Here is a 72,089-nt window from a genome sequence, read left to right on the forward strand (position 1 = left end):
GTCAGAACGGCCACTGGAGAGTTCAATTAAAAATCTTACTAGTAAAATAAAAATCATACTAGTAACATTTGGAATAAATACTAGTATCTAATAAATAGGTACTAGTATCTATTGAATAAGTACTAGTAGCTAATTTATAAGTACTAGTATCTAATGAATAAGTACTTGTATCTAAAGAATAAGTACTAGTATCTATTGAATAAGTACTAGTATCTAATGAATAAGTACTAGTATTTATTGAATACATACTAGTATCTAGTAACAGGTAATTGTATCTAAAAAATAAGTACTAGTACCTAATTGATAACTACTAGTATCTAATATATATGTACTAGTCACAATTGGAATACATACTAGTCAGAACTAAATAGTTGATTTCTGAATGACAGATCCCCATAGAAGTCAATGGCAAAAAAAAAAAAAAAAAATTGTTACTAGTAACAAAAGAATAGTTACTAGTCACTATTGGAATAAGTACTAGTATCTAATGAATAAGTACTAGTATCTATTTAATAGGTACTAGTATCTAATGACGTACTAGTATATAATAATAAGTACTAGTAACTAATGAATAAGTACTAGTAACTAATAAATAAGAACTAGTATCTAATGAATAAGTACTAGTATCTAATGAATAAGTACTAGTATCTAATGAATAAGTACTAGTATCTATTTAATAGGTAGTATCTAATGAATAAGTACTAGTAGGCCTATCTAATGAATAAGAACTAGTATCTATTGAAAAAGTACTAGTACCTAAAGAATAAGCACTAGTATCTAAAGAATAGGCACTAGTACCTAAAGAATAAGCACTAGTAGCTAATGAATAAGTAGCCTATTAGTACTTAATGGAATAGATACTAGTATCTAAAAAATAAGTACTAGTAGCATGAAAATAGAGACTAGTCGGTTAAAATGATTAAATGTTAAAACGGCTTGGCTTGCCATACTTTCCCCTGATTGTTTCGGGAAAAGATTCGAAGCATCAAGTGTGTCGAAAACAGCGCCATCTTGTGGCAGGTCAAATTTACAGCAGCCATAAACCCGAGTGCGCAGCGCCGCTGTTTTATCAATTAAGCGTAAATAAAAGCCTGACACTAACATTTAAACGCTAAATGTTCAGTTTTCTGACAATATAATTCACATATTAAAGTGTGGCAATAAATTAAATGTAACAATTATATTAATACTAATTACAAAAATACCAAGAGAGTTGCTTTATACAAGTAAATGGTGGTATAATTACTTTATGGTTTCTATGCTGTTTATATGGCAGAATATATGATCATGTAACATAAGCTATAGGTTTGACTGGAAAGAAAGTGAGGCATATTTTTTTGTTGATAACATTTTTCTCTGAAAACAATATGTGCTCCAGCACGGATATTCATGAGAAATTGCGCTTCGTACTCGATACGCACTTTGAAGCTTCAGTGTCATATGTAACATCACTACTGAGAACATCAAGGCCCCCGAGTTGACGCAGGCAGGTCAGTCCACCTCAGAGCCAGGAGCGGACCTGGACCTGATAGATCTGTGGTCTGCGGATCCTATTCCCTCGCTAGTCACCAACCTTGAGTCTTCATCCTCCTTGCCAGTCCCGTCCAGAAACCTGCAGGCTACCTGACCTCATACTCCCGTCTCCATCGCTGGTCACGACCAGTCCCCTGGATCCGTCGGCACCATGTGGTCCAGCTCCTCGGCTCTGCCTCCACCGCTCACTCCGTGCAGCTCATCCTCTGCGCCTCGGGCTTCCCCTCCACCAAGCCCTCAGATGCACCTCGGGCCTCCAGTCCCATATCTCCACCTCGGCCTGTCAGCCCATCACCATCGCCTCGGCTCACCGCTCCCTCATCGCCTCCGCGGCTAGTCTGCCCAGAAGCTCCCTTGTAAGTCCCTCGTTTCTCCAGGTCAGCCTCCGGTGGACGACACCCAGCTTTTGCATTGGACTTCCGGGATTCCGGCTGCGCCTACACCCTGCACCCCTACGGCTTCATCGGGCTCCTCCGACCTCCCCATCATCCTCACTCGCCACATCGTCGCTCCAGTCATCCGAGTCCCCGTCTCCCCCTCAGTCCCGCAAACCAGCGGCTCAGCACCAGCCTTTCAGGCCTGCGATGTCGCCCTGGTCTGTCAGCCTCTCTGCTCCACCAGTAATTATGTTCTGTCTTGTCTGCACCTGTGCTTGTAAGTCCTTTATTAGTTAATCTTCCTCCACCTTGGTCTAGATAGTTTCCTCCTTTCATCCTGTATATTTATGCTCCCTGTTTTGTTCAGTCCCTTGTCGGTTCTCATTAATGTTGTGGTTGTGTCTGTCCTGCCTGAGCTTGATCACTAAACATTGTGTATACCCTCATCTTCTTCTTGTGCCTTCAACTACCACCACACGTTACAATATCAGTAACCTATGTGTGAGTTTTATTTATGAAAATAATGATTGACACATTTGTATCAGAGTATAATAATGTGAGTGAAGATGTTTGGTGTCCTGTTAGGTGTCCTGCTTTATCTCTCACTGAATAGGTCCCGTTTAATTTTCATAACTAAATTTTGTAATGTATTTCAAACATTGATGAGTTCAGTGTGTTACTTTAGAAACAAATGGATACATTTAATTTTTTTTTGTTGTTTTTTTTTTTTTACAGGAGACTATGATTATTTTGGGGAGGAGCAAGGGAGGGACTGTTTAAGTCAGTGACCACACCCACCACCTCACATTGTTTTATATGCAGCTTTTATATGAGCAGTTTAATTGCTGCATATTATTAAGTTTTAGTTGCAATTCATCAATATTTTATGTCACTCTTTGAAATATGTCAGATCAATTACATTTAGGAAATTTTCTACATATAAACTGAAAGAGAATATGCTTTGCTTTCATGTTGTTGCTTATTAACTTCATCTGTGTGCTTTTTCTTTCAATTTGCCATATTTGTTGTAATTCATTTGCTATATTATTTGTAATTCAAAGTGATATTATTGGACCGTTTTTCAGAGGCTTGTGAGAAATGATGTACTTTGCTCATTTGCAAAAAAAGGATGATTCAACAGGACTGTGACTGAACCTCTTACCAGTTCAGAACATCACTATTAAACAGAACAACCCAGTATTTAACAATTCACTGCACCTTCAACTTAAATTAAACTAATATGTAGATGAATATGTGGACAATGGATAAAAATGTTGAAGGCCAGGGAGTGTTGTAACACATTTTTTGTATCTTCTATTTTTGTTTGGTGCTGTTTTAAATGTTTATATGCTGTAACATTCTAATTTGTATCTGTTACAAACAGACATGTGATCAGCTAAGGATGAAAAAAAAGAAGGAAACCCCCATTTTTCCTCATTCAGTATGACTATGCAATAATAATAATAATTAATTATAATTATTATTAATAATATTAATTTAATAAACACTTAATTTAGAAATAATAATTACCAAATGAAAAAAATTACAAGAAGTATCACTCACTACAGAGTACAGACAAGGAGTAAAATAAATCTTCAGTGGAATTAAAAAAAAGAGAAAAGATTTGTAGCTGTAAAAAGAGAAATGATCAATTTCTGAACAAATTATTTCCACAAGGTCAAGACTCTTGTCGGCTTCTCTTTACAGTAAGTGTGTTGCTGCCATCTGCTGGATGTATTACTCATTGCAGTATTAAACACATCTACATCCTCAAATGCTTGATATGAAGCCATTGGCCATTGAACCTTTGGATCAGAAACCAATGTTTATTTACAAATATTGTCTGAATAAGCCTCTGTTTGTTGTACACAGAACAGCCCAATTCATTTTATATATATTTTTTAACTTGCTGTTTATTGTGTTCTTTGTTAGAACATGATAGTGTATTAAACTTAATATTGTGGACATTTGTCACCCCTAAAAAAGAACTTCTTATAATTTTTTATATTTAAAGCAAAGATCAAGTATTTTTGTGTGTGAAATAAAGTGTCAGTAAGTGAGCAGTCAGTCATCAGTCTTGTATGTTGTGTGTGCAGATACAGGCTTTGATGCTGAATATAACCTACAGTGGTTCTCTATCAGTCTCTAGTGAGACTTTATCAACATCCTGACTTATGAAAGATATGATTCTATCTTCAGTGAAGTGTGTTTTCATGGTGGAGGAGGAGTCCCGTTCATCAACGCAGATGTTCTCTTGATATATGGTGTAAATCAGAAATGCCTCCTCTGATTGGTCAGTGATTGTGTTTGATGATTTCCTCTGTTGTGTCTAATAAGGTAACAGTGAGTGTCATTGGCAGCTGTGAGAGTCTCTCTCTCTTTAGGGGACTGACAGGAGCCAGTTTCTTCAGTGTGTTTGAGGGAGCAGAGGAGAAACAGAGTCAAACAAACACTGTGACGAGCAGAAGAAGATGGAGGGATTTCTGACACTCGTTTTGCTCTCCTCTATAGTCACTATAACCACATCTGGTAAGTGCAAAATAGGCTGTAAAGATACAAAATTTAAAAAAAAAAAAGCATTTTGTCTATTATGGCATTAGACCACTATATTAATAGAAACCTTTGTAATATCTAGAAACTTAAGATCGCAACACTAAATCATTAATTATCATTTACATTTTATAAATTATTTGAGCTTTTATAGGCAACCAATACACTCATGCCCAGCTTTAGTTGTCCAGTTCAAAATATTTATATATATTTCTATTTACCAACCTTTTACATCTTATATTTCTTGACTTTGCATGATTCGATCCCTTTCTTTCTTTCATGTACAGATTTTGAGACAAGGTTAGTTGGTGGTAACAGTCGCTGTGCTGGTAGAGTGGAGGTTCATCATGATGGTCAGTGGGGAACAGTGTGTGGTGATCGCTGGGATAAGACTGATGCTGCAGTGGTGTGTAGAGAGATGGGATGTGGAGAGGCTCTAGAGGCTGTGGGTTCTGTTTACTTTGGACAAGGATCAGGACCAATCTGGATGGATGATGTGGGCTGTAGTGGATCAGAGTCAACACTGAAGAACTGTAGATCAAGAGGATGGGGTGTTCATAGCTGTGGTCATCATGAAGATGCTGGAGTCATTTGCTCAGGTGAGCGGCTCCATACATCACTCTGTTAATACATCACTGATCAGACTTTCATTGATAAACATCTTATAAGCAATTTAATGTAATTGAATGTAATTTGTTGTCAGAGCAAATCACATGCAACTAATTGACAAATTGTATATTTTATTGTCTTAATTTTATCTATTTATAAAATCTATTATTAATGAAAGGACTATTGTTTTATGTCCATATCATAATCAATGTGAAAGATGATCTTCCCTGTTGTGTAAATATATTTAGAAACAATAAACTACGGAATGTCAAGACTTGTGGACGGGTCTCACCTGTGTTCTGGGAGAGTGGAGATGTTCTTGTAGGCGGCTGGTGTTCAGTGTCTAACCTGCGATACTTATTTAGCCATTTTCCTGCTAATTGGCATAATATACATGCTATTTATTTAAAACTGAATGTTGTTATTATTAAACACACTCTTAAACCAACCACTCTAAATAAATCCATTTTGTATGGTTTTATTTAATATAAACAGATCATAAACATCCCAGACTTTCTGATGGGTCTCACCTGTGTTCTGGGAGATTAGAAGTGAGCAATTTGAATTTGAATTTGAAGCTGAATAATTAACATGTTATTGTCTAAACAATTAATACAATTTTTTCGATTCTAAAAATATTTAAGCAAAGGACAGTGACTTGCTGTTGATTTATGTCTGTATAAAAATGATAGTGCCAGATGTCTCTTCAGGACATAACACATCCAGTTAAAGTGTTCTTCTGTGCTGTGCACTCTCTCAATATAATCAGAAACCGTAAACTATGGACGGTTTACAAGACTTGTTGATGGACCTCACCTGTGCTCTGGGAGACTAGAGGTCCTTCGTGGGAACACCTGGCACACAGTGTGTGACGCTGCCTTTGACCAGCAGGATGCAGAGGTTGTGTGTAGAGAGCTGGACTGTGGGGCTCCTGTACAGGTGCTGGGAGAAGATGCTTTTGGCAAAGGAGACACTCAGATGTGGACACAAGAGATTCAGTGCAGAGGAGATGACTCTCAGATATATTTCTGTCCAACATCATCTTCTCTCAAATACAACTGTACCCATGAGAATGACATTGGACTGTTATGTTCTGGTAATAAAGCAGAAAGAACAACTTATTGGGATAATCACAAATAAGCTTTTTTAAACATTTATTTGAATATACTGTTTAAGTAAACTCTCTGTTCTTTGTCCAGGTTACACTGACCTCAGACTGGTCAATGGTTCTGACGTCTGTTCTGGTCGAGTTGAGCGTCAGTACTTCAGTAAATGGGGCACAGTGTGTGATGCATGCTGGGATATGAGAGCTGCCAGTGTCCTCTGTAGACAACTGAATTGTGGGATTGCTGTGTCTGTTGTGGGATCAGACCGGTTTGGAGAGGGAAGTGGTGAAATCTGGGCTGATGTGTTTGATTGTGACGGGAATGAAACAAAACTCTCAGAATGTTCCGTCTCTTCATGGAGTCGAGCTGAATGTTCTCATAGACGAGATGTTGGAGTCATTTGCTCTGGTGAGCAAATTCACACTGTGATGAAGTCATTGGTTTCAGATTAAAATGTTGTATACATTTTTGATAAATACTGAATTACAAATAAATACTCTCTCCAGAGAGTGAAGCTCATCTGAGGAACTGCAGCTCTCCACAAACTCTCAAATGCAGCTCCACACAACAGCTGTCAATCAAAAACTTTGTTGAGAAAATCATCATCAGATTCTTTAGTTGTAAATGATAAATAATGTTCATGTACAAGCACTGTTTTTCTCTCTCTGAATATCAGGTCGCGGGTCCATCAGGCTGGTGGGTTCTGGGGGAGACTGTGCAGGGAGGCACAGTGTGTGATAACTCCTGGGATATTAAAGATGCCCATGTGGTGTGCAGACAGCTGCAGTGTGGAGTGGCCCTCAGTAACCAGCAGGTGCCAGCCTGGTTTGGTCCTGGTTCTGGACCCATATGGCTGGATGAGGTGGAGTGTGAGGGGAATGAGACGTCCCTGTGGAACTGCTCTTCTCCAGGCTGGGGGAAACATGACTGTCAACACAAGGAGGATGTAGGAGTCGTGTGCTCAGGTAATCAGTAAAGTAATGTGATCTATTTTTAAATATATAATTTCAAATGTTTAAAGGAATAATGTGCAGCTGGTAATTTTTGCAAAATAAACACCAGGATCATCAGGAGCGGATGGATCATATTTTACAACAAAGACCATCTTACTGTATGATGGTATGATAGAAAACGCTGCCATGGATGCCGCTACTTTTTTAAATATTTTTTTATTGACCAAGCAGAATCAAGTAATACATAAGATTCATAATATATTATACAAATATAATTAAGTATCTTTTTCATATGCTACCAGTGCTAGCATCATGCATTAGCCTTGTATTAACCAGTTGTTTTGGTGATATTTTAGGTTTAGCACAACCTGAATTTTTTTTATGCAACCAATATTTTTAATGCACATCCTGAAGTCTCATAATTGGCTTGATAAACTTAAATGTAGATGTCATGATTCCACTCTATGGCAGTGTCCATCTTCACCCTGGGGACAGAATGACTGTGATAATGAAGTGGCCCAAGATCACCTGCTCAGGTCAGATAATATTTAACTGATTTAAGATAGTTTGACATGATCATGTTTGGTTAAATATTATTTATGATGTCTAATATTCTGTTTTGAAACTTTAATATTTCAGAGAAGGAAAATCCTGAGTCTCCTCACAGTCGTCTGACATGTTCAAACTCTCCATCTCCTCACCAGAGACAGTGTTCAAGTAAGTTTATCATAAGCTTATATATATATTTTTTTCTTATATATATGTCTTTTTTGTACAGTAAATTAATTTTGATTCCATATTCAAAATTAATCAAAGCTTTAAAGGCCTCCAGCTTTAGTTTGTTTTGTTGTAAATGTGTTGAAGCTGGTCAGTGATGTTTCTGTGTGTGATTTAGATCATGATCCTCTCAGACTGAGTGGAGGTTTGGGCCGGTGCTCTGGGAGGCTGGAGGTGTATCATAACGCTGTGTGGGGTTCAGTCTGTGCTGATCTGTGGGACATCAGCGATGCTCAGGTGGTCTGCAGGCAGCTGGGTTGTGGAGCAGCACTGAGGGCTGATGGGAATTCAGTCTTTGGTGCTGGTGAAGGTGTTGTGTGGCTGAACAGAGTCGAGTGCAGAGGGAATGAGATTCACCTGTGGGACTGTCCTCTCTCCCTGAAGAACCACACTGACTGCTCCCACAAAGAGCGCGCTGGACTCACCTGTGCAAGTCAGAGCAACACACTGAGAATTATTTATTTTTATTTTTTTGACATTTAGAGCTAATAATATTTTTATTTAAAATATAATTTGCATTATTTTTAATGTTTGTGTCTGTCTGTTTTTACAAGGACAGATTTAACTGTGTCCACATCAACATCAGTCACTCCTCCACAAACTCCTCCAGTGTCTCTCTCTGTGCTTGTGGTTGTTCTGGGCGTTTTGCTCTTACTGCTCTTAGTGCCACTGCTTATACTGATTCAACGGAAAAGAGTGATGAGGAGAGGTAGGAGAGATCCAGAGTCATATTGTGTGTTATTCAGTGTGTGATCAGTCATGTGTTGTGAACTGACAGCAGGTTTGTCTGTCTACACTCACAGCTCTCTCTGACTGGTACACAGGACTTAACAGGACTCCGACTGAGGCCGTTTATCAAGAGATTCATCACAGACAACATCACTTCACTCAGAGGGGTGAGTCATCATGGGAAAATGTTAAAAGCTTTAATTATGTTACAATTTATGTTTAGAGATCCCCTGTAGCCTCCCCTCGGACAGAATGACAAATACACTTTACTCTATTTGATTATATGTAAGTGTGAACTGATGAAATTTATCCTGAAATAAGGGGAGACATCAGTGATCCAGATCTGATCCACTCTAGAACTAAAGCTTTTTCTTTCATTCACATTTGCCTTATCAATTTTAATCATATGAAAAGTTTTCTATATTCATGAAAGTCTCTCCACTGAGAATGTCAGATCGGTGTGAATATTTTTGTTTCTGGGTTTTTGATGCGTAATCAGATTAATCTGTAGATACGACTTTACCAATCACCAAACCACAAAGCTGCATGTTTAGTTCTGTGTGTCAGTGAAGATCTTGAGTGAATTTTTAGAGAGTGTTAAGCACTAAGCAGGGGTTTATATTTGGTGCATTTGTAGAGTTGGAAGAGATAAAGAGCTTACTTGGCTTCCCAAACCCAATTATTTTTCAAATAAGTAAAAATATGATATGATTGATCACGTCAGCTCTTTGAATAAATTATAGTTTATTGAAACAGAAATAGTTTAGTTCAAACATTTGGCTACTGACAGATGCTGAGCAACAGACATACTTCAGTGTACATACTGGATCAGTGTGTTATTGTCACTGTCTGATGCCGCTGGTCACTGTTTTTTCCCACGGACTGAACATCTTCCATCTGCATTTCTCGGGTCGTGGAATGTCTGAGCAGTGTGGTATGATTTCTCAAAAAAACTGTGATCTGATGATTGTCTCATGCATCTGTTACTGCGGTGTGAATTAGCCCTGAAAATGCTGTGAGCAACAGTGCCGTTCACACAGAACTGAGTTGTGCTTTAAAAACAAAACAAGTTGCAGAGCAGTAAAATGAGAAAAAAAAAGAAAAAGAAAAAAAAAAACATGGTCTCGAGATGTGTTTTCACAGTGTTGTAAAAAAAAAAAAAAAAGCCCATTTTTACTGATGTCTTTTATTTTATTTTTTTAAATAAATGTTTCCTTTCTATGCATCTTAATAATCTTTTCTTTATGAGTTCTAGTCATTGATTTCTATATTAATTTAACCATTATGAGCCTAATCGTTATACTCCTTGTGTTGCATGATTATTATTTTACATGTTCATTGATTTTCATATTCGTCAATTGATTGGTTCATCCTGTTGACCGTCTGTATTCTCCATCAGGATTGATTACGTGATGTAACATGGTATCAAAATAAGTCTCTTTCCATCTCTGTCTGCATGAGATAATGCAAAATCTGCAATATTCTCTTAAAGGTCTTAAAGGTGCAAAACCACAATTGCTTATTAAATTATTCCATGTCCCTTAGACCAGTGGTTCCCAACTCCAGTCCTCGTGACCCACTGCTCTGCGCATTTTGTATGTCTCTCTTATCTGACACACTCAGTTCAGTTCATGGAGTCTCTCTTAATGAGCTGATGATCTGGTTCAGGTGTGTTAAATAAGGGAGACATACAAAATGTGCAGAGCAGTGGGTCACGAGGACTGGAATTGGGAACCACTGCCTTAGACCATGACCTATCAGACCTGCTAGGGTACATTTTGTCTTGAGTCCATCATTAAATGGTTTCAAGAGAAGAACTTCAGGTACTTTCTCTAGTCCTTTCCTGTTACGCACTGCAAATAAAATGTTTCGTTTCAGAAGACTCTGGGCTTCTTCTTCTGCCTCTTCTTTCTTTTTTCTCCTTTCATTCTGCGAATATTATACTTCTTTTGGGTCCTTCTTTCTCTATACTCTGATCTTATCTTTTAGATACAATTCTTTTGGATATGAATACTTGTATTTACTTTTCTATCTTATATTGAAACTTATTTGCTACATTTTAATAAAATGTGTTATTCCTTAATAATTCAAGGCGTAATCTCGTCTGCCTGGATCTCACTGCATCATAATCTAATAGACCCAGACTGTCATAAGGAGAATCTGAGGGATCTATGGTATTAAAAGTGTATTACAAGTTATAATGTGGTTTTATTTTACATGTGTATCAGAGGAAGATCAGGAGGAGGATGATGATGTGAAGAACAGCAATGAAGATGTGAAAAAACAGTTAGGTAAGATACTATCATCTGTTTACATAACCAGATGCATTTCATTTTTATGTTGATCAACTAAACTAAGCCTAAATGCAATTAAAACAACAGAGAATGTGAATTTGCTTTTGTTTTTAATAACAGGCTATGATGATGATGTGGGGGAGGAGTCAAATAAAGAGGGTGGGGCCATATGACTCACTGACCACACCCACTTCATCTTTTCATGAAATCATGCTGTAGTTGTAGTTCTCTCTGTGATTCTACAGTCTACATATTAATATATACATTCAAGTTTGTTTTGAGCTTGATGGCATTGATTTCATGTTAAATTTGTAGATGACACACCAGAGGGCTATGATGATGTCATTACCAGTGGACAGACCTATGGTCCTGGAAAAGGTGTTTTTTCCCTAATACCTAAACTTAACAACTACCTTAATAACTGTTGGATTACATTTTTATTAAATGTTTAATTTAGTTTTTCCACTGCAATAGTATCTAAACTGATAAAGTTTAGTAGACTGATTTATTGAGTCTCCAGCAAAGAGTCTCCGTTCCTGCCAGACCTGTTTTCTCTATTGTGTTTTAAATGAATCAGATCACTTGATTCTCACCTTTCGGAGCCCATACATTGAATCGTTAGGTTGATTGACTTTCACCTTTTGTCTTTAACGGCTCTGGGATGGCTCTTGGAATTGGAGCTCCTGGCCAGTATCAGCATGTGAATAGTTATGCTGATTCAATTGGACTCAGAGTAGGGTGTGTTCCTACTTCATTTGCATGCTTTGTTCAGAGTCTCCACCTCTATGTAATCCCTCCCCCTTGGAATGTATATAACTACAATGCATACTGTATTAGAGTTAGATCATGTTGGAAGTTTCTACAGCCGCGTACAGTGGAGTTCTCAATAAAGAACAACTTCTGTTGAACGCGATCCCAACTGTCTCACTGGTCTCTGCTTCGATCAAAGAAAACTTTACAACAGAACTATTAATAAGGAGTATATAAATATATAAAGCAATACATATATATATATATATATATAATTTTACAAAATTTTCCACCCATATTATGTTGTATTTAAGAGCGTGTGTGTGTTTGTGTGTGTGTAGTGGACACACCAGAGGATTATGATGATGTCATCATTAATGGACAGTGCTCTCAATGTGTAATGGGTGAGTCACACAACTTAATTTTTGATCTACAATAATCTACAAGATATAGTGAACATGCGTTTTTTTTTTTTTATGTGTAAAGAGGGAGATCAGGATGAGTATGATGATGTGCAGAGTATCACTGAAGATTTGAGAAACTTATTAGGTAAGCTTTATGTCTTATGATTCAATAGGCCTATATTGGAATATCTTTCATGTTTAAGATTCACAATTTACGAATTGACCACTTCATCAGTTTAAAACTGAATTTTACATCTTATTACACACACACACACACACACACACACACACACAAACACACACACACACACACAAACACACACACACACACACACACACACACACACACACACACACTATAGATTATATATATATATATATATATATATATATATATATATATATATATGTATATATATATATATATATATAAATAATTTTAATAGTCATTTGCTGATTTAAATTAACTCAATTTGAAAAACTGATGCAATCACAAAATTGAACTTTGTTGCTCTTTCTTTAATGCAGACTATGATGATGTTAGGGAGGAGTCAAACGATGACAGAGAAGCTGTTTGACTCGATGGCCACACCCACTGCAACTGTTCATATCAGCTTCTGGAATTTTTATTTTATTTTTTTATTTAACAAAATACCTGAAATATTTGGCAAAATTTTTTAAACAATACTTAGAGTTCCCTTTGATCATTTCTAATAAGCATTGTTTAATGCCATGGTTGCCACAGTTCAGTTCAAGATTGTTATTGTTTTTATTTGTGTGTACTGTCTGGTCTCCGCAATAGAGAGAATGGTGTTTTTAAATATATTGTCTTCTGTGTTACAAAAATGTGATCAAGAAGAGTTTTTGTTTTTGGGAGGTGATTTTAACTGCACTGAATCTAATCTAGATAGGAATAATTTAGAATCTCATATGCCTTCTAGAAATCGATTGATTCAATTTGCATGAATTGTGTGATGTTTGGAGACGACAAAAGGGCATGCAAAAACAGTATACTTGGACTCATGTGCGTGATAGAATCATTTCTATGGCAATATTAGACAGATTTTACGTTTTCAGACACCATTATAATGTTATAAGGAACTGTCACATTGTACCTGTTAGTTTTTCTGACCATTGTATGGTCAAATGTTCAGTTTTTATAAATCTTTTAAAACCCCAAAGTGCTTATTGGCAATTCAACACTTCATTATTAAGTGACAAACATTTTAAAGAATGTTTTAACTTTTTTTGGGAGGATTTTAAAACTAAGAAAGGTTTTTATAACTCTGTACAACAATGGTGGGATGTAGGAAAAGCCCACATTAAACAGCTTTGTTTACAGTTTACTCGAAACATCACTATAGAGACGACTTTTAGAATGAGTATCTTGGAGGCTGATATTTTAAAACTCCAAGAATTGGCAGAGTCTACTCGTACAAGAGGTTTCTTAGACTTACTTTTAGATAAAAGAACAAAATTGGCTGATCTTGGTTCTAGGACACAGGGAGCCTTGGTCAGGTCGAGATTTCAAAACGTGAATCAAATGGATGCTTCAACTAAATTCTTTTTTAATTTAGAAAAGAAGAATGGTCAAAGTAGAACCATTCATGCTTTAAGATCTGAATCTGGAATTCTTTTGACAGATCCTTCGGATATTCGCCAGAGGGCAGTTGGTTTTTATGAGAATTTATATAAAAGTGAAGTTGCTGTAGAGCTAGAAAATGAGGGTGAGTTCTTCTTTGAAAACTTACCTCAGGTGCCTGAAAGCATCAACACTGGAATTTCTGGCCCTCTGAGTATGAGTGAGCTACAGAAGGCAGTTCAGGGAATGGTGTCTGGAAAAACACCAGGCATTGATGGTATACCAGTGGACTTTTACAAGTCTTTTTGGTCAACAGTAGGAGAAGATCTCCTAGAAGTGTTGAATACCAGTCTGGCAAGGGGTAAACTGCCTCAAAGTTGCCGGAGAGCTGTGTTGACCCTCCTACCGAAAAAAGGAGATCTTGGAGATATAAAGTGTTGGCGTCCAGTTTCTTTGCTCTGCAGCGACTATAAGCTTTTATCGAAGGTCTTAGCTAACAGACTGGCTAATGTAATGGATAGTGTTATTCATCCTGATCAAACCTATAGGTAGATCGATATTTGACAACATTTCTTTTATTCGTGATCTTATCGAAGTCTCCAAGATGCTAAAACTAAATTGTGGTTTTATTTCGTTAGATCAAGAGAAAGCTTTTGATCGGGTAGAACATTGTTTTTTATGGAAGGTTTTAAACGCATTTGGCTTTAGTGATAGTTTCATTAACTACATCAAAGTTCTTTATAATGATGTTGAGAGTATTTTAAAGGTCAATGGTGGTTTATGTACTCCTTTTACAGTTTTTAGAGGCATAAGACAGGGTTGTGCATTATCTGGTATGTTATATTCTTTAGCGATTGAGCCTTTGTTAAATCAGATAAGGTGTAAGCTTCAAGGTATAATTTTACCAGAATATAGGAATAAATTCACACTGTCGGCCTATGCAGATGACGTGACTGTGAGTATCAATGGACAAAGTGATATTCAGGCTTTGTTAAATTTGTTGAAAACTTTAAAAAAAATATCTTCTGCCAATATAAATTGGAAAAAAAGTGAAGCTTTTTAATAGGGGATTGGAAAAATGATAAACCAAAACTTCCTATGGGCCTGGAGTGGGGGAAAGTTGGTTTTAAATATTTAGGAGTTTTTATTGGAGACGAAGTAGTTACACAGAAAAACTGTGAGGGTATAATTGAGAAAGTTAAAGGTCGACTTGAGAAATGGAAATGGTTGCTTCCAAAAATGTCATTTAGAGGGCGAGTTTTAATTGCAAATAATTTAGTGGCTTCTTCGCTGTGACACAAGTTTGCTTGTTTAGATCCCCCGTTAACTTTGTTAATAAAACTACAAGCACTGCTTGTGGATTTTTTTTTGGGATAAGCTGCATTGGATCCCGCAAAGTGTTTTATTTCTGTCCAAAGAAGAAGGTGGTCAGGGACTGATACATTTACAAAGTAGAATAGCTGCTTTTAGATTACAATTTGTTTAAAGACTTTGAACTGTTTCAGATGTTTTTAACTGGAATGCTGTAGCAAGGTTGATTTTGAACAGGTTGGGTAATTTTAACTTGGGAAGGACAATTTTTTTGATGGATCCACTGAAATTAAGTTTTCCTATGTTACTTGTATTTTATAATAATGTCTTTAAAGTGTGGAATCTTTTTACTTTTCAAAAAGTGGAAGACTCAAAATCTCTTTACTGGCTATTAGAAGAGCCTTTAATCCATGGGAAGCGTTTGGACTTAACGAACAATTTATTCCTTCCCGGAATAAACAAAGCACTTATTGACAACAAAATAGTGACTCTTGGCCGTTTGCTGGAAGTAGCTGGACTTGATTTTAAAAACAAGGAAGCAACATCTCGATGTCTTGGACTCATTCTACTCGCGTTATAGCACAACTTCTTCAGAGATGGGAATCTGCAATAAGTGATCAAGAGAGACTTTTGCTATTGGACTATAAAAACAAATTGTGTAATCCAGACTTGGAAGAGTGTTTTCCGGGTTTGTTTTTTTCTCTCAAGTTGGATGGGTGTGCTGGTTTTTATCTTGAACAAGTTGATTCTTTAAGTGTTGATTTTTTTTCCTGTGATAGAAAGCTTTTGTATAAATATTGTGTAATTGTTTTTAATAAGAACAAGTTGAATAATAGAATAGATACACCTTGGCGTGTTTTTTTTTAAGTTAAATTAAGACAAAAAACCTGAATGGAGAGTTTTTTATAAACCACCATTGACCAAAAAAACAGGAGACTTGCAATGGAGAATTGTTCATGGTGTTACTGCAGTCAGTGCTTTTACTTCTGTTTTAAATCCTGAAAGCACTGATAAGTGTCCTTTTTGTGATGACAGAAACTATTTTTCATGCTTTTTTAAACTGTTATAGACTTGAACCACTGTTTTCTGTTTTAAAAGATGTTTTTAAAAAATGTAATGAGGTATTTTCACAAGAGATTTTTATTTTAGGATGTAAATATGTCCTTAAAAAAAAGTTTGTGTGTCAGCTGCTTAATTTTGTGGTGGGACAAGCAAAAATGGCCATCTATTTGAGCAGGAGAAAAAAAATTGAACAGGATGTAATACAAAACATTGTTGTATTGTTTTTTAACTTGGCACAATCTAGAATCTTAATTGATTTTTATTATTATAAAAGTATTGATGATCTGCTTTCTTTTGAAAATATTTGGAGCTGTAATGATGCTCTGTGTCATTTTTGAAGATGAATTAATTTTCACACTTTATTGATTTTATTTTAAAAGTTGTTTTTTTTTTTGGAGGCTGTATCATTGTAACAAGATGAATTTTTGTAAATAAAAGCTTTTTGAATCTCAAAAAAAAAAAACATCTCTCTCTCTATCTCTCTTTCTCTCTCTCTCTCTCTCTCTCTCTCTCTCTTTCTCTCTCTCTCTCTCTCTCTCTCTCTCTCTCTCTCTCTCTCTCTCTCAGGTCAGTTTCTGTGTGAAGAGTCTCGTCTGGGAGAGGCAGCAGTAATGGCTCAGAAAGCTGCAGAGCTGGACAGTTCTGAGTTTGATGTGGTGTTCAGCGCTGCTCATATGCTCAGGTGTGTGTGTGTTTCAGTTGTTTCATGAATTGCAGGTGGACTTCACATGTTTCATCATCTACAATGAAACGGGAATATTTTGCGATAATGACTAGCTGACTTTACATTATTCTGCTTATTCCAAAGCTGCTTGCCAGATAAATACATGGACATATTGATTTCACTTACAGCTTAGCTAATTAATTATTCTAACTTGTGTTGATGTGAGAAGAGGCAGCAGAGTATTATTAGAGAAATTAAAGGTGCTGTATGTAGCTTTTCTACCAAAACGAATCCTTTTTTTATTGCCTGTGTGTGAAAGGGTTGTAATCTCACATTAAAATTATACACTTTGCGGGTTTTGCTATAACCTCTGAAAGCAAGTATTCTTATTTTTATGTGAAGGTCCCGGGTCGGATTTACCGCCAGTGACGTCACCTGCTTGCGCGCTCCCGAGCCTCTCGCCTGAGTCGCCTCGTCTAGCCTACTGACTTTGCACTCAACAGCGACGACACTGCAACTTATGACATGGACTTATGACTTATGCAACTTATGACATGTCTGATAATAACACTAAGAAACGACCTGCGCCCAGCAAAACACAGACTCCAACACAAACTCCACATATTGATAAAAAACAAGCTGAAGCTTTTTCTGCTGAAGCTCGTAAGGCCAGACGTGAATCGGATGAACTTCGGGTAAAAAACACGGATCAACATCGGCAGGGCATTTGAATCATGGAGAAACCGTACCTACAAACCTAGAATGTACATTTCCTGAAGAAAATGTGAAGTGGTGCTTGCAGTGGCAAAATTCGGCACGGTTGATAGGGTTCCATAGCCTACTTATCATGGTACGAGCATGGAGCATTAGTTCAACGTCAAGCTGATAAAAGTAGCCTATTAACGTTGCAGTGGGAGTTTACCTGAGTTTCCAGCATGTTGTGGGATGCAGTGTTGGGGTAGTTACTCAAAAAAAGTAATTAGTTACTAGTTACTTCTGTAAATTGTAATGAGATTACTTTACTAGTTACTGCATTTGAAAAGTAACTTCACTACTTATTACTTTACTTTCCCATTTCTTAATTTACCCTGTAGATACGGACAAACATCATAGCCCTATCATCACTTAGCCTGTCCAAATAGTGTTTATAAATGTAGCCTATACAAAATGGCATGTAAAACCATATGAAAGAATAATATCCATGTCTGCACAAAGAAATATGCCTCACTGTAAAATCCACAAACAACAGGATAAAGGACAAATGTCTGCGGTGGTAGACACATAATCAGGGCTGGACTGGGACAAAAAAAAAAAAAAAATCGGCATTTTGGCCATAATAATAATAGCACACTAATATACATATATTGTAAAACAAATGCACTGAAAAATAAAGGAAACTTTCATAATTAGTTTTGTACTAATTTCTATACTTGAAAGAGATATAAGCACATAATCTTTTATTTTGACGGAAAACATGGTTTACAAACGCGTCTCATTAAATTTATAGTAAATTACGGTAATCGTCAACTATGCAGATGTGCAAATAATGTGTTACTGGGTAATGGGTTCCTACACTCATGACATTCCATACACAAAAGATAAATATATTTGAAATATATTTTCAGAGTATATTTTAGAATATATGCAAATATTTCAAATTGGCCCAATAAATATATTTCACACTTAACATCATATATTTTAGTTGTATTTCAGAATATATTTCAATGTATTTGGAATATATGCCACATATATTTTGACACTTTTGGGGATCCATACAGAAAAAAAGTATAATAAATATAATAAATAAGAAATATATTCTGAAATATAACAAAAATATATGATGTTAAGTGTGAAATATATTTATTGGGCCAATTTCAAATATTTGCATATATTCCAAAATATACTCTGAAAATATATTTCAAATATATTTATCTTTTGTGTATGGGATAGCCTAAGTGTTTTGAAAGTAACTGTTAGTTCTGCTTACCGCAGGCTCTACACTTTCTCATTGTCACGGTTTGTCGAAAAGTGAAGCGAGGATCCAAGTGCAGGTAAGGATATTTATTAAATGATAAACAAAATAAAACTATGAACAAAAACTCCCCGTGGGGGAAAACAAGGCAGGCAGAAGTCAGGAACATAACACAGGGAAAACGTAGACAAGACAACGATCCGACACAGACTGCAAACACAAAGAAACTTATAAAGGTGACAAATCAGGCAGGTGATGAGGGAACAACAGGTGGGGCAAATGAAACCAATGATGAGATAACAAGGTGGGTGGGGTCAAAACAGAGACAGGAACACAAACACCACATGTGCTACACGAGACAGGACAGGCATGTGACATTACCCCCTCCTTAAGGAGCGGCTACCAGACGCTCCACTAGGGACAGGGGGGGACAGACCAGGAAGGGACGGGGGGGACAGACCAGGAAGGGACGGGGGGGACAGACCAGGAAGGGACGGGGGGGACAGACCAGGAAGGGACGGGGGGGACAGACCAGGAAGGGACGGGGGGGACAGACCAGGAAGGGACGGGGGGGACAGACCAGGAAGGGACGTGAGGGACAGACCAGGGAGAAACAGGGGGTACAGGAAGGACAGACCAGGGTAGGGCAGGGAAAATGGACAGTTCGGGAGGCCAGGGCGGAGACGACAGTCCATCGGGCGGCCAGGGCGGAGCAGACGACCCCTCGGGCGGCCAGGGCGGAGCAGACGACCCCTCGGGTGGCCAGGGCGGAGACGACCCCTCGGGCGGCCAGGGCGGAGCAGACGACCCCTCGGGCGGCCAGGGCGGAGACGACCCCTCGGGCGCTGGAACTGGCACCACCGGAACCGGCACCGGAACTGGCACCGGAACTGGTGCCACCGGAACCGGCACCAGAACTGGCACCGGAACTGGTACCACCGGAACCGGCACCGAACTGGCACCACCGACACAGGCACCGGAACTGGCACCACCGGCTCAGGCACCGGAACTGGCACCACCGGCTCAGGCACCGGAACTGGCACCACCGGCTCAGGCACCGGAACTGGCACCACCGGCTCAGGCACCGGAACTGGCCCCACCGGCTCAGGCACCGGAACTGGCCCCACCGGCTCAGGCACCGGAACTGGCACCACCGGCTCAGGCACCGGAACTGGCACCACCGGCTCAGGCACCGGAACTGGCACCACCGGCTCAGGCACCGGAACTGGCACCACCGACTCAGGCACCGGAACTGGCACCACCGACTCAGGCACCGGAACTGGCACCACTGGCTCAGGCACTGGAACTGGCACCACCGGCCCAGGAACAGACACCACCGCCCCAAGTGTGTGCGTAGCCCACACACACCACATGGCTGTGGCCATAATGGCCAGTGTCGCGGTCACTGAGGGCTCAGGAACAGACACCACCGGCTCAGGAACAGACACAGAAACAGACACAGACACAGGCACAGGCACAGGCACAGACTCAGGAACAGGCACAGGCACAGACTCAGGAACAGACACTGGCTCCGGCTCAGGAACAGACACTGGCTCCGGCTCAGGAACAGACACTGGCTCCGGCTCAGGAACAGACACTGGCTCCGGCTCAGGAACAGGAACAGACACTGGCTTCGGCTCAGGAACAGACACTGGCTCCGGCTCAGGAACAGACACTGGCTCCGGCTCAGGAACAGACACTGGCTCGACTGCGACCATCTTGTCAGGGGACACAGGCTCAGCAGTCGTGACGTGAACAGCCTCGACGGCGGCCATCTTGTCCGTAGACACAGGCTCAGTGGCGGCCATCTTGTCCGAAGACACAGGCTCGGCAGTCGTGACGTGAACAGCCTCGGCGGCGGCCATCTTGTCCGAAGACACAGGCTCGGCAGGCGTGACGTGAACAGGCTCAGCGGCGGCCATCTTGTCCGAAGACACAGGCTCAGCAGACGTGACGTGAATACTCCTGGGAAACTCTAGGATCTTGAATAGCGTCGAAAAATAATCCAAGAGTTTTTCAGCCGCTATGGCAACAGCGGGCTGCTGGGGCACGGCCTCCTGGATGACAGCGAGCTGTTCGGGCACGGCCTCCGGGACGACAGCGGGCTGTTCGGGGACAACCACCGGAACTGGGACCACCGGAACTGGGACCACCGGAACTGGGACCACCGGCACTGGGACCACCGGCCTTGGGACCTCTGGAACTGGGACCCCCGGAACTGGGACCCCCGGAACTGGGACCTCTTTAGCAGGAGGATTACCATGACGCTCCAAGGAATTCACAAATTCCTCAAACGTCTTTCTTCTCCTCCTCCGTTTCGGGACCACTGGAACTGGGACCCCCGGACCTGGGACCACTGGACTCGGGACCACCAGAACTGGGACCACCGGACTCGAGACCATCGGAACTGGGACCCCCGGAACTGGGACCCCCGGAACTGGGACCTCTTTAGCAGGAGGATTACCATGACGCTCCAAGGAATTCACAAATTCCTCAAACGTCAAATGTTTCAATGCTTTCATGATCAGAGAGTTGATGGGTTCATCAAGGGCGTAATTAAACAAATCCTTAGCCATAACACTAAGCCCCAGTCCTTCTGCAGCAGCGCAGAACTTCATGGCAAACTCTCTCATGTCAGTCCCCTTCTGACGAAGGGAACTCAACATGCTGAACTTTACAATGCGCTCATAATGCGGGCAGGAAATAGGAGGCTGGAGTGAATCCTTCCGCTGAATCCTCATCTTGGTCGGATCGTTCTGTCACGGTTTGTCGAAAAGTGAAGCGAGGATCCAAGTGCAGGTAAGGATATTTATTAAATGATAAACAAAATAAAACTATGAACAAAAACTCCCCGTGGGGGAAAACAAGGCAGGCAGAAGTCAGGAACATAACACAGGGAAAACGTAGACAAGACAACGATCCGACACAGACTGCAAACACAAAGAAACTTATAAAGGTGACAAATCAGGCAGGTGATGAGGGAACAACAGGTGGGGCAAATGAAACCAATGATGAGATAACAAGGTGGGTGGGGTCAAAACAGAGACAGGAACACAAACACCACATGTGCTACACGAGACAGGACAGGCATGTGACACTCATCTCTGTCCTGATCCTCCTCACTATCCTCATCATCAGTCACAGGAGCTGATGAAGGTCATGCTGCTGCAGAAAACATTTTGACACATTTTACAGCGTCTGCTTGAAGGGCCTTTGTCTATTTCTCACGCTATTTCTCTGCACATTCCTTGCGTTTCTTCTCCATCTCTCAGACTATTTTGACAGATACACACTGACACACGTGCACGCTCGATCAAAGCCCAAAGGGGGAGGTGTTTAAAGATGTGATTGGACCAGCCCAGTGTCAATCAAGAAAAGATCCAATGGGCCACGGTGTTTCATGGACCGGTCAGCTATCAGGAAAAAAAAAACTGACACAGACTTTTTTAACTAATGCATTACACCGGCACGCACTTACTTAACCCAGCGCCACCAATTAAGCAAAACGAATGGGCCGCCGATGTACGAGTTTTATGGTCCGTTAAATATATTCCGAAGAAGTAGAAAAAAGAAGAGATGTCGACCCAAAAGACGTCCGCCCACTGGGAATCTCCCGGTAGTCCCGATGGCCAGTACTTGCTGCCTGGGCATACAAAGTGCATTTCACGCGAATATTTTTGCCCTTTCGAGCAATAAACTGAAAGTGATGTGAATATTGCCACTGGCCGAACCCCCCTGTCTCCGTCTCCATTTCCCGCTCCCCTTCGCACCAGCAGCTACGTCACTCAAATCGATCTCTATGACAACTGTGCACGCACGCACACACACACACAGACAGACATGCACGCAGCACAAACAGATCAGAGCTTTACACGCAGGCAAAAATGGCTTGGGTAACGCAGGAAAGCGCGTTCCTATAGTCTAGTAAAGTAGTGTAGTTACCGATATTTTTAGTGTAATGCGTTACTTTATTTCGTTACCCAAAAAAGTAATATCGTTACTGTAATTCGTTACTTTGTAACTCGTTACCCCCAACACTGGTGGGATGCTTTGTGTGTTGCGTCTCAGTCTGGCCGGTACCCACAGTGCTCGCTCATAAATTCGAGCACGCGCTTGTAAACTTATTGGTTGCAATCTGAAACATCACCGCTAGAGGCCGCTAAAAACTACATACAGCACCTTTAAAGTCGCACTAGTATGTACTAGTATGTACGAGAGCTAGTTGCCTGGGCCAACACTCATTATGCAGCAATATTAATAATTTATTATGTATGCATAATCATTTTCATAATAACTTACAGGTTCTTGTAATGTGTGTGTTTGTCCACAGACAGGCCAGTCTGAATGAGGCAGCTGAACGGTATTATGGGAAGGCAGCTAATTTAAGACCTGATGTAAGTACCTTCTTCAGCCAGATGTTAAAGATATTTTTGTTCGTAGTAACCTTGCACAATTATTGAATCTTCTATGCATTAATTACAAACTTCAAATTTTCTGAATTCTTCCATTATATTTGTTGCATTTGCTCTTTTAGAATGTTCAGTTTTTTTTCTTACCTAATTCCAGAACCACATTCTATAATCCATCCATGATTCTCTCTTTTTGTGCCTGCTTTTCTCGTTCTCCCAGCATCCAGCAGCTCTGATGAATCTCGGGGCCATCCTCCATCTTAATGGGAAGCTGAAGGAAGCTGAGAGCAACTACCTCCGTGCGCTGCAACTCAAACCAGACGACCTCATCACTCAGTCCAACCTCCACAAACTCTGGAATGTCATGCAGAAACAGGGTCTACGAGCCGCTGGAACTTGATCTGCTGCTGTAACCTCCGCAGATATTGCATCTGTGGATGTCTGATCTTATTTGAGATGGATTTCTCTGAATATTTAGCCCTTACTGTGGACAGATGTTGGTTAAAACTTGAACTGGTCTAGAGGTTGGGAATGAAGATGGAGCCTCTGTGAAGTTCTGTATTGAACAGTAAATAGTGTAAAAGAACAGTAAAGTGCACTTGAAAGAGTGTAATAGCCTCTGAATTCTTCTTCTCACACACGCAGGAGAGGTGGTGTTTGCAACAAACTGGATTGTATTCTTCTGAGAACAGTGACCAGGATGAACTGACTTGCGTATACAGAAGGCTAAACATGTCACCGGTAACTCATACCAACTGAAGTGTCATATATTGGCATTATGCAGATATTTAAAATGTCTCTTGTTAATTTATTGTTGATAAATCAGTGATGTTGTCACTTGTAATGGTTGTTAATAGAACTTACAATCTCTCAACACCCAGCGCTGAATCTATTATGAAGCACTATGTTGTTGCTGACTGCCATAGAGCTTAATTTGTTTAATCAGACTTTTTACCAAAACATTTTACCACAATAAAATGTCAGATTGCCCAAATAATCATTCAGAATTTTTATTAATAAGAAAGAACGGAACATTTTCTGTCCCAGTAAGCGTTCAACATTGAGACCCTCTCCTGACAAGACGTTTATCAGCTCATTTCATGAATGTTTCGCTGCACTCTATCTGAAGAGTAACACATTACAGCAAGGATGCCAAATCTGTTCCTGGAGAACTAACTTCCTGAAAAGTTCAGCTCCAATCATGAGCAAACACAACTGTACCAGCTAATTAGGATCTTCAGGAACACTTGATAATTACAGACAGGTGTGTTGAATCAGGGTTGGATAGGTAGGTTGATCTTCAGGAACAGGACTGGACTCCCCTGAATTACGTCTGCCTGTATTTAGAATAACAAGTGTTTTTCTGCCATCTTGTGGTTGAGTAACGCTTTCCCACAATCAATGCACATGCCTGTTGCCCAAAGGCTGCTAAATTCTCTGTAGTTTCTAAAGTCAATGAAACCTTTTTATTTACAACTGATTTCTGAGTTTTTGAACATTAAATGAACATTAAATGAACAATGAACATTAAAACTGATAAAACAAAATAATAATATGTACTTAGAATGGGTACAGGGTTGCAAATTTAACTTTAATTTGGGACAAATATGTTGTTTTGTTGTTATTAATATATAATTTATATCCTGTCGAATTAAAATATACATTTATAAATATGTTCAATATAAATATATTTTTTGCATATTATGATGTTTGAATTGAGCAGTTATCAGTGTCTGAATCAGCAGGTGTTTGGTTCTGATGCTGTATATAACATGGGGTGCTTCCTCTCGAAATCTTCAAAGTCTCCCAAATGATGTGTTACTATTTTTTGCCTCTGGCAGGTGGTGTGTGTGTGTGTGTGTGTGTCATTTCAAAGACAGCTCGATCATGCAGGTTTGCACTGCACAACATCAGGAAGATCAGGCCTTTCCTAACTGAGCATGCAACACAACTTCTCGTCCAGGCCCTGGTCATTTCTAGGCTTGACTACTGCAATGCTCTTCTGGCCGGTCTTCCTTCAAGTGCAACTAAACCTCTACAGATGATCCAGAATGCTGCAGCTCGTCTTGTCTTCAACGAGCCCAAGAGGGCCCACGTCACTCCTCTGTTCATCTCTCTGCACTGGCTACCTCTCGCTGCTCGCATCAAGTTCAAGGCATTGACGCTTGCTTACCGATCTATCACAGGCTCAGCTCCCTCCTACTTTAACTCATTCCTACGAGTCTACATCCCTACCAGACGCCTACGATCAGTCAACGAGCGACGTCTCGTGGTTCCATCGCAGAGAGCCACAAAATCACTTTCCAGAACATTCTCATTCACAGTTCCATGCTGGTGGAACACTCTCCCCTCCCTCATCCGGAATGCTGAATCCCTGACAACCTTCAAAAAGCATCTGAAAACCCATCTCTTCCGTGAGCACTTAACCACATAAAACAAAAAAAAAAAAAAAAAAAAAAAAAAAAACCCTCCCCTTTCCCTCTAAAAACCTCACTTATCGGGCTTATGCTACTCTGAATAATGCCTGAACTTTGTATCTTGAGCACTCCTTGCGTAGCTTTGGTTTTTGCCTCTTCATGATGATTCGCTTAATCTAGTCCTGCTTTGTAAGTCGCTTTGGATAAAAGCGTCTGCCAAATGACTAAATGTAAAATGTAATGTAAATGTGTGTGTGTGTGTGAGTGTGTGCATCCTCACTGAAGTGTCTCGATATGGAGGAGGAGTTCTTTTCAGCGCTGACGAGCTTTTGATGTATATGGTGTAAATCAGAAATGCCTCCTCTGATTTGTCACTGAAGTTGTTTGATGATTTCCTATGTTCTGTCTAATAAGGTAATGATGAACCTGATTGGAAAGTTTTAGGGCTCTCCTCTTTAGGGGGCTGACAGTACCCAGTTTCTTCAGTGTGTTTGGGGAACAGAAAAGAAACTTGTGCTGCGTTCTCTGAGCTGATGAAATGGTTTGCGTCCAGCAGAAGATGATGATAAGGAGTCTGATGTTTCTAATCAAACTCATCACCGCTAGTAGGTTTATACTTTCAGTTGAGGATGAAATGATCTTAATACAAACATTTATATGCAATACGATACTGCATCTGACTTGCTGTCTAACTGGCACATATTATGTATATTTTGTGCTAAGTTGTTGTTAATTTAATTCCTCCTTTCTCTCTCCCAGTCTGTCATTTTTCTGTTGCACAAAAGAAAAGTGTGAATGTGAGGCTGGTTGATGGTCCCAGTCGCTGTGCTGGTAGAGTGGAGGTTCTTCATAGAGGTCAGTGGGGAACAGTGTGTGGTGATGACTGGGATATGGCTGATGCTGCAGTGGTGTGTAGAGAGCTGGACTGTGGAGAACCTGTAGATGCTCTGGGTGATGCTCATTTTGGACCAGGATCAGGACCAATCTGGATGAATCTTGTCATGTGTACTGGATCAGAGTCTACACTGAAGAACTGTGGGTCAGCAGCATGGGGTAAAAGCAACTGTGATCATACTAATGATGCTGGAGTCATTTGCTCAGGTAAACTGCTACATTCTGCACCATAATGTTACATCACTAAAAATAGTCCTGCTTTTTTATACACCGCATTCAAAAGTTTGGGGTCAGTAAGATTTAGGGGTTTTTTTTGTTTTTTTTTTAAAGAAGCTGCTTATGCCCAGCAAAAACTGTACTATTTTTTTTTTTTTACAGTTTAAAATAACTGTTTTCTATTTTAACATATTTTAAAATGTAATTTTTAGCAGACATTACCTCTGTCTTCAGTTTCACATGATCCTCCTGAAATCTTAGATTTGGTGCGCACAGTTGAAAATGGTTTTGCTGCTTAATGAATCGTGGATGTGTTTTTTGAAGGAGTTTAAAGCATTTTATTTGTAACAGAAATATTTTGTAACATTCTAAATGAATGCATCTTGCTCAATACAATTTTTGTTTCAAACTAAATCTTACTGACCTCAAATCACAACTGTTTAAACACTCATTCTATTGTTTCTCTGTATCTTACTTGTGTATGCTAATACATAAATGAAAATAAACCTATGTATGACATGTTTCTTTAACATTTCTTTTTCTCAAATCTTTTTCACTTTTTAAAATGTTAGATTTTATTTGTTTGTTTTTTTCATATACAACATGTGGTGTTTCTCTTACATATAAATATGATATAGGAATCTCTAAAATATTTTTATGCAAGTGTACAACAAGGTTTTTTTTTTTCTTCCCAAAAAATAATTTAAATGATCTGGATTCCTTCAGAAGTCCGGCTGGTTGGAGGTTCTCGCTGCTCTGGGAGGTTAGAGATGCTTGATGATCAGTCGTGGGTTTCAGTGTGTGACGCTGCCTTTGACCAGCAGGATGCAGAGGTTGTGTGTAGAGAGCTGGACTGTGGGGCTCCTGTACAGGTGCTGGGAGAAGATGCTTTTGGCAAAGGAGACGCTCAGATGTGGACACAAGAGATTCAGTGCAGAGGAAATGAGTCTCAGATTCACCTCTGTCCAACATCACAATCACACCAACACAAATGTTCTCATGACAATGATGTTAAACTGGTGTGTGCAGGTCAGAGTGGATTTCTTTTACTTTTATAAAATCTATGTCAAATCTGTTGACACTCAGTATGAATTTTTTTCTCTCTCTCTTTGTGTGATTCTTTTAACTCTTTTTCTGACTGTTCATTATTATCTCTCCATCTGTTCACTTCTTTATTTAATATACAGTAAGTGTGAATGTGAGGTTGGTTGATGGCCACAGTCGCTGTGCTGGTAGAGTGGAGGTTCTTCATAGAGGTCAGTGGGGAACAGTGTGTGGTGATGACTGGGATTTGTCTGATGCTGCAGTGGTGTGTAGAGAGCTGGACTGTGGAGAACCTGTAGATGCTCTGAGTGATGCTCATTTTGAACCAGGATCAGGACCAATCTGCATGAGTTATGTCTCGTGTATTGGATCAGAGTCTACACTGAAGAACTGTGGGTCATCCAGATGGGGTAAAAGCAACTGTGATCATATTGAAGATGCTGGAGTCATCTGTTCAGGTAAACTGCTTTGTACAATACCTCACCTTAACCCTCTGATGGTCTTCGTTTATAGTGACACTCGTGGTCTTTGGGGTCCCCAGGGACCCCAAACAATAACATGTAATTTTGTAACGGTATAATAGTTTTTTTTTTTTTTAACAAATGTAATTTTACTCTGTTTTTTTAAAATGTTTTTACTCCACATTTGTGCAGTCTTTGGAGGATTTATGATATATCTTAAATTTATATAAATAAATGTTTTTTTTTTAAATAGGTTTTTATACAAAAACAGCTTTTTATGTAAAATTCACTTTATAAAAGACCCAAATTTCTAAATTGCATTTATAGGGATAGCATGAATAATTTTACATGGTTTAGTGTAAAATTTTTGCCCATAATTTGGAAAATGTAGTTTTAAGGTAAAACATTATCATTTTAGCCAATAGATGGCTATAGAGCTCCATTATATGCTATTTGCTATTTGACTAACTGAAAGATATCTTTTCACAAGTTTTTCCAGTTGGATTCATATCTAAATATTATGAAATCACAATTCTAACAATAAAAATGACTTTTTTGTCCAATGAACTATTTAAATTAACTGTGTTGTTGTTATAGGAGTCCGGCTGGTTGGAGGTTCTCGTTGCTCTGGGAGGTTAGAGATACTTGATGATCAGTCGTGGGTTTCAGTGTGTGACGCTGCCTTTGACCAGCAGGATGCAGAGGTTGTGTGTAGAGAGCTGGACTGTGGGACTCCTGTACAGGTGCTGGGAGAAGATGCTTTTGGAAAAGGAGACGCTCAGATGTGGACACAAGAGATTCAGTGCAGAGGAAATGAGTCTCAGATTCACCTCTGTCCAACATCACCATTAGATGAAAACAACTGTTCTCATGGCAACGACGTTGAATTTGTGTGTGCAGGTTGAAACAAATTTTCACTTCAGATTCAAATCCCCAGATTAAAACTTGATGTTATATCTATGTACTTTCCCTCCTCATTGTGTGATTTATTTTATCTCATTCTTTATTTCTCTCTGTTTCTCATTGTCTCTTCATCTCTCATGCTCTCTGTTCAATATATAGACGGTTCGAATGTGAGGTTGGTTGGTGGTCACAGTCACTGTGCTGGTAGAGTGGAGGTTTTTCATAGAGGTCAGTGGGGAACAGTGTGTGGTGATGACTGGGATATGGCTGATGCTGCCGTGGTGTGTAGAGAGCTGGACTGTGGAGAACCTGTAGATGCTCTTGGTGATGCTCATTTTGGACCAGGATCAGGACCAATCTGGATGAATCTTGTCATGTGCACTGGATCAGAGACAACACTGAAGAACTGTGGGTCATCAGGATGGGGTAAAAGCACCTGTGATCATACTGAAGATGCTGGAGTCATCTGTTCAGGTACTGTAAACTGCTCCAAACCTCATTTTATTCTATACCATACTGTATATATTTAAATTATATACGTACACACCTGTATTATTTTTAAATAAATAATTTGTCATTGATTTTTTTTCTGAAAATGTTTCTGTTCTATTGCTTTTTTAGAAGTCTGGCTGGTTGGAGGTTCTCGCTGCTCTGGGAGGTTAGAGATACTTGATGATCAGTCGTGGGTTTCAGTGTGTGACGCTGCCTTTGACCAGCAGGATGCAGAGGTTGTGTGTAGAGAGCTGGACTGTGGGGCTCCTGTACAGGTGCTGGGAGAAGATGCAGTTGGAAAAGGAGACGCTCAGATGTGGACACAAGAGATTCAGTGCAGAGGAATTGAGTCTCAGATTCACCTCTGTTCAACATCCTTATACAAAAACAGCTGTTCACATGACAACAATGTTGAACTGGTGTGTGCTGGTAAGAGCTGAATTAAAAGACTGAAATGATACACATATACTGTATATGAATGAACCCATCACAAAGCAACACACTGGTCTATTATTTTTCTCTCTCCATTTCTATTACACTCTCATAGATGTAATGAATGTAAGGTTGGTTGGTGGCAACAGTCGCTGTGCTGGTAGAGTGGAGGTTCTTCATAGAGGTCAGTGGGGAACAGTGTGTGATGAGGACTGGGATTTGGCTGATGCGGCAGTGGTGTGTAGAGAGCTGGACTGTGGAGAACCTGTAGATGCTCTGAGTGATGCTCATTTTGGACCAGGATCAGGACCAATCTGGATGAGTGTTTTATTTTGTTTTGGAATTGAGTCATCACTGAAAAACTGTGAATCAGCAGGATGGAGTAAACATACCTGTGGTCATAATGGTGATGCTGGAGTCATCTGTTCAGGTGAATGACATAGTGTACTTTTACATTGTGATAAACATAAATTACACAAAACTCTCTTGACAGAACAACTAATCTGATGTGATGTAATTTTCATACGATTATTGTTATTTAGGGACTGCAACTGCAACATCAGAGACAGTGTTCAGGTAAGTTAATTTGATGTAGAAGAACATAAAAATCATAACAGCCATATGTTATGTATGTATGTATGTTATTTTGTGCTTGGGACACCAAGATGATTTAATCTCACACCACAGACATGCCTCGCTGTAGATGTTGCTGTTCTGACAGTACTGTACTTTGATGGTATACAATAATGTGTCTTTGTCTTTGCTGTGTGTGTTTTAGATCATGTTCCTCTCAGACTGAGTGGAGGTTTGGGCCGGTGCTCTGGGAGGCTGGAGGTGTATCATAACGCTGTGTGGGGTTCAGTCTGTGCTGATCTGTGGGACATCAGCGATGCTCAGGTGGTCTGCAGGCAGCTGGGTTGTGGAGCAGCACTGAGGGCTGATGGGAATTCAACCTTTGGTGCTGGTGAAGGTGTTGTGTGGCTGAACAGAGTCGAGTGCAGAGGGAATGAGATTCACCTGTGGGACTGTCCTCTCTCCCTGAAGAACCACACTGACTGCTCCCACAAAGAGCACGCTGGACTCACCTGTGCAGGTCACTGCAAAACACTGAGCAATATTAGTCATTTTCACATAATTTTAGTGCTAATAATCTTTTTGTATTTGCATGATTTTTAATCTGTCTGTGTCTGTTTTGCCAGATTTGTCAGTGTCCACTACTCCTGCCACAACAACATCAGCTTCTCCTCCAGTTTCTCAGACAGTGCGCTCAACATCAGTCACTCCTCCACAAACTCCTCCAGTGTCTCTCTCTGTGCTTGTGGTTGTACTGGGAGTTTTGCTCTTACTGCTCTTAGTGCCACTGCTTATACTGATTCAGCAGAACAGAGTGATGAGGAGAGGTAGGAGAGATCCAGAGACTGTCATATTGTGTCTTATTCAGTGTGTGATCAGTCATGTGTTGTGAACTGACAGCAGGTTTGTCTGTCTACACTCACAGCTCTCTCTGACTGGTACACAGGACTACACAGGGCTCCAAGTGAGGTAGTTTATGAGGAAATTTATCACAGACACAATCAATTCACTCATACAGGTGAGGCATCATCAGAGATTGTTCAAAACTTTAACTATTGCATTCTGATCAAAGGGTCCCAAAGTGTTCACTTCTCCTCTTGCATTGTAACTGTTGCCTCTTGTGCACATTGCACCCATGAACAGTCATGCACAAACCACACCTGGGACTAATTAAATGTATTAATTACCTGGTGTTTATTTCAATCAAACTTCAAGTATTGTGGTGATGCACCATGACTGGTGGGTAAATTTCCCTCTTCACTTCCTGTGAAGTGAAGTTGATGAACCCCTATTCCCTATTTGCAGTGCCATTCAAACTGAACATATATGCTCCATTTGAAAGGGAATCTCTCTTCAGATAGAGTAATACCCCATGAAGTCCACTTCGCAGGGCATATTCGATTAATTGGAATGCAACTAATTTATGTGTTTAGATCATTGTGAAAATCTTGCTGAGAAAAGGAATTCCATCAAGCAAAAACCTGTCATCTGTGTTAAAGTTCTGTTAGTAATGTGAGCTACTTCCTTCAGTCTTAAAGGGACACTCCACCCATTTGCATTAAGCTTTGCATTGTTAGAAACCCAGTCATACTATTGAATGGTCGTGCAACACTCTCTCATTTTCCCCTGAGACGGGAGAAATCCGTTATTTACCTCTTACACTTCCTCCTACAATGTCGCAAAAATCGTCATTTTGCGTCATTGTAGGAGGAAGTGTAAGAGGGGGGGATTTCTGTTGAGACTACAAGCACTAGTTCCTCATCTTTCCCAGGGGCGGGACCCGCTCACGCTACAGACCTATTACAGATCAGTGGGTGGGACTTTACTCTCTGAAACTGAAAGCAATATCCTCCATCTTGTTTGAAGCTAAGCTAACAGGTGCTGTGGAGACCGATGTAAAGTTATGACAATAGCGGAGGAGAGTACTCAATATGATATAGAAGAAGAGGATTTCGGAAGTCTGATGCTTGAATCAGGTGTTTGTGGCTACCTTTACAAGCCGCATTATAGCGAAGAGCAGCCGAGGCAGAAGACCTGCCTGCCGCGGACGAGAAGCCCGGACTGGCTCGAGTTAGGGCGGACTGGTGGCGCCGGTGATCTCACTATGCAACTACGAACCGCTACGAACACAGAGATAGGCTGTTTCTCAAATCCAAGAACGCAGTGAATGGACTTGTGTTCTCGTGGAGACCGGTCTTGCCAAGCTTCCTTGGAAGAACGAACTCGGAACCGGCCGCAATGACTTCTGGGACACCAGGCGAGTACTAGCTCAAGTCTGCATTCGATGCATCCTCGGTATCAAGAACACATCCGGGTTCTTTCATGCGTCCTCTGTACTTGCGTTCTTGAGAATTGGTTCTGAACTTCGACGGTTAATGATGACGTAAAACGAGAACACAAGGACGCAAGATCGCTGAAGAACGCATATTGAGAAACACCCATAGAGTCCGTCTGCGGCAAAGAATTTCAACGATGACAATTTCTCCTGGACGAAATCTCTGAATCAGACGAGGACACGGACGTTTGTGTTGAGAACTATCCTAGTTTCGCACCGCATATGTTCTGACTGAACATCCCGGTACCATGCAATAATTCACCTTTTCGAAAGAAATGCAAACGAGGAGTAATGCACTAATGAGTTCGCCAACTAACTAGACATTTTGTGTGAAATTAATTTCAAGCTCTGGTGGTAGCTAGCCTTATAGACGGAAGAGTGATTTCTCTTATAGGCAGATATGCGCTTTCTGGATTAGTGGGAGTGGCTTGCGGAGCTGTGCAATGTGGTGCATTGTGGGAGTTGTTGTCTTTCATACAAATGCGTCCTGAAGTTTAAATTCAGACCCACTTTAAATAAAAAACAATGTTCAAATGGGTGGAATGCCCCTTTAATTATGTAACTTCATCATTGATTAGCAAGAGACATCAGTGATACAGATCTGATCCACTGTAGAATTAAATATTGTTCTATTATTCACATCTAACTAATTAGTTTTAATTATGTATCAATCCACAAAAAACAACAGAACTGCAGGTGTATGTTAAAATAAATAAGATGATAAAAGGTAAAAAAGATGACCCCCCTCTCACTATCACAGAGCTTTATGACCCAAAGGATTTGAGGATTCAGTCTGTTTCTGTTCTGCTCTCCTTTAACAGGAGGGAGTCTCATCTCTGAAGAACTGAATTCTGGGTATGAAGATGTTGATTCACTTCTCTCAGGTTAGAGGTGATTTACAAACTGTAAAAAAAAAAAAAAAAAAAATGTATAGTGAAATTCACAAATTTCCTTACCAGATGATTAAAATCATAAAGACCTCTCTGCCTGCATTTTATTTCTGCAAATATCTTTATTTTTCTATATTCATATTTTGTTCTGATGATGAAGAGAGGGGGAATGCAAACACATCCGGATACTATGAGGAAATCATCATTCATGTACCAAAACCAGATCGTGAGACAGGTGCTGGTTCACTTCTGTACTGTAGTTGTAGTTCTCTCTGTTATTCTATAGTCTACATATTAATATATACATTCAAGTTTGTTTTGAGCTTGATGGCATTGATTTCATGTTAAATTTGTAGATGACACACCAGAGGGCTATGATGATGTCATTACCAGTGGACAGACCTATGGTCTTGGAAAAGGTATTTTTTCCCTAATACCTAAACTTAAAATCATCATTCATGTACCAAAACCAGATCGTGAGACAGGTGCTGGTTCACTTCTGTACTGTAGTTGTAGTTCTCTCTGTTATTCTACAGTCTACATATTATTATATACATTCAAGTTTGTTTTGAGCTTGATGGCATTGATTTCATGTTAAATTTGTAGATGACACACCAGAGGGCTATGATGATGTCATTACCAGTGGACAGACCTATGGTCCTGGAAAAGGTGTTTTTTCCCTAATACCTAAACTTAACAACTACCTTACTAACTATTAATATGGAGTATATAGATATATAAATATATAAATAAATAAATATATATATATATATAATTTTACTAATTTTTCCACCCATATTATGTTGTATTAAAGTGTGTGTGTGTGTGTGTGTGTGTGTGTGTGTGTGTGTGTGTGTGTGTGTATGTGTTTGTGTGTAGTGGACACACCAGAGGATTATGATGATGTCATCATTAATGGACAGTGCTCTCAATGTGTAATAGGTGAGTCACACAACTTCATTTTTAATCTACATTAATCTACAAGATATAGTGAACATGCATTTTTTTTGTGTGTGTAAAGAGGGAGATCAGGATGAGTATGATGATGTGTGGAGTATCACTGAAGATTTGAGAAACTTGTTAGGTAAGCTTTGTCTTATGATTCCTACACTTATTAAATATATTGGAATATCTTTCATGTTAAAGATTCACAATTTACGAATTGACCACTTCATCAGTTTAAAACTGAATTGAAACTGAATTTTATATCTTATTACACACACACACATACACACACACACACACACACACACACACACACACACACTGTATATATATACTATATACTGTCAAAAGTTTGAACACCTCATTATTTAATACATATTTTAGAATCAATTAAAGACACAATTATACAATTATTTAAATAGTCATTTGCTGATTTTAAAAATAAACTCATTTTGAAAAACTGATGCAATCACAAAATTGAACTGTTGCTCTTTCTTTAATGCAGACTATGATGATGTGGGGGAGGAGTCAAACGATGACAGAGAAGCTGTTTGACTCGATGGCCACACCCACTGCCACTGTTCATTACAGCTTCTGGAATTTAATATTTTTTTTAATTTAAAGGGACAATGTGTAGGAATTTCTCCCATCTAGTGGTGAAATTGTATTTTGCATTCAAACGAATTGTGCTCTACAGCGCCTCGCGTTTTCAAATGCGTGTTGCATCTACGGTAGCATTTATGTACCAAAAAGCTATGACAGGTTGTCTTCTACTTAATCGAGTTTTCCTTTGGGTGAACAGGTTTGTTATTTAAAACAAACTGCAACTTGACACAACGAAAAAAAGAATGTTACAGTATAAATTACTGACTGTGAAAAACATGAACTATGGTAATTAGTAGTAATGCCTTCTTTATTCGTTATATTTTTTGAAGTACGTGCATTGTTAGATATCATCATCATCATCATCATCATCAGCGCCTTCTCTACTTTACTCAATAGCTGCTATTCATCAAAGAGCCTGTTTAACTTAACTATAAATGTTCTACTGTCTATATAATAAAGTACACAACCAAGCAATGAAAAAAAAGCTTGTAATTAAGACCGTAACATTGACTTACCTGTCGAGAAGAAAGCAGGCAACTTTAGCGTCTCTTTTGAAAGCTTTCTCCTGCATAAGCTATCCCGACATTAACCCTTGTTTTGTAATCTCCGGTCACGTTTCCTTTTACGGTCTATTTTGGACTTTTTCAACGTCGAGGACTCCTTATCCTGTGACTCAGCATATATGGTCCTCCATTATAAATAACCGTGCAGTGCAGCCGTTTAAACTTGCCGGGGCAGTGACAAGCGCCTCTCACTGCTCTGCTCCTCCGCTTCTGCTGGCTTCAGTCACGTGACGCTGGTTCTGAACCAGACTGTAAAAAAAGATCTTCTGAACGAAAACGCGTTGTGGAAACGCGTTGGCCTAGTACTTTTTGTCCCTCTCTGCTATTATAGTTTTTCAAGATGGCGGAACTACATGGAAGCCTCCGTGGACCTACCCGTCCCATGTATATAAAGATAATAAATTCTTTGTTTACGAGGATTAGTCTGATCATTGGCAGAGGTATTTGTGCACCATTGAGGACATATTTATGAATAAAAATATTGATTTTAGATAATAAAATACCTAAAAAGCTACACATTGTCCCTTTAACAAAATACCTGAAATATTTGGCAAAATTTTTAAACGATACTTTTAGAGTTCCCTTTGATCATTTCTAGTAAGCATTGTGTATTGCCATGATTGCCACAGTTCAGGGTTATGAATCAGAGTCAGGGTTAAATCTTTTGACATTTAAACATTTATTTCCTCTTCCAGTGAAAAAACATGATAGTTACAATACAAAAATTGTTTTTCTGAACATTTTTGAATATATGTTAGAAAACATTAAATAACCTGAAATATGATGTTTGCATAAATGTTATTCAGTGTCTGTGTTGTTATTGTGAAGTTGTATATTTACTCCAATAGAAAACAACTGTCCTAATAAGAATGCAATAAGTACATATCTCACCCAAAAAGATGACTAAATATTACAAATTGTGTGTATTGAATATTTAAGCAAACAGCATTTTTGAAGAGAAAAAAATCTTTCTCATTATTTGAGAGATCATAATGCTCTTCTATGTTCTGAATATATAAATAATGTTAATTAAAGCCAAGAATAAACAGACTATTTTAAGAATATCTGATTCATTATCATGATTATTCTGTTGTTTGTCTTTGTTGTGATTTTTTTATATATATATGGTTGACTTAATTTAATCTCTATTGTGATTTTCTTATGTTATCAAAACATGTTAAAAAAAAAAAAAAAAAAAAAAACTTCAAAATGTATGCAGTCTAAAGTATTACACTGACAAAATATAACTTGAAACAATTCATGCTGGTTTGTATTTAAACATGTTGGAGATTTTGAGAGCTTTGATTTATACCTTGGTAGCCCCTAATGACAGTTCAAACAGATCCAGCGCATTTCATTCTTTTACTGCCATCTTGTGGATACAGATGTGTTACAGTAATATAATTTCAGTCATTGAAGTTTCAGTATTATAAATCATAATAGCAATTTTTTTGTGTGTGAAAATATAAAATGCTGAATGTTTTTTGTAAGGGTTAGGGGATAGAATGTAAAGTACAATATAAAAATCGTTGTCCATGGAGATCTCAAACACAAAGTGTGTGTGAGTGAGATGTACTCGAACGTCAAACAGTAAGCTATGAAATGTTGTGAATGATCAATCCACAGGTTGATTTTTTGTGCAGTCTGGAATCATAACTACGCCATGTTCGTTCTTCCCCCCCGTCACGCCCGTTTCACAAATATTCCGTTTGCAGTGCCAGTGCGTATGCGGTGCGGAAAAAAATACGCACCGCATACGTTAACAGGTTAACCATGTTAACAGGTTAGAGCTTTCACACTGCACGCGGTGCGGATGCGGTCCGGCGATCCGTTCCAGGTGCGGTGCGTATACAGCAGTGCAGAGATAGTTTGAACACAGAGCCTATTTTTGCTGTGCTGCACGCACGCGCTGAATTAAAATGACAGCGCATGGTTCGTGGTCAAACACAGATTGACCTGAAAATATAATAATCTCACCATAAATGCATTTAATTAAATAAAATGTAGTATTCTCACCATAAATGTATTTAATTTAATACTACTATTTTTCAGTCATCTTTTTTACTTTAAAACCGGGGTAAAGCAAGGAAAACTACAATTTACCTCAACAAGGCGACATAATGAACAACACTCGTCTCATTCATGGAGGTGGAAAAACAAGTTCTTTGTGACATGCAAGATTTGTTGTATTAAAATTTAAATGCAAAAGAAAAGGCATGAGAGTCGGCAGTTTTTGTCAATTTTAAGTTTTAATTTATTTTTTTCCCGATTTTATTATAAGTAGGCTATATGGTTAAATATTTTACCACTTGCTTGAGCAACTTAATATATAAATCTATATAGAAGTAGCATTGAATAATACGTTGTTAAAATGTGTTTAAACGTCTATTAAATAGTGTATATGTGTACAAAGAGAATCGGAATGCTGACAAAACTTTTTTGAAATAAAAGTTACTGATAACTTCTGGATTTGAAATAAAAACAGTAGGCCTATGTGTTTGTGGTAGGCTACAGCCGCGGGTCAGTTGCGCACTGCAAACGCAGCATGTGTGAAAGCACTATAGCGCATGCTGCACCGCATACACTGCACACGGAGTATGTGTGAAACGGGCGTGTTCTCCTGGATTTTTTTTCCCTTTCATTTCTGTCACCGTGTAGTTTGGGTTCCTTAACTGTCAGCTTTTGGCTTGCTTAGTTGGAGACACTTAATATTCAACAATATTATTGATCTGACTGCACTGACAATATCGGTCTGAACTGAGCTGGATGATGACATCAGAACTGAACTCATTCTTGATGAACTTTACACAATTATTGAACCGAACTAAATCAACATTGAACTGTTGTCTTTTAGAGCTGCTTTACTGCATCATTGAATCATCATTTCCTGTTTATCACGGTAATTCTGTGAAACAACCTGTATAAAGACTTGACTTTACCTGTGGTTAATCTGTAATATCATGGCCCGCATGTTACTTTCAAAACTTTTTACAGATATTGATATCATTTGTTGTAAGCTAAAAGTGTCTTCTTCAGAAATCCTGTCAAGAGTCTTTCTGAGCTCAAACTGCTCCAGTCTGTTTACTGCTGCTGTAGGTCTCTTTCACAGCTGTAATACTAATGGTCAATTCACACACACACAAAAAAATAATAATAATCATAGGTTTCACTTAATTGTGGTTGTTGATAGTATTGCAAATGTGAAAGACTAATTTTTGCCTCATGTCCTCCGACTCCTCCCCCATCGTCCACTCTCACTCTCTTTGGGCCAACACTCATTACACAGCAATATTAGAACAGAATTAATGCCATGATTAACCAATCTTAATCAAGCATGACAGAAAGGCTAAAAGTAATCTATATCAAACAGTCAAATTAATGTTTTTATTTATTTAAATTCATGGGCCGTTATCATCACATAGCCTACTTGTTGTTGTTAATAATGTATTTATGTATGCATAATATGTATAATTATTTAATTATAGGAGTCAAATTAATGTTTTAATCATGAACACCAAATATTTGATAATGTTGCATTGCTGTTGTTATTGTCAAATACTTTTAAGTATTTTATAATTATTTTTAAGTATGTCAAATGCTTATAGTTGCATTGTTATTTTAATAATAATAATAATAATTATTATTATCATGTATTTATGCATAATCATTTTCATAATAACTTACAGGTTCTAGTAAATGTGTGTGTTTGTCCACAGACAGGATGAGGCAGCTGAAAGGTATTATGGGAAGGCAGCTGATTTAAGACCTGGGGCCGGTTGCATAAACTTCTTAGACTTACAAGGTAGTCATCTCATTATTTTCTTCAAGACTGGACTTTTTATTTATTTATTTTTTATCAGTTACATAAAAAAGGTTATTTGGTCGAACTTGAATCTGAAAAGTAAGACTGATTAGCAGTAATTAATTGCTTTTGGTCAGACTAGTTCTTAAGACACAGTCTTAACTTAGCAGCTCCTGATGTAAGTACCTTCTTACCTCAGGCCTTAATCTTTTTCATACATAAATTGCAAAGTTCAGATTTTCCGAAGCACTGTCTTTTATCATATATAATATATGTGTGTGTGTGTGTGTGTGTGTGTGTGTGTGTGTGTGTGTGTGTGTAATAAGATGTAAAATTCAATGTCAAATGTCATTCTTAATTATTATTAAAAAAAATTCTTAAAAATAAAAAAAATATTCTATAACAGTTTAAACATTAAGGAAATTAGCTGTGGCGCACATCCCTAGTTGTTAGCAGAGATGGGCAGTATTTTAATTACACGTATTTGAAATATGTATTTAATTACTTTTAAATATTTAGTAATTTGAATTTTCCTCAACAAAAAAACATGAAATGTAATTTGTAATTAAATTCTTTGAGGGACTGTAATTTGTATGTAAAATACTTAAAAAAACTTATTTAGATATATAATTTTATTTAGCATATTAACTTTCATCACCAAGCTTAATTGAACCATAGACATATAAAATACTACTAAATTGCCTATCACAGTCTCAGAAGTGAAAGGCGTGTAAACTTATATAGCAGTGCATGAGAGACTACATTAAATATATATTTTTTGTGTTTCCATTTGCTCAAATAGCAAAAGAAAAATGCCACAACAGAGTTTTCACAACTTTCAAAAGAGTAAAAAAAAAGAGAGAGATTGATAATTGCAGTCAGAAGAGAGAAATATGTCAACTTTCACAGCCGCTGTTTTAGAAACACCCCCAGAGCAGCGTTAAGTAGGTTTTTTTGTAATATAATACAAATTAAGTGTTAAATGTACATGCATTTAAAAAAGATGAGAATTATCTTGAGAAAGTGATGAGATGTTTCACAAAAATACATTTTAAGGAGAATGTATTTTCTGCCTCTTTTAAAAAAAAATTGCTATTTGACAATAATATTTAATTTAAATAGTTGAGTTTATTACATGTTAATATCATGCTAACATATGCAAACACTAATATCACAGTTATCAGTGCTTTTATCTCTTCTCTGCAGGTGTTGGGCTTTGATGCTGTAAATAAACTGGAGAGTTTCCTGTATCCTGTAAGTCAGTCAAATATGCGTGTGTGTGTGTGTGTGTGTGTGTGTGTGTATTTCTGCATCCCCTCAGTCTTGATGGGTGGGGAGGAGGAGTTCATTCACAGTTATATATATATATATATGGAGAAGATCATAAATGCCTCCTCTGATTTGTCACTGAAGTTGTTTGATGATTTCCTCTGTTCTGTCTAATAAGGTAACAGCGAGTGTGATTGGCGGGTTTTGAACCTCTTTCTCTCTTATTAAGGGGGCTGAGAGAGGACGCCTGTACTTCTGTATCATCAGTGCGGAGAAGCTTGTACTGGATGTTGAATTAATCAAGCAGAGAGAGATGGAGAGATGCCTGACACTCATTTTACTGTCTTCAGTTATAATACTCATCACAGCTGGTAAGCAGACATGCAATTAAAGAGATTGTTGTTGTTTTTTTGTTGTTATTTATTTATTTATTTATTTTAAATGAAGAGCTATGGTTATGTTATCTAAGATCTTAAAATTAAACTATACTGTAATGTGTGTTTTTAGATGCCCGTGTAATCGCATTGTCACAATATATTGAATGTGCTCCTGTGTTTAACAGGCAGTTTATCTCTTTCTCTTTCTCTCTCTGTCTCTCCATTTTATAAAGAGCTACAAATAAGTTTTACATGAGTGTCTTCTTTTTATTCATTATAATATATTGTTATCAAAATAATATTAATATTTATTTATTGAAACCCTAAGAGGCCGTTATTGTAGTTTTTTTGTCTTGTTGTCTTGTGATCGCAATTCAATTTTTCATGTGATATCAACATTGTAAATGTTGTCTCAATCTTCTGTTATCTAAAAAAATTAAAAATTAAAAATTTTAAAAAAAATCATACATTTTGATTTGATAAACATTGATTTGGAAATATTAGTGACAGACATGTTAGCTTGAGCAAGTCCCATGAACGTTTTCATAAAAAAAGAAAAAGAATCACTCATTCATGATCCAGCAGGATAAATGCTGTATAATGTTATGTCAAGAAGTAGTGATCAATAAAAAAATAATAAAAAAACCTAAAGGCCTTTTATAGGGTTACAATGTTAGTCTCTTAAACAATGCAAGACCTCAGCTACAGAAGAACTATATGAGGGAAAAATATATATTTAAAAAATACACCAGGTTTAATATAGTTTAAACTCAATCAACATCATTTGTGGCAAATATTTTTTTTAAATAATAAATTTCTACTTGTTCCCCCTTTAAAAAAAGAGGTTATGTAAAATTTAAAATACTCACTGTCTCAATAATATAGAAACAAGATGTAAACAAATATGTATTAACATGATTATAGTGTGGAAAAAAATGCTCACTAACCTTTTCTCTGCAAAGTTATTTCCAGTTTTAAACTTTGTTTCCATGACAACATAATGGTATAAACCCTGTAATTGTTTTTAACTATTTACAACTGAAACAATAATGCATTTTAGGATAATTGAAACCCTATTTTATTTATTTTTTTAATAAAAGGAGGGAGTCAGCATAATTATTTTTTTGTTAATCAACACACCTATGATGTTGATTGAGCTAATGTATGTGTCCCATTTTCCCAGTTGTCCCACTTTGTAATGCTGTAAATTGAACTCTCATCCCTTCATCTTTCATCTCTCATTGTTACTGCTTAATATTTTAGACAGTGTGAATGTGATGCTGGTTGGTGGTCACAGTCGCTGTGCTGGTAGAGTGGAGGTTCTTCATAGAGGTCAGTGGGGAACCGTGTGTGATGATTTCTGGGATTTGGCTGATGCTGCAGTGGTGTGTAGAGAGCTGGACTGTGGAGAACCTGTAGATGCTCTGGGTGATGCTCATTTTGGACCAGGATCAGGACCAATCTGGATGAGTTTTGTCATGTGTACTGGATCAGAGACAACACTGAAGAACTGTGGGTCATTTGGATGGGGTAAAAGCCCCTGTGATCATAGTAGAGATGCTGGAGTCATTTGCTCAGGTAAAGTATTTTACATATTAAAATTCATATGCACTTCCAGATTGGCTTCTAATTTTTAAAGAAGTTTTAAAATGTTGACCTTAATAATAAATGCATTTTATATTTATATTTGTTGTGGTTTTCTTTTGTGTTTTTACTTCATTCATTATAAGACTAAAAATAAAATGGCTTTGTACAAATCATTATCTTAAAGCCCCATCAATAAGCCTTGCTTTTGTCTTATTCAGAAGTCCGGCTGGTTGGAGGTTCTCGCTGCTCTGGGAGGTTAGAGATACTTCATGATCAGACGTGGGTTTCGGTGTGTGACGCTGCCTTTGACCAGCAGGATGCAGAGGTTGTGTGTAGAGAGCTGGACTGTGGGGCTCCTGTACAGGTGCTGGGAGAAGATGCTTTTGGCAAAGGAGACACTCAGATGTGGACACAAGAGATTCAGTGCAGAGGAAATGAGTCTCAGATTCACCTCTGTCCAACATCACCATTAGATGAAAACAACTGTTCACATGAGCACAACATTGGTTTGCTGTGTACTGGTAACAGTTAAAAGTACAAGAAAGCACATTTCATTTCATTTTATTATAACAATTTAAAATTTACAGTAGACTTTTCTCTTACATTCACAGACATAAGAAATGTGAGACTGGTAAATGGCAGCAGTCGCTGTGCTGGTAGAGTGGAGGTTCTTCATAGAGGTCAGTGGGGAACAGTGTGTGGAGCTGGTTGGGATTTAGCTGATGCTGCAGTGGTGTGTAGAGAGCTGGACTGTGGAGAACCTGTAGATGCTCTGTATGATGTTCATTTTGGACTGGGATCAAAACCGTTTTGGATGAAAAATGCAATGTGTACTGGATCAGAGTCTACACTTAAGAAATGTAGATTCATACAACCAACTGATCTTGATGTGTGTCTTGATAAGAGCGCTCAAGTCATTTGTTCAGGTAAGCTAAAGCTAAAAATCCTGTCTTAATGTACAAAACAATTGCACCAAAAGCAGTCATAATTTCATTTTTTGTGACCATTTTCCAGCTTCTTTTTGACAGCACAAACTGTTAAGGTCAGACTGTAATAATCAGAGACCTTGTTAAAAATAAACTTTAGAAGCTTGTTTCTAACTCTTCATTCTAATGTAATTCCCTGATAGGATTTATTTATAGACATTGTTGACATGAAAATGTTGAAATGTGGGCAGTCATGTAATGCATTTAGAATTTTACAGTAACAATAACTATAGACTGTTTTGTATGTGAGCTGTTTTTGTAGGTTACTTTCAAGTCCTTTTGGACTGGGAAAAAGTTTTGCTGACATGTATAATATGTTTTCATAATAAATATCTTTTATTTCAGAAAATATGATTTCTCGTTGATTGATATATTAATCATATGACTGACTCATTATTGAAGTTCTCTAACTTTAAATTTTGTTTTTTCCTGTGTTGTTCTTTCAGAAGTCCGGCTGGTTGGAGGTTCTCGCTGCTCTGGGAGGTTAGAGATACTTGATGATCAGTCGTGGGTTTCAGTGTGTGACGCTGCCTTTGACCAGCAGGATGCAGAGGTTGTGTGTAGAGAGCTGGACTGTGGGGCTCCTGTACAGGTGCTGGGAGAAGATGCTTTTGGAAAAGGAGATGCTCAGATGTGGACACAAGAGATTCAGTGCAGAGGAAATGAGTCTCAGATTCACCTCTGCTCAACATCACCATTAGATGAAAACAACTGTTCATATGAAAATGATGTTGGACTAGTGTGTTCAGGTTTGAGCCTTTTTAAATTAAACTGAAATCAAATTTAATGTTCCCAAAATCTACAAATATTAGTAAATTTTATCATAGTTTTTTTATCTTATTGTGATACTTTTTTCCTCATTCTTTCCTTTTGTCCATATGTCTTTACTCCCTCTTTATTTATTTTATAGACAATTTGAGATTAAGGCTGGTTGGTGGTCACAATCGCTGTGCTGGTAGAGTGGAGGTTCTTCATAGAGGTCAGTGGGGAACAGTGTGTGGTGCTTGTTGGGATATGCCTGATGCTGCAGTGGTGTGTAGAGAGCTGGACTGTGGAGAACCTGTAGATGCTCTTGGTGATGCTCATTTTGGACCAGGATCAGGACCAATCTGGACAAATCGCAAGTTTTGTTCGGGATCAGAATCTACACTGAAGAAATGTGGAACAATAAATTGGGGTTTATATGACTGTGATCATACTAAAGATGCAGGAGTAATCTGCTCAGGTAAACTGCTCAAAACCCTGCACTGTTTTTACATCACTGATAATTCAACTGCCTTAAAGGGAAAGTTCAACCAAAAATGAAAAATCAGTCATCATTTACTTTGTCTTTTCAAATCTCTATGACTTTGTTCTGTAGAGCACAACATGCTTTTCTTTTCTTATTTTACTTTAATTATATTAAAAAGACTACCAGGATATTCTGTAAAATTCCCCTTTTATGTTCCATAAAAAAGAAAGTCAGATGATATGGATTGACATGAGAGATTGAGTAATTTGTCTATTTTACTCCTTTCACATTAATAAGTGGTGCTTTATGGTAGAACAATAATGACAAGAATTACACACCTTTAGATAAACAAAAGTTAAACGTTTCTTATCTCTTGCTACTTCAGGTGTCAGGCTTATTGGAAACTCCAGTTGCTCTGGGAGGTTGGAGATACTTGATGATCAGTCGTGGGTTTCAGTGTGTGACGCTGCCTTTGACCAGCAGGATGCAGAGGTTGTGTGTAGAGAGCTGGACTGTGGGGCTCCTGTACAGGTGCTGGGAGAAGATGCTTTTGGCAAAGGAGACGCTCAGATGTGGACACAAGAGATTCAGTGCAGAGGAAATGAGTCTCAGATTCACCTCTGTTCAACATCCTTACACAAAAACAGCTGTTCACATTATAATTACCAGGGGCTGATCTGTGCTGGTGAGTTAAAAGAATATAGTAATATCATAACTTTTACTAATAGGGTGCATCTCAGTCAGCTTCATTTCACAGTCTGAACACGGACCAAGGAGCCAGCCATTTTAAGGTCTGTCTCAATCACAAAATCCTTCAAGTTCACTGGAATGTTCACTCCCTAAAAATCCTACAATGCACTCCAAAAACTAGATGCTCACTATGTTCCCCTTAATGGAAATTCTGTTAAGTGTAAAACAAATCGCACAAACCAACACAATATCAACACATTATCATCATGACATGCGATAGAAGATTTGAAAAGACAAAGTTATTTAAATGAATGTCACTTTGTAAAGACCACTCATTGGCCCAACAATGGAATCCAACGGCCTGGGCGAAGGGATAATGCGTGTATGTCTTTTCAGCGCTCCAGTGAAGTTCACTTAATTTATTGTAATTTAGTTCAATATTACTTTGGCTCTGCGCTTAATCTGACTCCAATTTCAAATGATAATCAAATTTAGATTGTGTTTCTTATTAGAAAATAGTCATTAATACTGATTATGAATTAATTTAGATCTTTGATTATTCTGAGTATCCCATACTTTCAATTATTCATTCATTAAGGGACCCAATGCCGCACAGAGTCACATGGCCGGGTTTACATGGATTTCACGGACACAGCCTCGCCAGTCTGATCTTGGTCAGAGGGTGCAGGGTTTGCTAATACCTCTTAAGTCGGTTGCCTATACTGCTCACTCATACAAAAAAGTGTAGTTTATTTAGCCACTTCCGTACAACTTGCCAAGTCAGTGATAGACAGAAATCAAGAGGTCTTCAGATGACGTGCCTACTGCTCTGTTCATATGCTCCTTTAGTTTGACCTATCCTGGGCACAGAGCTGCGGTAGCACCAGCCTCCTCATAATCTACTAAAATAATGAGTTCATAAAACTTCAGAATAAATCAAGATGTAACATTTATTTGTCAGGTAAAAATGTATCATGTCAATTACACAATTAAAGGGGTGGTAAAATGCCCTTTTCACAAGATGTAAAATAAGTCTTTGATGTCCCCAGAGTGTGTATGTGAAGTTGTAGCTCAAAATACCCCACAGACATTTTTATATAGCATGTCACTTTTTGAGGGTGAGCAAAAACGCACTGTTTTTGTGTCTGTCCCTTTAAATGCAAATGAGCTGCTGCTCCCGGCACAGGGGGCGGAGCTTCAACAGCTTGTGTCATTTTACCTCACACAGACATGCACTGAAAATTTTAAAAAACCTTTAGCCTTTTATGTTCAAACCGAAGTCAGAAAGATGGAGACTCAAGAAGAAGTGACAACATGTAGACAACATTTCTGAATGGTTAGTTGATGAATTTATGTAGCTTATATGTGCAGTTATCTTCTAGTCATTGATTAGCATATTCTGTTTTGATAATCTATAAATCGCATTCCCGGGGGCGGGGTTTATGTAAATTTTAGGGTTAGTGATGTCACTAACCCGGGAGGAAGCTTGTGTAGTCCCTTCCAGCCGTTTGTTGTAGTCCTTAAAAAGCGATTTCTTTAAAAGCAAATATCTCCCTTTGCTTTGAACTTTGAGCGTTGCAACTTTGCAGATGTTGTTTATGCTCAAACAGCAACATTACACACTAACTAAAGTTAGAAAAGTGAAATCATATTCAACCACCCCTTTAAATGATTAAAAAACAATTCAGAAATAATAAATACATGACATCAATTACTCAAAGATGACTCTAAAAGTAAGCAATGCATTCCTGACAGAGACATACAGTGGTGTGTGAGTGTTTTCCAATGGGAAACAGCACTGTATGGGGGTCGTTCCTGGTTACAGGCTCCCCCAGACTGCTCTGTCACCTACCCTTAAAAACCCAGACCAGAACAAAAGGGCTATACAAATATTGTTTAGAGTTGCTTTGGGTCAATTCATGTATCCCAGGGGGTAACACCTGGTTTTGGGGGAGAGGGGAGAATTATCAGGTATCTTGAAGAGACATCACCCAAAGAGAAGAACAGGATTCTTCCAAGGTTTCAATCTTTCTCATTATACCAATGACTGCAATGAAATTAAGACATTTTACCAATTGCACTGAGACATTTAAAATGATACCAAACATGAAAAGGAAAAAACAATAGATTCACAAGATACATCATATGTGATATATAGACATTCTTAGTGAACTTTTGGTGACTTGACTCAGGGGGAGAGGAAGGGTGGAGGGAGAGGGGGATGCAGAGATAAGGAAGGAGAAAAATTTGGACAGGACAATGAATTTGTGTACACAATATACTGATACACGATCTAGTGTGCTTACGGAGATGCAATCACAGTCTCTATCTGTATTTTTCTGTCACTTACAGTAGATAAAAAGAATGTGAGGCTGGTTGGTGGCAACAGTCGCTGTGCTGGTAGAGTGGAGATTCATCATAGAGGTCAGTGGGGAACAGTGTGTGGTGATGGCTGGGATTTGGCTGATGCTGCAGTGGTGTGTAGAGAGCTGGACTGTGGAGAACCTGTAGATGCTCTGGGTGATGCTCATTTTGGACAAGGATCAGGACCAATCTGGATGGGTGGTACATTTTGTGCTGGATCAGAGTCAACACTGAAGAACTGTGGTTCATCAGGATGGAGCGTACATGCCTGTACTCACAGTTATGATGCCGGTGTCATCTGTTCGGGTGAATAATTTAACATTGCCCATTAATTTGTTGTGACATAAAAAATAGTTTGTTTGAAAAACTGTTTGTATGTTTATTGTATTTAACTATCAAGCATTTGTTTTTGTCTACTGTGCACTGTCATTCCTGTAATATTAACAGGTCATCAAGCTTCCAGACTCGTTAATGGATCTCACCTGTGCTCTGGGAGGTTAGAGATACTTGATGATCAGACGTGGGTTTCAGTGTGTGACGCTGCCTTTGACCAGCAGGATGCAGAGGTTGTGTGTAGAGAGCTGGACTGTGGGGCTCCTGTACAGGTGCTGGGAGAAGATGCTTTTGGCAAAGGAGACGCTCAGATGTGGACACAAGAGATTCAGTGCAGAGGAAATGAGTCTCAGATTTCATTTTGCTCAGTATCATCATCACACAAACAAAGCTGTACCAGTGACTATAATGTGGGCCTGATCTGTTCTGGTAAATTATAAATATTGAGTGTCTCTTTGTTTGTATTTAAAACAGTATATGTTCTCTGTCAGCTGCATTATACTTTATTTTAACCTCTATGTTCTTTATTCAGGTTACACAGATGCTAAACTGATGAACGGTTCAGACTCCTGTTCTGGAAGAGTAGGGCTTCGGTTCCATAATGAATGGGGCTCAGTGTGTGATGCATGCTGGGATATGGGAGCTGCCAGTGTGCTCTGTAGACAGCTGAATTGTGGGATTGCTGTGTCTGTTGTGGGATCAGACTGGTTTGGAGAGGGAAGTGGTGAAATCTGGGCTGATGTGTTTGATTGTGACGGGAATGAAACAAAACTCTCAGTATGTTCCGTCTCCTCATGGAGTCGAGCTGAATGTTCTCATAGACGAGATGTTGGAGTCGTCTGCTCTGGTAAACTTATTTGACACTGAGAGCATTATGCTCTTTTTCACCATGTTATAACACAATTCTTATTTTAGTAAAACATGAGATCTTCTCCTCAGGTTCCTCTCTGGCTGTTCATGACGGTCTGGTGCGGTTGTCTGGAGAGAGACAGTTATCAATTTATCAATAATGTGTTTTTCTCTCTCTGAATATCAGGTCGTGGGTCCATCAGGCTGGTGGGTTCTGGGGGAGACTGTGCAGGGAGGCTGGAGGTTTTTCACAGCGGCTCATGGGGGACAGTGTGTGATGACTCCTGGGATATTAAAGATGTCCATGTGGTGTGCAGACAGCTGCAGTGTGGAGTGGCCCTCAGTAACCAGCAGGTACCAGCCTGGTTTGGTCCTGGTTCTGGACCCATATGGCTGGATGAAGTGGAGTGTGAGGGGAATGAGACGTCCCTGTGGAACTGCTCTTCTCCAGGCTGGGGGAAACATGACTGTCAACACAAGGAGGATGTAGGAGTTGTGTGCTCAGGTAAACATTTCAGTGTTGTGAAAAATTGTTATTCAGTAAATTTTTAAATCTAAAATATCTTCTGGACATTTTTCAGTTTTACACACAGGGGTTCTACAGTGAAACTGAAACTGTGGTTTGAGAACACAATCATTTATTAGTATGGTGCGGGACTCCTTTTGCAGCATCAATTCGTCTTGGGAATGACAGATATCACTATGTGATGCTGGTGGAGGAAAAAGTTTTTGAAACTCCTCCAAAATGTTGCTCAAAAATATTTAGATCTGGTGACTGTTCAGGCCGTTTTGACATGTTTAATTTAAAATAAACATGTATCCAAATTAGTCAATATTGAATCAAAATCGGAATCAAATCACAAGAATGAAATAGAAATCTTGAAATTTTTGTCAAGCAATAATAAAAACTGTATCCTACCAGTCATTGTAACATGTTGTCACTAAACTTCATACAATTCTATTTAGTTACCAAATGTCTTGACAATCACAATTACACTTATTGTGATGCAATATTTGTTTTTACATACCCCCCCCCCCCCGAAAAAAAAATCTCACTCCAAGCTAAACTCAAAAGTTGGCAGCCCTGTTTGGCAGTGACTTGCCCATCAAGCACAGTAGGGAATGCCATGATATTGCAGCCCAAACCATCACTGATCCACCCCTGTGCTTTACTCTGGGCACGCAACAGGCCGGGTGTTAAGCCTCTTTAGGGCTTCTCCACACTGTAACTCCCATGGTTGTGGGAAAAACAGTGAAGGTGGACAGTGAACTCACAATAAATGTTTCACATTGTCCACAGTCCAATGAAACCGACATTTGGCATTGTCACGAGCAGAGGTGGGTAGTAATGAAGTACATTTACTTCGTTACATTTACTTGAGTACTTTTTTGGAAAAATTGTACTTTTAAGAGTAGATTTAAATGTGGGTACTTTTACTTTAACTCGAGTACATTTCTAATGAAAAAACTGTACTTTTACTTCATTACGTTGGGCGACGTTCCTCTCGTTACTTTATTTTAATGCAATATGTGTTGTTAAATGCGTAGTTTATCCCAAGCGCGCTGTATCTTTTTTTCTGGGCTTGAGCGATGCTCAATTCACAAATGAATCACTCTTTTGAGTCGATTCTGTTCAAAGACTTCATCAAACAAGAAGTTAGATCTGTCTAAATGGGTTCGCGAATCAGTTTGAATGATCTGTTCAGTTCCTGCACGCACTGAATCGTCTGAAGCGATTTCAATTCACACTCGACTCGGAGTCGTAACAGGAAGATTTAGGCCCAATCCCAATTCTATTTTATACCCCTTCGCCTACCCCTAACCCTTCGCCTACCCCTTACCCTTGCCCCTTGAAACAGAGTGTCAAGGCGTAGGGGTGAAAATATTCCCCTAAGAAAAGGAACACCACTACTACACCGTTACATCAGAGCCCGTCTACGGAGAGCCTTGGCACTTCCTATCAGCCCCATTGTCTAGATCTTAGTTGCAGTTCCATTAGAATTCCACTGGCGGTGATCGCGGGCGAGTGCAGACTGAATGGGAGTCTATGGGGCTAGACGGCTAAATGTGTCTCTTTCACCCGATTGCCGTTGAGAAATCTGAGATTTTATTGTAGGTTTTGCAAGTTCAACATGGGTTATTATAGGTCAAAAATTGAATGAAAGAGTACTTATGTCCTTTCGGCTTCTTACAGGTTGAGTTGTTGTTGCCCATAACACGCTAGCATTCTGCTAATGAACGCTGATTGGTCAGTGAAGGTCTGATTACGACCAGAGATACCGCTTGATGGCATCGTGGCATCCGAAGCGGGACCAGAAACAAACAAAACAAAAACTCTTCTAGCACGTGTATTTACCTGTGTCAGCTGTGTTGTCGATGCCTCGAGAGAAAAGTGCAGAGCGCGAAAGCACCAAAGTGACTGAGGGATTGCCGTAAAGCATTATCTCTGGTCGTACGATGTGTATGATGTCATTGACATTTTAAAAGACTTTTTAAAGCAAATAAGTGACTCGAAAAAATCTAACACCCAGCAATGTGTAATTTCTTTGCATCTCCTTTCGAATACAACATTCAAATTACTAGACAAAAAATTATATCCTGAGAAAAGTGGATTTTGATGAATATAGCGCCATAGACCTCCATTCATTCTGCACTCGCCTGCGAGCGCCCCCGCATGGACAAAGACGTGTTACTGCAGCCAGTCCAGAAACCGGAAGTAACCAGAGAGTGCCAATTCTCTTCCTATTAGACAATTCTCTGGTTACATGCATAGACAGTAAAAGAAATGGACACAGCGACCCCATTGGATTCAACGGAGACAAAGTGAAGCCAATTAGAAACTTTCACTTCCTGGGGTCCAGCGTACTGCGCAGACTCAAACTGAGCTCGACGACGTAGATGTGACGTGAGCAAACCGTCTGTCTTCTAGTAGCTGTGCCGAGAGAAATCTGAATCATTACCTTCCGAAACTCGCAGAGACGGAGAGCGTGAGTAGGAGCTGTCCATGATCTTGGAGCAGGAGAAACTTTTTGTAGGTGTTCTGATTAATTACTTTGTCATTTTGCCTCGACGTCCTCCCGATTGCCCGCGAGCTTCTCCTCCTGTCCATACGGTAATTTCCTACTGTGCGACAGAGAGTCGCGTGGCTGTGACGCAATCGTTAGCCTACTTTTACAAAAACTGCTTCTACAGGGCCATAACGTAAGCTACAAGGTAATGGAGCCTTTTATACATTTTCGTGTTTCTTTAGAAATAAATAATGGACAAATGGAGTCTTTAAACGCCTCAGATGTGAAGTTATTCGCTGTCAAAGTGACGCCAAAATGAATGGGAGGGAGTCAATGGGATGCTAACTGCAGGTGGGGTTCCGTTAGCCAATGGCGGCGTCCGGGGGTACTTCAAAATAATACAAATCCCTGCACCCTTGGTTACATGTCATTATACATCGTCGCTAGCGCCTACGTCACAGGAGATGCGCCTCTAGGCTTGTTCGACTTCATGCAGCTCTGCGCAGACCGATCGGCGGCTGACTTGAAGCAGTGCATGCCGGTTAGAAATTTTGTCCGACTTGATACAGCCCCGACGCCACGTGACTGTGACGTATGCCATCAAAGTACCGCGCGAGCAATTCGAGAGTAGCCGAGAACTCAGCCAGCGCAGCTTCTCAAGAGCGGCTGCACTGGGCTGCACGTGGGCTGATGACGACACAGCTGTTCCACGATTAGCCGGATTCAACGCATGACAACGATCACGTGTGTTTCGTGTTTATTTCGAACACCTTTAGTTCCTCTAAAGCTCTCAAATCAGTTTATTATAACAGTGAACACTCTTTTCATGTCGTTGTCATATTATATTGTGTCATGTTTATCAAATTAAAACTGCTTAAAAAACGTTGACTCCACTTCATTGATAGTATGTTGAACTTTATTCTTGTTCAAACGCTGTATAAAGCTGTGCATAAAGTATTGAATGAAAATGTCTCTGAAACATCTGTGTATTATTTGGCAAATATTGCATTTATTTCACTGCAGCTGTGGTAAAGTATGCAAACACCACGTGAGCGGTCACTACGGGAACCAGAAAGTGTCCGACTTCACGTCTCCGTTTGCAGCTCCTCCCCGCCTGCACGCGGCTACTCTCGCCGATCGGTTGCATCCAGCCGCAGCCGATGTCGAACACACCTAATGTTTATCACAAACTTCCAAGATGCCGTCGTCAGCTGTAGTCTTGCGTGAGTTACAGCTATTTTTTTTTGCATTTTTCTTCTGAAGTTTGCAGAAAACAACGGAGATGACGATATCTTCGACGCCTAATGCTGCGTTCACATCAAACGCAAATAGAGCGTCGGGCGCGAGTGATTTTAATGTTAAGACGCATTTACGCGCGAATGAGGCATTTAGCGCGGCGGACGCGAATTCCCCTCATTCGCGCGTCCACTTCGCTTCAAACTTTTGCTTTTTACATGCGTCATATTGTTAACGAACTTTAACGATTTTTTTGCAACCGTTTCTTTGAAGAACATGACCGTAAATATGAATACAAGATTGAATGTGACATAAAGAAAATGATTATTGGCACTGGCAGTCATGTTGCCTCTGTAGCTGGTGTATGCAGGTACATTTCTCATACCCCTTCGTTTGAAGTGTGGTCCCTAAAAATCTTCGTTTCAAGGGCTATCTGGCCCCTACCCCAGTTTAAACATGCTTGCAGAAATATACATTTGATTTATATTTTGGAGAACAGACAGAAGAAGATCCGTCGATATATTTTTATTTGGTTGTTTTTGTGTTCAGATGTTAAGTAGCAGTCATGAGCGCGAGCACATGTGAAGAGTTAACTCTTTCTTCTCTGTCAATTACATGCCTTTGAATGCAACACTCTGCAGATTCACTTTATTTCGACACTGTCTAATAATCCAAATGTAGTTGTATAAGTTACTATTATACAACAAACCAACGGACAGGCAATGATTTTCGGGCTATACAGATGGCAGAAATAATGCTTGCGCCTCTCTTCTGTTTTTGTTGCAAAGATAGCTACTTATGATAATAATAGTCATTTAAATAAAAAAAAATCTAAATAAAATCATTTTATATATATGACGACTTTCAAAGGCAAAAGCCTAAGTAGGCTACCATCTGAAATTTTCTTCTAAAAGAGCATTTTTACCAAGCTTGTATGTTTATGTTGTTATTTTACTTAAATGGCAATGAAAAGTACCTAAATTAATTGTCATTAAATTGAAATTACTGAACTTAAATATACGAGCTTGATAAAAATGCTCTTTCAAAATTTCAGATGGCACTCAGAAGCTTTACTTTTTTACTCTTACTCAAGTAACTATTAAGATTACAGACATCCCAAGTCCCATTCCGGGAGTCTCCCGCATGTCGATAGCGGCTCCCTGATGCCCGCAAATCAGTTAAAATCTCCCGGAACCTAGAGCGAGCAAGCAAGAGTGCACGCACGGCAGAGAGAGGGAGCGAGATACCTTGCGTGTGTGTGCTAGTGTGCCCCACGAAGCGCATGTAAGGACCCAACCAATCAATTGTCAGTGCGGGAGGTGCTTTTATCTATACTACCGAACCGAATTAATCCAATCCATCTGTGGTTTTATGTTTTTTTTTAGTTACAATCCGGGTTAGTACCAAGCGGGAAGGAAGTCGACCGGAAGTTGAAGCCGGCCGCGTGCCACCATCTTGTAGCAGACCTTCACCTGCTGTTAGCATCCCATTGACTCCCATTCATTTTGGCGTCACTTTGACAGCGAATAACTTTACATCTGAGGCGTTTGAAGACTCCATTTGTCAATTATTTATTTCTAAAGAAACACACAATGTATAAAATGCTCCATTACCTTGTATCTTACGTTATGGCCCCGTAGAAGCAGTTTTTGTAAAAGTAGGCTAACGATTGCGTCATAACCACGCGACTCTCTGTCGCACAGTAGAGAGATTACCGTATGGACAGGAGGAGAAGCTCGCGGGCAATCGGGGAGACATGGAGGCAAAATGACAAAATAATTCATCAGAATACTTAGCAAAAGTTGCTCCTGCTCCTAGCTCATAGACAGCTCCTACTCACACTCTCCGTCTCTGCAAGTTTCGGAAGGGAATGATTCAGATTTCTCATGCCACAGCCACTAGAAGACAGACGGGTTGCTCACGTCACATCTACATCGTCAAGCTCTGTTTGAGTCTGCGCGTCAGGAACGGAAGTCCTAAAAAATCACTAAAAATGGGCTTCACTTGTCTCAATTGAGTTCCAATGAGATGGCTCTGTCCACTTCTTATACTGTCTATGGTTAGTACCTGGATATCCTCATCCTAGTAGCTTCCTCATGTGTCGACAGTTAATCCTGTTGGATATGGTTCGTCTTACATGGTGGTATGCCGACATTACCCTGGATACCATAGCTCTCGATACACCACAAAGACTTGTTTTTTTAATCACAGATGAGCCAGCGAGATGCGCACCAACAATTTGTCCTCTTTTGAACTCTGATATGTCTCCCATTATGTTGTTTGGATTGCAATATTCCATGTACAGCTTTGCTGTTTCTCTGCTAATTCAACCTTCTCACATTCTGCTCTTGCTGATGGAATTTAAAATCAGTGAAGATTGGCCACCAGATATATAAAAATATAGGCATATATAGGCATTAAACCTCCAACACTTTATTGGCTAGTGTTTCAGTTTCATTGTCCAACCCCTGTATATAAGTAATGTTACCTGTATGTGTTTGTGGTTGAAATGAATGGGGTTGGATTAAATCCCAGAGGTTGTGTTCATGTTGCCATCTAGAGTTTAAAGAGATCAGGTTAACTGAGGGCTGTGAAGGGAATGTGGAGTTTTTCTACAATGGATCCTGGGGTAATGTGTGCTGGAACCAGATGGACAGAGACACAGCGAGTCTGATCTGTCAAGAGCTGAACTGTGGAAGATCTGGTGCTTTTTCCGATTCTATCCCAAGACTGGAATCAGCTCGTAACTGGCTGGATAAATTGAAATGTCGACCACATGATTCCAATTTGTGGCAGTGTCCATCTTCACCCTGGGGACAGAATGACTGTGGTAAAGATGAAGTGGCCCAAATCACCTGCTCAGGTAAGACTGATTGCAATTTCCATCAACAATAATGAGTTAACATTATTGAGTATATAAACAAAATGTGTCTATATAATATTGAATTTACTTGTGATTACAGAACAGGAGAGTCATGAGTCCCCTAGAAGCTATTTGTCATGCTCCACATCTCCACATCAGAGACAGTGTTCAGGTAAGTTAATTTAATTTAGAAGAACATAAAAATCATAACAGCCATATGTGATATATGTATGTGATTTAGTTCTGGGGAACCAAGAGGATTTAATATCACTCCACAGACATGCCCCACTGTAGGTGTTTCTGTCTTGACAAAACTCTGTTGGCCAATAATGTATCCACTTGGCTGTGATTTAGATCATGTTCCTCTCAGACTGAGTGGAGGTTTGGGCCGGTGCTCTGGGAGGCTGGAGGTGTATCATAACGCTGTGTGGGGTTCAGTCTGTGCTGATCTGTGGGACATCAGCGATGCTCAGGTGGTCTGCAGGCAGCTGGGTTGTGGAGCAGCACTGAGGGCTGATGGGAATTCAGTCTTTGGTGCTGGTGAAGGTGTTGTGTGGCTGAACAGAGTCGAGTGCAGAGGGAATGAGATTCACCTGTGGGACTGTCCTCTCTCCCTGAAGAACCACACTGACTGCTCCCACAAAGAGCACGCTGGACTCACCTGTGCAAGTCAGAGCAAAACACTGAGCAATATTAGTCATTTTTAAATATTTTTAGTGCTAATATTATTTGTGTATTTCATGATTTTGAATGTGTTTGTGTCTGTTTTGCCAGATTTGTCAGTGTCCACTACTCCTGCCACAACAACATCAGCTTCTCCTCCAGTTTCTCAGACAGTGCGCTCAACATCAGTCACTCCTCCACAAACTCCTCCAGTGTCTCTCTCTGTGCTTGTGGTTGTACTGGGAGTTTTGCTCTTACTGCTCTTAGTGCCACTGCTTATACTGATTCAGCAGAACAGAGTGATGAGGAGAGGTAGGAGAGATCCAGAGACTGTCATATTGTGTCTTATTCAGTGTGTGATCAGTCATGTGTTGTGAACTGACAGCAGGTTTGTCTGTCTACACTCACAGCTCTCTCTAAGAGGAGACACAGGAAGACGACTGAGGCCGTTTATGAGGAGCTTCATCACAGACCCAGTAATAGACACAGTGTTTTCACTCAGAGGGGTGAGTAAATGTCATAGTTGCTTGATTTCTCGTGATCAACAGACTCATCACTGAATTCAGAGGGGTAAGAGAAGTAAATCACAGATTCATCTCTGTGACCTTGTTTGTGTGATGATTAAGGGTTAGTGTTATATTTAGGTGTGAGTCAATGTTAGAGTCAAGAAGGAATGGATTTCCTTAGATTAGTATGAGCTGAACTTGAAGATGGCGCCACAGATGGCTGCCTTGTTTTGGAGTTCCTCAGTGTTTGTTTTTATTGATTGTTTGTCCTGTCTTCAGTCAACCTTTACCTATAACTTTTATGAGAGACAAACTGCTGGACATTAGACAATGCACACCTCCCAATCTTTTTGGACATTTTAGTCAGAGGAATTCTATTCAGATCCAAATTAAGTCGGCTCTCTGTGCCGACCTCCATCTCTCAGTGGATCATCAACTTCCTGACAGACAGGCAGCAGCTAGTGAGGCTGGGAAAATTCACATCCAACACTTGCACAATCAGCACTGATGCTCCACAAGGATGTGTGCTCTCCTCATTACTCTTCTCCCTCTACACAAATGACTTCACCTCTACTGATCCCTCTGTTAAGCTCCTGAAGTTTGCAGACGGCACCACAGTCATCAGCCTCATCCAGGATGGTGATGAATCTGCATACAGAAGAGATGTTCTGGTAAGTCACAACAACCTTGACCTGAACATGCTCAAAACAGTGGAGATAATATTGGACTTCATTAGGAACATCCCAGCACTCCCCTCCCTTACCATCATGAACAGCACTTTGGCCTCGTGGTTCCTGGGCTCTACCATCTCTTCAGGACCTGAAGTGGGAGTTCCAGATAGACTCCATTGAGAAAATGCTTCGCCAGCTGAGGAAGTTTATCTTTCCACAGGAGCTGTTTAGCCAGTTTTATTCAGCCGTCTGTTCTATGCACTTCAGTAGTTGTCTGGTTTAGTTCAGCTACCAAATCAGAAGCCATCAGAAGACTACAATGGACAGTCCGGACTGCTGAAATGATTATTTCCCACCCTCCAGGACCTGTACTCTTCCAGAGTGAGGAAGAGGGCAGATAAAATCATCACAGACTCCACTCACCCTGGCCATAACCTCTTTGCACTGTTGCCGTCCGGCTGGCGATTCAGAACAATCTAGGCACTAGAAAATCTAGGCTTAGGAACAGCTTCTTCCCACAGGCCATCTCCCTCCTGAACAGTTAAATGCCTCATAAGGCCTCTCTTAGTGCAAAACTCCCACTGTTTAGTGAAATATTTATTTATTAACCATAATACTGTTAACTGTAAATGTTAATATCTGTAAAAATACCTAATCTGTGTCTTATACCTTTCTTATACCTTATACGTTATATCTTATTTTTATAATTATGTGTCGTCTTGTATTTATATGTGTGCACTGGAAGCTTCATTTACAAGAAAAATTCCTTGTGTGTGTGCAAGCACACTTGGCAATTAAGCTCTTTCTGATTTCTGATTCTGAAATGATCCAAAGCATATGGGGGTTTTGGCTGATTTGTGATTGTGAACATGTATCTGATAGTTCTGCTCCTTCCTAACAGGAAGTGTCCGTTCTACCGAACAGCATTCTGGGTATGAAGATGCTGATGAGCTTCTTTCAGGTTAGAGGACTGAAATATAATAATGTTATCCGCTACATACAGTAAAGTATGTATGTTTGTTAAATAAAACACATTAAGATAAAAAAAGTTATCTTAGCAGTATTTAATAATAATATGCAATAATATGTATGTACTGTATAGTAATAATAGTATGTACTGTATGTATGTTGGTATTTATGTATGTGTTTATTTTCTTTTTCACATCAAAATCTGCAGTAGGAGTCACAGCTGACTACTATAATGACGTCAGCACCACTGAAGGCCCAACAGGTCAGTGACTTTAACTGATCACAGAAATTCACTTCATTTAATTATCTATTTGGTCTGTGAATTAGTTTCTGTTTATTCTCTCTTTTCTATTAAATTATTTAGAAAAGCAACAAATCACATCAGAGAATTATGATGATGTAATCAATGCTGAACGGAGACATCATGATACAGGTTTATTTCTTTTAATTCTTTTTTTAGGTCTTAACACAATACATCTATATAATTTTTCATTATTTTGTTTAGCAGAAAACTATGATGATGTCGTCATCGTACGACAGTTCTCCAATGATAAAGCAGGTGTGGGTTTCAATTATACACTTATTAGAACAGGGTTTTTTTCTTATTTATTTTTTTGTCAAATTATAGTAACATGTAAAGTATGAAGACTTTTTGCATGTAATTAATAATAGACACATTTATATTAGAGGGTGTTCAGGAGGAGTATGATGATGTGAAGAATGTCAGAGAATATATGAGTGACATATCTGGTACGTTATTGACACTTTTTTTACTTAATAATTATGGTGTAGTCCTTATAATAGCTTTATATTATAAATTTCTCTTGTTCTGTTGTCTCAATAGCTAATTTAAATGGACTGAAAACATTGTGTTCATTATAATACTTTTAAAATCATGTTGATACATGAATTTGCTCTTGTTTTTTAATAACAGACTATGATGATGTGGGGGAGGAGCCAGGAAAACAGGGAGGGACTTAATAACTCAAACCACACCCACTGCAGCAAATCAATTTTCAATTTTTAAGTGGTCTGCAGAGTTTAGGTGTTTAAGATCCTATATACTGTATGTTTTAGCTTATGTTTTGCATTTTTCATACAAATCTTCTAATTCAGCTATAATTTCTGAGAAAAAAAAATGCATTGCTTTCAAAATATTAGATTTTTTTTCCTGGTGTTTTTGCAGACCATGCTTTTTTCTTTTTTTCCTATTTCTCTGAATTAATACATTTCTATCATGTAGCCTTGGAAATTTGAGGAGGAAAAACAAAATTTTTCTTGACCTTTAAGCCTCCACCACAACAGTTTTTAACATTTCACAGCACCTTCAACTTATAAAAATAAAACTCCTCTTAAATGCAGACCCACTGCTGGTGGACTTTTATATTTTGCTAAAAGTTGTTGGAATTTACTTTGGGAAATATGTTAACAAACAGCAGCTGTGAGCAATTATCAGAAAAGCATGTTCACTTAATGTTCTGCAGAAGGAGTTTCTGACAGTCAGAAAGTAACACATGGCATGAACTCTGAGCTTAAATCTTCAGTGTTTATAACAGAGTTTTTTAATATACTGTATAGAGACTCTGTGTGTTTCATGTATCTGTTTTAGATTTGCTTAATTGTTGTTATTAAAGGATTAAATCAGACTGACTATGTGCATGGACATTTTATTTTATTTTGGGGGGGAAATTGGGAAGGCTGAAAATATTTATTTCAACACATTGTGTTTTTTGTCCAGAAAAATAAAAAAATCAATACATTTCTGTGATATATTTCTGTTTTTCTATTCACAAATTGTTGTTTGCTGTATAAATGCTTTCCTAGTATAATTAACACCCAGTGCTCCTCAAGCCAGGGTAGTTGTCAGTGTTTGTCATCTCTTGTCAGACTTTGTGTTTCCCACATTGACTCTCATGACAGCTGGACTTTGTCAGCACTTTATCATGTGTGTGTCTCCTCAGTAAAGTGTCTCTGTAAGGTAGAGGAGGATTCCCGTTCAGTTAAAGGGCCAAACAGTTTCTGTCAAAATATATAAGTAGAGTTCAGTATTTACCTTGATTCCTTCCTCCTTTCAGATTTCTTACTGGTTTTATTTATTTATTTATTTACTTTCTTATTTGCTGGCTCTAAAAGCTTTACTATGTTTAGTTTGTTTTTGTTCACTGTAGCCTATCATATTTCCTCTGTACTTATATCTTTGTTTTAAGTTAATAATTCAATACTAAAGTTGTTCACATAAAAATAATATTCAAGATGCTGCTGGCACCATTTTATTTTATCCTTTAATCCTGTGCTTTCATATTATCTATTTTTTTGCATAATTATTATACATGCATTTTTAATTACCTCATATGAATTGATAAAAAATAGAAAAATTAATGTCATATTGCAGAACCAGTGAACTGCAAAAAAAAAGTTGAGAGCATAAAATACCTATAAAATGTGTATGGAAAAGACTTGCTCCTTGTGTACAGGCTGTGCTGGTAGAGTGGAGGTTCATCATGATGGTCATTGGGGAACAGTGTGTGATGATGGCTGGGATATAAAATCTGCTGGAGTGGTGTGTAGAGAGCTGGTCTATGAGCATTACGTGTAGTTGGTGATACTCACTTTCTACAATGATCATGACCAATATGGAGGGATGAATTGTACTAGATCCGAGTCATGTTGAAAATGAATAAAAACATAAATTAAAAATATAAATATGATTGTGCCATTCTCATCTCTTACAAACCACATCCTTTATCACTGAAATGAATCAGTAATCGTTACTATATCCTAAAGCAGCAGAGGTTCATTGAGCCTCATAACCTCCATCCTCCAGTCTCTCTAGCGTCTTTTTGGTATCAGCGTATCTGATCTTCGCCTGCTGTGTTTGAGTTGTTTTCCATCTTGTGATCTCCTCTGTCTTTTTCTCTCTCTTCAGTTTCTGTGTGAAGAGTCTCGTCTAGGAGAGGCAGTAATGGCTCAGAAAGCTGCAGAGCTGGACAGTTCTGAGTTTGGCGTGGTGTTCAGCGCTGCTTATATGCTGAGGTGTGTGTGTGTGTGTGTGTGTGTGTCAAACATTCACATGCTACATCTGCACGGTTTTGCTTCTGGTGGATTGCATACTATGGAGTGAATTATGTGCCATAATTAAACAAACAAATCCAGCATTTTGCAAACAAACTCGATCTGCTTTACAAAGGAAAACTCGACTCACAAACAAACAGAAAGCAATGTTCAAATACAAAGGTCAATTTGAGCGAAAGAGTCAAGTGGAGTAACAAATATTGTGTTTTACAAATATAAATAAATGAGCCTTGATAATATTTCACAAATAAATACAAACCATCCTACAAATTGCATGTGGGCTAACCTTTGAACAAATACCAAATCTAGTGCACACAAATGCATATCTGTCTGTTACGATTGTGAGACACTTGCTTTTTATGAGATCTCTTGGCTCGATTTTCTCACAAATGCAACTGAGCAACTTCCTCTTCTAAAACAGTAGATGACGCTGAGAAATAGGGATTAATTTAGCGCTAGTCTCCCAGGAGAAGCACTGATTTGAAACGCGCTTACTGTATCTATAATAAACATTTTGAGGTTTTCTTTTTTTTCTGGCCTGACAGTGGAAACGCAGCAGATTTTGGGCCCGGTGCTACAGGCCCGAGGCTATTAGCCCGGCACGGCCTGTTTAAAGCCCTGGCTCACACTGGCCCGACAATGGAAACGCGGCTCTGAAAACTAGGGATGGGCAAATGAAGCCACATGAAGCACTGAGGCTTTCCCCTGATTGTTTCGGGAAAAGATTCGAAGCATCAAGTGTGTCGAAAACAGCACCATCTTGTGGCCGGTCAAAGTTAAAGCAGCCATAAACCCGAGTGCTCAACGCCGTTGTTTTATCTATTAAGCGCAAATAAAGGCCTAAATGTAAACGCTAAATGTTCAGTTTTCTGATAATATAATTCACATATTAAAGTGTGGCAATAAATTAAATGTAACAATTATATTAATACTAATTATAAAAATACCAAGAGAGTTGCTTTATGCAAGTAAATGGTGGTATAATTATTTTCTGGTTTCTATGCTGTTTTATATGGCATATTATAAAACGGTTAGTTCCAATCCTTGATTCTGATTGGTCAATAGCTGTGCTTTATTCACGGCTATGACCGCTTCACCCAACGGTTCTATGTATCACTACAACACCCCTAGCAACCACTCTTAGCAACTTAAACACATGTGTGATCTCATTGATATTGTTCATTGAAGCTATAGTGGAGTATTGTGAGAGATCGAGAAAGCGAGTGTAAAGTTACTTGCATTCACAGTAGACATTGCATTTTCCTTCAGGTCAGTCCTATATTCATAATAAAATAATCCGTTTGAATGTCCGTATCTTGCTCCGCTTCGCGTCGTGCCTAACAACGCCCTTCAGCCGTTACTTATTCACGATACAGCACAGCCTCTCGTACCTTATTGCTTACATATATGATCATGTAACATAGGCTATAAGTTTATTTATTTTTAAAAAAAGATGAGAGAGTAGTGGTCTGGGTTCAAACATTCCGACACGCAAAGCGAAGCATTCACGTGACTGGAAAGAAAAGGCTTCATTTTTCGTTGATCAAGTGTTTCTCTGAAAACAATATGTGCTTTGGCACGGATATTCATGAGAAATTGCGCTGCGTATTCGATATGCGCTTTGAAGCTTCAGTGTCATAAGCACCAGCCTTCCAAGCCTGCGATGTCACCCTGGTCTGTCAGCCTCTCTGCTCCACCGGTTCCTCCACCAGTTCCACCTGGGTCTAGATAGTTTCCTCATTTCATCCTGTGTATTTATACTCCCTGTTTTGTTCAGTCCCTTGTCGGTTCTCATTAATGTTGTGGTTGTGTCTGTCCTGCCTGAGCTTGATCACTAAACATTGTGTATACCCTCATCTTCGTCTTGTGCCTTCAACTACCACCACACCGTTACAATATCAGTAACCTATGATGATTTTATCATCATACAACAGTTCTCCAATAATAAAGAGATCTGGATTTGTTTTTACATTTTAAATTTTTTTGGATATACCCTGGTAAAATATTTTTCTTTTCTTTTCAAGTTAGTGTTATAAAATAACTCAATCATTATTACATTATAATTGATTTATTATATATAATAGTGTACTTTAAAGCGCAGTGTGAAATATTGTTTATGAAAATAATGATTGACACATTTATATCAGAGGGAGTATAATAATGTGAGGAATGTGAGTGAAGATGTGAGAGACCTGTTTGGTAAGTTATTGTGTCCTGCATTATCTCTCACTGAATAGGTCACGTTTAATCTTCATAACTAAATATTCAAATGTATTTCAAACATTGAGTTCAATGTGTTACTTTATAAACATAAATTGATACATTATTTTGGGGAGGAGCAAGGGAGGGGCTGTTTAAGTCAGTGACCACACCCACCACCTCACATTGTTTTATGCAGCTTTTATATAAGCAGAGTTTAATTGCTGCATATTATTAAGATTTAGTTGCAATTCATCAATATTTTATGTCACTCTTTGAAATACTGTATGCCAGATCTACATTTAAACTGAAAGAGAATATGCTTTGCTTTCATGTTGTTGCCTATTAACTTCATCTGTGTGCTTTTTCTTTCAATTTGCCATATTCGTTGTAAATCATTTGCTATATTTTTTGTAATTCAAAGTGATATTATTGGACTGGTTTTCAGAGGCTTGTGAGAAATGATGTACTTTGCTCATTGGCAAAAAAATGATGATGCAACAGGACTGTGACTGAACCTCTTACCAGTTCAGAACATCACTATTAAACAGAACAACCCAGTATTTAACAATTCACTGCACCTTCAACTTAAATTAAACTAATATGTAGATGAATATGTGGAAAATGGATAAAAATGTTGAAGGCCAGGGAGTGTTGTAACACATTTTTTTTAATCTTCTATTTTTGTTTGGTGCTGTTTTAAATGTTGATATGCTGTAACATTCCAATTTGTATCTGTTACAAACAGACATGTGATCAGGTTTTTCCTCATTCAATATGACTATACAATAATAATAATAATTAATTAATATTATTATTAATAATATTAATTTAATAAACACTTAATTTAGAAATGATAATTATAATTACCAAATGAAAAAATTACAAGAAATATCACTCACTGCAGAGTACAGACAAGGAGTAAAATAAATCTTCAGTGGAATTAGCTAAAATATATATATATATATATATAGGCTATATATATATATATATATATATATATATATATATATATATATATATATATATATATATATTTGTAGCTGTAAAAGGAGAAATTATCAATTTCTGAGCAAATTATTTCCACAAGGTCAAGACTCTTGTCGGCTTCTCACAATAAGTGTGTTGCTGCCATCTGCTGGATGTATTACTCATTGCAGTATTAAACACATCTACATCATCAAATGCTTGATATGAAGCCATTGGCCATTGAACCTTTGGATCAGAAACCAATGTTTATTTACAAATATTATCTGAATAAGCCTCTGTTTGTTGAACACAGAACAGCCCAATTCATTTTATATATTTTTTAACTTGCTGTTTATTGTGCTCTTTGTTAGAACATGAGACCAGTGTATTAAACTTAATCACACATTTGTCACCCCCAAAAAAGAACTTCTTATAATTTCTATATTTAAAGCAAAGATCAAGTATTCTGTTGTGTCTAATAAGGTAACAGTGAGTGTCATTGGCAGCTGTGAGAGTCTCTCTCTCTTTAGGGGACTGACAGGAGCCAGTTTCTTCAGTGTGTTTGAGGGAGCAGAGGAGAAACAGAGTCAAACAAACAGTGTGACGAGCAGAAGAAGATGGAGGGATTTCTGACACTCGTTTTACTCTCCTCTATAGTCACTCTAACAACATCTGGTAAGTAAAAATTATATTTAAATGAGCAGTAATTCTCTCCTGCCGTAAAACAAGAACAAGACGCTTATTATCTCGTTTCTGGAATATGTGTTTTGCTGCCATTTATTGGAAGACAAGACTAACACACTGCAGTCTAAAATGCTCATTGTCTCCCTTGTCCGCCTGTCTTTAGAATAAGAGGTGTTTTGCCGCATCTTGTGTGTGAGTAACGCATTGCCACATTTAACGCACATGCCCATGGCTGCTGTTGTAGGCTTAAATACTTGCTATGGTGAATGATATATAGTATATGATTTAGTGAACATGTTTTAAAAAATATGCCAAAATGGTTGAAACTTTTTACTGAGTTACTACATACTAAAAATTATATACTGAGCAAATAGAATGAGATTATGTACTTGTCTTCTTGCCATGCTGTAGAAAGAGTTAACGTGTTTTTTCTTGTGTCCATTTCAATTTTAAGGAATTTTCCTTACTTAAGAAGTTAATACTGATGCATTAGTTATGTTTGCATAGCTGGAAACTTCATGTGTTTTAAAGTTTGATCAGTTATCACCATAGACTGTAAAAAAAAAATATTATCACACATGCTGATTGGACTATATCCAGAGGCAGAACAACAGTGACGGCTAGCGTAACTCTGTGGTTGAATGCTAATGTGATAAATCCGTCAAAAATCCATCCTGATGAAGAAGCAGCCCGCCTCTGGCAGGTGTGTGTGTGTGTGTGTGTGTGTGTGTGTGTGTGCATCCTTACTGAGGGGTCTCAATATGGATCCATACCCACCCCATATCAAATATACAATGCCTGTCACTTCTGTGGAAGTATGATTTTGCAAAACAAGGTGCTTTAGCAGAAATGTAGTTCACTGGCTCTCTCTGCTGGTCACAAGGTGAACAACATGCTTATCTTCACTTATAATTATGGTTTTTGTGGGCCACCTGAAAGAAACCACTTTTGGTTAAATTAGGTAAATTTCACAATAGTTACAAAAATGTTTTTGATACATACATGTATATGAAAGCTTTCACAAAATTAGCTTTAAGGGGAATTAGTTTAAGGGTCTTTTCTGCCTTTCGTTAGTTTAATAAAGGCTTACTTGTGCATTGTGCTCTTGGTAAACATTTACATTTTTAATGGCTTTTTTGCTACTTGTTAATGTCATGCTAACATATCTAATAGACAGTGTTCAGAGTTAGTTATAGTTTTTTAGTTTTTTAGAGAGTTTTATCTCTTCTCTGCAGGTGTTGGGCTTTGATGCTGTAAATAAATTGGAGAGTTTCCTGTCTCCTGTAAGCCGTGTGTGTGTGTGTGTGTGTGTGTGTGTGTGTGTGTGTGTGTGTGTGTGTGTGTGTGTGTTTCTGCATCCCCTCTTGATGGGTGGGGAGGAGGAGCTCATCAGCACTGACTGTATGGAGATAGTCATAAAAGCCTGGTCTGATTTGTCACTGAAGTTGTTTGATGATTTCCTCTGTTCTGTCTAATAAGGTAACAGCGAGTGTGATTGGAGGGTTTTGAACCTCTTTCTCTCTCATTAAGGGGGCTGAGAGAGGACGCCTGTACTTCTGTATCATCAGTGCGGAGAAGCTTGTACTGGATGTTGAATTAATCAAGCAGAGAGAGATGGAGAGATGCCTGACACTCATTTTACTGTCTTCAGTTATAATACTCATCACAGCTGGTAAGTAAACAATGAAAGAGATTTTTTTTTTTTTTTTAATGATGGGTTAAATGCTATATTATTTAAGATCTTAAAATTAAACTATACTGTAATGTGTTTTTTTAGATGCCCGTGTAATCACATTGTCACAATATATTGAATGTGCTCCTGTGTTTAACAGGCAGTTTATCTCTTTCTCTTTCTCTCTCTGTCTCTCCAATTTATAAAGAGCTACAAATAAGTTTTACATGAGTGTGTTCTTTTTTATTCAATATAATATATCGTTATCAAAATAATATTAATATTTATTAATTGAAACCCTAAGAGGTCATTATTGTAGTTTTTTTTTTTTTTTTTTTTTGTCTTGTGTTTTGATTACAATTCAATTTTTCATGTGATATCAACATTGTAAATGTTGTCTCAATCTTCTGTTATCTAAAAAAATAAAACATTGATCACCTTTTCTCTGGATGAAAACGATTTAATCGCCATGTTTCAAACATTATTCTATAACCATGCAGGCATCTCTGTCCCTCGAGTTGGGTGGCCGTAAAATTGATCACACATTTGGAGTTCTGATTTGATAAACATTGATTTGGAAATATTAGTGACAGACATGTTAGCTTGAGCAAGTCCCATGAACATTTTTATAATAAAAAAGAAAAATAATCACTCATTCATAATCCAGCAGGATAAATGCTGTATAATGTTATGTCAAGAAGTTGTGATCATGACAAACAAAAACAAAACCTAAAGGCCTTTTATAGGGTTACAATGTTAGTCTCTTAAACAATGCCAAGACCTCATCTACATAATAACTATATAGAGGGAAAAATAAAGAATACACCAGGTTTAATATAGTTTAAGCTCAATCAACATAATTTGTGACATAATTTTTTACCTAAATAATACGTTTCTACTTGTCTCCCCTTTAAAAAAAAAAAAGGGGGGGGTTTCTGTAAACTTTAAAATACTCACTGTCTCAATAAAATAGAAACAAGACTTAAACAAATATGTGTTAACATGATTATTGTTACATACTGCTCGGAGACCAGAGAGTTTAGATCCAAATTCAGCTTTAATCAGAAGGGGACAATCCAGACACGTAAACAAATGAACAGGCAACAGGTCAAAGTCCAGGTAGGCAGTCCAAACAAACAAACACTCAAGGCTGGGGACAAGGCAAATGGGTAATCCAGAGGCAGGCAGGGGACAAGGCAAACGGATAATCCAGAGGCAGGAAGAGAAACCAAGAAACCAAAATACAGGGAACCAAAGAAATGCTTAGAGATGCAGTGCAACACATACAAAACTACGCAGTGACTGAATATGAAAACCAGGCTTATAAGGGGTGAGCTAAACAAGGTAATGACATACAGGTGAATGTGATCAGTGAAGATGAGTCCGAGCAGTGAGTATGGGAAATGTAGTTGTGAGGGAAAATGACAATCTGAAATGGAGTGCCCTCTGGTGGTTCTCGAGGGCACTCCAGCTGATGACCGTTACATAGCCCCCCCTCTAAAGAGCGGCTTTGTAAGGACCATCCATTGGCCCAACGACGGAATCCAACGGCCTGGCGAAGGTTTAAAGCGTGTATGCCTTTTCAGCGCTCCAGTGAAGTTCACTTAATTTATTGGAACTTAGTTTTAGTATTACTTTAGCTCTATGCGTAATCTGACTCCAATTTCAAATGATAATCAAATTTAGATCGTATTTCTGATTAGAAAATAATCATAAACATTGATTATGAATTAATTTAGATCTTTGATAATTCTGATTATCCCATACTTTCAATTATTCGTTCATTACGGACCTAGTGTCGCTTTGAGACGTCACGTCGCGACTGCGCGCTCACGATCACAAACTAGCCAGTCCTGAAATAGTCAGAGGGTGCAGTGCAAGTATTTTACCCTATGCAGTCGCGCACTACAGACCCATAGGCGTAATTTTTTATAATATTTGCAGCGTACAACATGCTAAGTCAGGGAACAGTCAGAAATCAGGAGGTATTCCTAAGATGTGCCCCATGGTCCATTCAAAGTGCCTCCAGTTTGATCTATTCTGGACAAAGTTTTGTGGAAACACCAGACTACACATTAATCTACTGGAAATAATGATTTCAGAAGAATGCAGAATAAATCAAGATGTAACATTTATTTGTCAGGTAAAAATATATCATGCCAATTACAGAAGTAAATTATTAAAAGCCAATTCAAAAAATATATGACATCATTTACTCAAAGATGACTCTAAAAGTAAGTAATGTTTTCCTGACAGAGACACACAGTAATGTGTCAGGGCTTTCCAACAGGAAAATACTGACATGCATTACTGTGTGGGAGATTCTCCTGGTAAAAGATTCCCAAAGGTTTCTCTGTTCCCTCACCTTAAATACCAGATCAGAACAGAAGGGGGTTAAACAAATGTTGTTTAGAGTTGTTTGGGCCAATCCATGTACCCCAGGGGGGTAGCACCTGGTTTCAGGAGATGTAAAGAGATATCAGCCAGAGAGGAGATACAGGATTCTCCAAGTTCTCAATCTTTTTCATTAAACCAATGACTGCAATGAAATTAAGACCATTTTACCAATCGCACTGTGTCCTTTAAAATTACACCAAACATGAAAAGGAAAAACAACATATTCACAAGATACACCATATGTGTTAAATAGACATTCTTAATGACTTTCAGTGCCTTGAGGAGGGAGAGGGGGAGGGAGAGGGGGATGAGTTGAAGTCAAACAGGGGACAATGAGATAAGTTTGGGCAGGACAAGGTTCTGTGCTCTGTCTTTGTTATCTGCTGTCCAGGGTGCATTTTATGGCGTTATTGCAGGGTGAGTTTTGTTTTAGCAGGAAAATCAGTTCTTACAGCTTCCAGACGCTCCTATGATTCTCTAGGAGGGAGGTGGAGTGGAGGCGGGCTCGGGGGTGGGATGTAGGGCCAGGCCCGTGGAACGGAAGAGGGCCTGGAGATTGAGGCTGCACAGACGGCCAGAGCGGAGCAAGCTGTGCAGGCGACCAGGGCGGAGCAGGCTGTGCTGGCTGTGCAGGGACCCAGGGCGGACTAGGCAGTTCAGGTGGCCAGGGTGGACCAGACCCTTCAGGCGGCCAGGACGGAGACGACACTTCGGGCTGCCAGGGCAGAGACGACACTTCGGGCGGCCATGGTGGCACGGCCTCCATGATCCCATCCAGGGACCTACTGCCTCCCCCCAAAATCTTCTCGGGGGCGGCTATGGGATTATGAGCTGGAACAGACACCGGCTCAGGAACAGACATCGGCTCAGGAACAGACACCGGCTCAGGAACAAAGGGAACAGACACTGGTTCAGGAACAGACACCGGTTCAGGAACAGACACCGGTTCAGTGGCGGCCATCTTGTCCGGAGACACTGGCTCGGCAGTGGCTATCTTGTCCGGAGACACTGGCTCGGTGGCGGCCATCTTGTCCGAAGACACTGGCTCGGTGGACATGACGGGAACAGTCTCTGGCTTGGCAGACGTGACGGGAACATTGTCTTGAGTGGCAGGCACGACGTGAAAAGTCTCTTGTGCGGCTCGCACGACGTGTACAGTCTCTGGTTCGGTGGCCATAACGTGATGCGTAGGCTCGGCAGGACTGACGTGAAGATCAGGCTCGGCAGGGTTGACGTGAGGTGCAGACTCAGCAGGGCTGTTGTGGAGCGCAGGCTCGGCAGAGACCTCGACGGAAAGAGACTCTGGAACGGTGGTTTTGGCAGGACGAGACCCCGTTCGGCCGATCTTCTTGGCCCTCCGTGCTGACATGAGCGGTGAGTCCTTCACGCTGGACATTAATCTAGAATGTCCAGAGACTGATCCAGTGATGGGCCTGATGGGTGGCATGACGTGAAGATTCTCAGGCTTAGAGTTTCTCGTGAGTTTGCGGGGTTCTTCCTCCGCAAGGCCCACAGTAAATGATGAACCGCTCAAGGAAAGGGCCAAGTCAATATACTGTTCAAGAGTCCCGTTAGGGTCATGCAATGGCATCTGGTAGTTGAGTGACTCAGATAGTCCTCCACGAAAAAATATCATTAGACATACCTCATCCATGTAAGTCAGAGGAGCAAGCTCCAAAAAGTCCATTACATAATTCTCAATGGGTCGATCACCTTGACGGAGAAGTATAATTTGTGCTGCTGGATTCATCGATGGGTCTGGGTCTACTTGGCTGCTGGATCTGTGTCGGCGTAGTTTTCTGTCACGATCTGCTCGGAGACCAGAGAGTTTAGATCCAA

General features: G+C 39.1%; 4 protein-coding genes and 1 long non-coding RNA gene across 9 annotated transcripts in view; all 5 read left to right on the top strand.

Moving 5' to 3' along the window:
* LOC311080731 (scavenger receptor cysteine-rich type 1 protein M130-like) overlaps positions 1-5,969 on the top strand; it is an 8,303-nt gene extending 2,334 nt beyond the window's left edge. Inside the window, exons 2-5 of one of the 2 annotated variants that reach the window (XM_084110845.1) lie at positions 2,646-4,439; positions 4,748-5,059; positions 5,565-5,620; positions 5,839-5,969. In XM_084110845.1, coding sequence (XP_083966971.1) covers positions 4,382-4,439; positions 4,748-5,059; positions 5,565-5,620; positions 5,839-5,847 — 435 coding nt within the window. In that variant the 5' untranslated portion in view covers positions 2,646-4,381 and the 3' untranslated portion in view covers positions 5,848-5,969. The other variant, XR_014605697.1, reaches the window with a different exon arrangement.
* A 939-nt stretch (positions 5,970-6,908) lies between these two features.
* Positions 6,909-24,712, top strand: LOC311080712 (antigen WC1.1-like). 4 transcript variants are annotated; one of them, XR_014605689.1, is made up of 12 exons: positions 6,909-7,664; positions 7,768-7,845; positions 8,024-8,338; positions 8,465-8,614; positions 8,709-8,801; positions 10,863-10,925; positions 12,020-12,082; positions 12,165-12,227; positions 16,605-16,719; positions 18,694-18,752; positions 23,004-23,067; positions 23,303-23,342. XR_014605689.1 is itself a non-coding variant. In XM_084110809.1 (11 exons), the coding sequence occupies exons 1-11, from the start codon at positions 7,580-7,582 to the stop codon at positions 23,480-23,482; spliced, it is 1,269 nt and encodes a 422-aa protein (XP_083966935.1). In that variant the 5' UTR covers positions 6,909-7,579; the 3' UTR covers positions 23,483-24,712. The 4 variants fall into 4 exon arrangements, 3 of the variants coding, with proteins under 3 accessions (XP_083966935.1, XP_083966936.1, XP_083966937.1); XM_084110809.1 differs by lacking the exon at positions 18,694-18,752 and having other exon boundaries at positions 23,303-24,712; XM_084110810.1 differs by lacking the exons at positions 12,165-12,227; positions 18,694-18,752 and having other exon boundaries at positions 7,530-7,664; positions 23,303-24,712.
* Positions 24,713-27,327: 2,615 nt separating this feature from the next.
* Positions 27,328-31,406, top strand: LOC311082217 (scavenger receptor cysteine-rich type 1 protein M130-like; the record flags this gene model as incomplete). Its single annotated transcript, XM_084112951.1, has 9 exons — positions 27,328-27,638; positions 27,797-28,111; positions 28,712-29,014; positions 29,177-29,491; positions 29,639-29,938; positions 30,057-30,371; positions 30,484-30,517; positions 30,736-31,034; positions 31,141-31,406. The coding sequence occupies exons 1-9, from the start codon at positions 27,380-27,382 to the stop codon at positions 31,404-31,406; spliced, it is 2,406 nt and encodes an 801-aa protein (XP_083969077.1). The 5' UTR covers positions 27,328-27,379.
* Positions 31,407-31,437: 31 nt separating this feature from the next.
* On the top strand, positions 31,438-36,894 carry LOC311080753. Its single transcript, XR_014605710.1, has 6 exons — positions 31,438-31,532; positions 33,671-33,733; positions 33,900-33,974; positions 34,096-34,158; positions 34,346-34,823; positions 35,190-36,894. It is a non-coding gene; the product is annotated as an uncharacterized lncRNA (long non-coding RNA).
* Positions 36,895-67,575: 30,681 nt separating this feature from the next.
* The window catches only part of LOC311080692 (scavenger receptor cysteine-rich type 1 protein M130-like), a 36,711-nt gene continuing 32,197 nt past the window's right edge, over positions 67,576-72,089 (top strand). The window contains exon 1 of the mRNA XM_084110781.1: positions 67,576-67,853. Coding sequence (XP_083966907.1) covers positions 67,796-67,853 — 58 coding nt within the window. The 5' untranslated portion in view covers positions 67,576-67,795. The remainder of the gene's footprint in view (positions 67,854-72,089) is intronic.

Source organism: Abramis brama (genome assembly GCF_963993115.1).
Source record: "Abramis brama genome assembly, chromosome: 4".
Taxonomy (NCBI): Eukaryota; Metazoa; Chordata; class Actinopteri; order Cypriniformes; family Leuciscidae; genus Abramis; species Abramis brama.

What these genes read in the sequence shown, in the direction of transcription:
- LOC311080712 (XM_084110809.1), top strand. Translation starts at nt 7,580, where the DNA reads ATGATTCCACTCTATGGCAGTGTCCATCTTCACCCTGGGGACAGAATG. An exon ending in GCCCAAGATCACCTGCTCAG is followed by an intron (nt 7,665 to 7,767) that starts GTCAGATAATAT and finishes TTAATATTTCAG; the next exon opens with AGAAGGAAAATCCTGAGTCT. An exon ending in AGCGCTGCTCATATGCTCAG is followed by an intron (nt 16,720 to 23,003) that starts GTGTGTGTGTGT and finishes GTTTGTCCACAG; the next exon opens with ACAGGCCAGTCTGAATGAGG.